The sequence below is a fragment of the Rhipicephalus sanguineus genome, chromosome 4, assembly GCF_013339695.2.
Source record: "Rhipicephalus sanguineus isolate Rsan-2018 chromosome 4, BIME_Rsan_1.4, whole genome shotgun sequence".
NCBI lineage: Eukaryota > Metazoa > Arthropoda > Arachnida > Ixodida > Ixodidae > Rhipicephalus > Rhipicephalus sanguineus.
This window is the reverse complement of record NC_051179.1, coordinates 91,813,662-91,885,750: the sequence shown is the minus strand read 5'-3', so window position 1 is coordinate 91,885,750 and position 72,089 is coordinate 91,813,662. Positions and strand designations below refer to the sequence as shown.

Below are 72,089 nucleotides of genomic sequence, written 5' to 3'. Positions count from 1 at the left end.
TTTCTGCCAACTCTCACGTTCCCAGTCCTCCAGTCGTCTTTTACTGATTTCTATCGCCGACCTGGTTACCACTCCCGCGTTGTCCTTAAAACCAAAGGCGTCTTGTAGGCTGGTACTCTTACATGCACACCCGAGCGTATATCTCCAGATTCAATTAAAGCATGCTCCGTCGTTTCCGTACCTTCCCCACGTAAGTGCATTCTTCTTTACTGAATCTCGCTTTATAACTACGCGTTCTAAGGCAACCCGACCTCCCCTCAAATAGCAAAGCGTTACCATTGAATTATTTCATTTCATCGTCACTCTTTCGGTAGTTGCTCAAAGCCGATCTTCTTTCAATCGCTGCAATCAAGTAAATCTTTTCCGCCTCTTTGACTGTGGCCTGAATGATCTTTCCTACCATATTGCTTGTACTGCAAGCTGTATACTTCCTGATGAGGCTCCTAGCTTTTTTTCTCATTTGTAAGTCAACGTTCTTCCCATATATATATATACATATATACATATATATATACATATATATATATATATATATATATATATATATATATATATATATATATATATATATATATATATATATATATATATATATATATATTTCCACCTGTGGTCTTTCATGTTCTTTATGCCACCTCGGATAATTCGTACCGGTGAGCACCCAGGCACCGAGGGCCCCCGGTGCGATTTTGTGAAAATGCTATGTCTTTCTTCGGAACTACTTTTAAAACCGCTGAAGTCGCTACCGCCTTCCGCGCCACGACACGTCTGCATGTCGTGCAGTGAAATATATGTGGTGTAATGACACTTCGTCATATAGAGGCGTAGCGTCAAATGTAGGGTAATAAAAAAACGCCAGGCCTGCGCTGAAACCGCAGCAAAGTCACAGCGAAAGCTGGAAGAGCGGCGTGTCTAGAGCCCCTTGTAAGCTCTCTTGGGGATACAATACAAGTAGACTAGAAAGGTACCCACTACGCCATGAATCACAATTTTTGTGAAGTTGGGAAGCACCTACTAAGACATTATTCCTCATTCTGCGGAGAAGCGAGGCACCAGCTACACGTCTTTAAGGCATTATGTGCACTTTGTTCACGCGACGACTGATGACGATGAAGAATTATGGCTCAGCCCTTTGTAATGGGTTGGAAGCTTTAAACGGCCCTCCAGTTATGTAATTTGCATTGGGTGACGACCGCTCGCTATTTCCCTCTCCCGTCATGCTGTATAACATACGTTGACGTGGGAGAGAGACGGGGGGGGGGGGGGGGCGAAGAACTTACTGAGACCCCGAGGAAATGGATCATGCGCTCATGGGCTTCCTTGGCAACCAATCCAAGTGCACTTGCGAGGAACCCACTACGCTATAAAGCATTGTAATTTTACTAAGACCCCGAGGAAATGGATCTGCGCTTATAAGCTTCCTTGGCAACCAATACAAGTGCACTTGCGAGGAACCCACTACGCTCTAAATCATTCTAATTTTTGAGAAGTAGGGCAGCAGGCACTGTGCCATTTTTCGTCATTTTACGGAGATCCGTGGTACCTGCTAAACGCATGTAAGGCATTATGCGCACTTTGTTGATGCTGTGCCTGATGACGACGAAGAATTATGGCAGAGATCTTTGTAATGGGTTGGAAGCATTTCACAACCTAGTCGTTGCGCAATTCGCATTGTGTGACGCCTCGTTACAGAATTCGCGTTGTGCGACGCTTGGTGCTTATTTTACTCTTCTACCACGCTATATTGCATATGCTAATGTGGTTCCTTCCCGACGTGAAGCTGTATAGGACCTTTTTGCAAAGCAGTTTCAAGCACCGGCATGGCTCAGGGGTTGAATACTGGGCTCCCACGCAGAGGGCCCAGGTTCGAACCTCGTTCCATCCTGGATTTTTTTTCTTATTTCGTTTTTTTTTTCTTATTTCGATCGATACTGGTTACGGACACCGGCGGCGGCGGCGGCGGCGGCGGCGGACAACTACGGCGCCAAAAACGGCCGGTGAAATGATCTCATAACAGCTTTTGCTGTAAAATCACGTGTGGTAAAGCATACATGTGAGGTAGGGTATTTTCCGAAACTTGCTTGGCAACGCTGCTGCACGCGGCGCGCACTTGGCGGCGCGCACGTTTCCTCCGCTGGCTTCACGCCCTCCCCTTAGCGATTAAGCTTAGCGGCTAAGCTTCGAGACGGAAGATCAATCCCCTTCCACGGCGGATATCGCGTGCAGGTCCCTTCTATTCTAACAACGCAGATTTAGATAAGGTATAGCATATGAGCCCTATACCGTAGACTCAGGTGCGCGTTGATAAGCACCATGGTCATCGAAATTGTACCGCAGTCCTCCACTTCAAAATGCTTCATAAACGCATGTCGGGGTTTTGTCACGTTGAACAGCAGAACGTTATTTCAGTCACTACGCTGAGAATGCTTCGTTTTTGATCGCAAAGCTCTACCATAGTGTTGACTTGCACCCACTCACATTTTGATCTGCAAACTAAAATATGAACATATTAACCAGTCCTGCATAATTGTGCAGTGTCCAGCATTAGGGCCTTGTATGCGCCGTGTAACAGTTCGCCACCATTTAGGGAAATCGGCTGCATGAATGATTGTGCTGCGCAGCTACTCAACCATCTTTTATCTATATTTTTCTGTTAATTACAGTGGGGTGGCAACCTCACAAGTCTGCAGTATTTCTACGTCAACGACACAGAAAAGAAAGTGAACGAGTACTTCGTACGTATAATTTCTTTATTTCTTTTGGCTCCTTTTAATTTATTGAACCATGGCATGAACCATAGCATGATCAGATAAAATGGGAAGTGTGCGAATTCTACTTAAAAACACTTTTTCGTTATTGTGCACTACTGCGTCTACGAAGTTCATGTCGATAACCTGCACGGCAACCCTGATACTTCAGATAGCTATGGCATACTTCTAACTGGTGTTGCATAAACGTGTTGTCAGATGCGTGGTCAATGTTGCCAGACTGGCGCCAAATCCGGTGGCTAAATTTGCCCTAGAAGTTCCTATCGTTCCCGCAAGGTTTCTGTGTAATGCGCTGCATGTTTCACAAGTGTCTCGGCGGTCTGTTGCCATCGGCCGTTTTCAATACCGGCCCCTGCGCGCTGCATAAGTCAGGGGCCGCTTTGTTTCACAGTAAGCACCGTTCTACAATTAACACGTAGCACTGGATCGTTTCTCAAAAGTAAAGAACCCGGGAGCAACGACGCGTTCACGGGGGTAACTGAATGGCGTCGCAGAAGTCAGCGCGATGTGTCTGCTGTACAGCAATACAACTGACTCGTGTCTTCGCGTAGTCCGAAATATATCCGTAGCTGTGCGTGTACTTTGCGCGACGACGCGTTTGCCGGAGAAGCACGTCGCAGAAGACAGGGCGCTTCCTTTCGCTGTATGTACCGTTCCACAATTAATAGATCGAACTCGACCGTGTCTCGGACGTAGGGAATCTCTGTGCAGGTGGGCGTACCGTGTCGACCACGTGCGACGGGAAAGCCGGAAGGGTTCGCAATATTTAGCAACGACAATAAGCAATATACCAGGGAGCGAGCAGCGCGACCCGCACGATCCTGAAAATCTGTTGTCTCGTGATGGTGAAATAGGTTTACTGTATATGCTACCTTTAGGTAGCAGAGTTGCGCATCTGTCTTCCAACGCCGCTAGCAACCATGCATTGCGGAGAAGCTGCCGCTTGGGCCAATTTCTTTATTTTTCGACGCCGCCGCTGCAGCGAACTGAATTAACACTAGCCATCGACAGCCAATGTTTATCGCCGGTCTTCGACACGCCAGACAGGTCAATCGGCGACACAGTAGGCATGTCGCCTGCAAAAACGAAGCGCGACTTCACCGCATAGCTGTGGTTGCTAGCCGGACCTATGCGCTACTCTGCTACCTAAAGGTAGCATATACAGTGACTCTATGGTGAAAGTACTTGCAGCGCCATCTCTCCTCGTGTTATTGCAGTTCACTACGCCGCCGCCGCCCTTATTTTCGTTCATGGAGGGAAAAAACTAGAAGGGAGCGTCAGGTGACAACCTTGAAGCCCAGCCATGAAACATGAAACAGAGCATGCTGGGAATCGTTACCAGAGCATCGAGAGTGGGGGTTCGCTTGTTGACAATAGGCGCGCACGCTCGTTCAATTTTTGTATTTTTCGCCTGAGCCCAACAATAAAACAGAAGCTTGATGGGAATTATGACACGAACAAGAGGAGGTAGCTGCTGCAGTGGAAGTTGGCTTGCAGATGCTAGGCGCGCTCCGTCCTAATTTTTTGTAGCGTTAGCTACACTTGCCTAGCCAGAGCAGGTTTCGCGGGGGTCATCATGAGCCGTGCTGCGCATGCGCGCGCGACTCGCCGCTGCTGCTCTGCACATTCCAGAGGGGTGACGTCGTAGCCATGGCGCGCGCAGCTATTAGATGCGAAGTATCTTAAGGCGGAGCTCATCCGGTGGTGGTGTGCGGCGTGACCACCCTTACTGCGCATGCGCATACCCTCTCCGCACAACTCCTCTCCATTCCCCTCACCATTCCCCCTGTCATCTACCCTCTCCCATTTCCCCTCTCCACTCACCTTCTCCCACTCCCCTCTCCACTCACCCTACTCCCCTTCCCCTCTCCACTCTCCCTCTCCCCTCCCCTCTCCACTTCCCCTCTCCCCTCCCCCTTTCTACTCTTCCTCTGAAACGCGGGCTAGACATGCCGAAATTCTCTCCTGCGCAACGCCACGATGAGCTCGAGCGCATGCGCGTCCCCTGCCCTTCTCTCTCCTCTCCTACGCTGCCCCCTCTCGCCCGCCTGTCGACCGCGTTCCCCGCTCGCCCTGTGAGAATTAACGGCCAGGCTAGATGGAAGATACGACGCGCGTAGCGTCGCTCTTCGCGTTCCACGACGCGAGCTCGGTAGCATGCCCAACGAACGCCAACGGAACGCGATCGTGCAAGCGCTGCGGCTTCGCATCTACTCATGGTCCCGTTTAGCGGGAGATGGTGTATTCGCCTTCGCTGTGCAGTCGCCGTCTGACAGTGCGCTGGTGCCGCAGCGCCTCTGACTGGCGTTTGCAGGTGGGTAACGCCATGGAGAAGGAGAGCGCAAATGCTGCTCAACGGCGCAGAAGAGCCGAGAAGCTTATGTCATCGGATCCCGAAGTAGTTGCCTGGCAATTACCGCTTCAGCGTAAGAAGAATGAACAGAGGAGCGCTAAACGTGCTGCGGAAATCTGGAATGCTCAGAATAATCAGCTGAACCTTTGCTAACGCTACGTATATCCTGGCATAGCCGAGCTAAGCCACTGCAATTTTTTTTCCTCCGTGTTTTGGCTGTGCAGTAAAAGGTAGTTTCCGTTCTAAAGGGGGCATACAGTTATCTGTGGCGGTCCTCAAGATGGCGGCAAGTAGCTCAAGTGCGGAAAGTGCCGTCGTGGTTTGCTCGAGTGATCGACGATGATATGAGTGTGCGCCTGCTCGAAGCAATTACCAATTACATGTGTGTAGACTAGCAATCTCGTGGACTGCCGCGACCTGGAGACCAACGCAAAATATGTAATAGCGGGAGGCAGAAGAACGATGCTGCTTCATTGAGTTACAAAAACCAACTGCTTTATTCCGACGCCCAAGCGCTCGCTCTGGTCGCGTCTCCCTGACCTCGTTGTCGTCGCTGCCTCGGCACGCCATCACGCGACAGAGTGTTCAGTGTCACCATGAGCCAACAGCGCTACTTTCAATTGCCTGTGAAAACTCTCCACCAGGCCATTTGCTTGAGGACGATATGCTGTAATGCGCTGATGGTGCACTCCCAGCAGCCGTGCGAGGTGGCGGAAGAATGCAGATTCAAATTGTCTGCCTCGATCGGTAACCACTTCTTCTGGAACTCCAAATCGTGATACCCAGTTCTTAACAAAAGCATTCGCAATGGTTTCGGCTGTAATATCGCTCAATGGTGCTGCTTCTCGTCACCTGCTGAACCTGTCGACAATTCTGAGAAGGTAACAATAGTCTTTAGAAGGAGGGAGAGGTCCTACTACGTCTATGTGTACTTTGAAGAAACGGTCGCCGGGAACTAGAAATTTTTGAAGAGGACTTCTGGTGTGTCGTATTTTGCTTCGCTGACAAGGCAGACATGCCCGTGTCCAATTTCTCAGCTCAATGTTCATTCCAGGCCACACGTAACAATCACTGACGAGTTTCTGTGATGCATTCATACCAGGATGGGAAAAATAAAAATGGTCGAATATTTTATTGCGATAGCAATTATATGGACAGTCTCGGCTGGATTTTACCGTCGCCGTCATGCACCGTATATGTATAAGTATGTATATATATATATATATATATATATATATATAAAAGCCGCCAAAGAAAAATAATTCAGAAAAATGCTTCCGAAGCGCGGAATCGAACCAGGGACCTCTTGCTCCGGAGCGAGTGGTGCTAACCACTACGCCACGAAACGCAGATCCTCCACGTAGCTAACGGCGAGCGTTATATACACACCCTTTACCGCTGAACGGACTCAGAGACGGCAGGCGCTCATAAGCGTTTCTTCATTACCAGCGAGATGGCGCTAGGAGCGCGACGGGCGCCTTTAAAAGTCGTCGGCGAGCTCGCTCGCTTCTTATATTTGCGCAGGGACAACCTTGCCCTTCCGCTGTCTGCTCGCGCGGTTTTCTCGTGGTGAGGGGAAGAGGGATGTTTCGAGCTTTCACCGTGATGTCCGCGCTCATGTTACGGAGCGTACGAAAGTCACTCGAGCTCAAGGGACGCCGCTAAACGAACAAACAGAAGATGAGCGCGAACTATCAAGTGTCACAGCTCGACACCTGAAGCACGCTAGTTTCCTTCGCTGCTTCGGCCGCCTTTGCAACAGGAGCGCTGTTCAAACTGAGAGTATCCATTGGCGACCCTCACTTCGTATAGCTTCACTTCGTCTTGCTATCACATTCATTGCTTCGCCCTTGCGGCGAAACTGTGACTTTTTTGCGTTAGTACGAGTGCTACGAAAGGTATTGTTGATCCGGTCGACATGTCGGACGCTAGGGTTAGGGTAGTGCCTGGTAGAGAGAGATTTTGGAACTGCAAATTTGCCGATGTACGTATGCTCTGAAGATTTTTTATGGTCAAGCTATGCTGATGCAAGCTGTTCGTCTGTCACATGTGCATGTTTTTTTCGTTCGACTGGGCTCAGTGCATCTGCCGGAATATTCATCGCACCCTTGACATGCTCAACTTGCATTAAAAACTCGGCAATGTAAGCCAGCTGCTCGGTCACTCTGGGCGAGTAGTTCGCTCCTCCAGAGTTCAGAGCCCAAGTAAGTGGCTTATGGTCGGTGAACAATGTGAAACGACGTCCTTCGAGAAAACAGCGCAAATGTTTCACGGCAAGTTAACATGCAAGAAGTTTCGGCCAAAAACACTGTAGCACGTCTCAGCTCTGAACAGCTTGTTCCAGAAATCTCCGAGGGGTTTCCAATAGCCAATAATGCAGAAGAACTCCAAGAGCAACCCTAGACGCGTCCACCATAAGACTGGCGGGGGCATCATAATTCGGATGAGTTACGAGTGTTACTTAGGCCAGTTTCTCCTTATGTCAGAGAGAAAGCTTGTTCTGTGGCGTCTGTGCAGGTTGGTGTTTATGTGGCTGATTTCGCGTGAACCATCAGGTCTTCGAGTGGTTTAAACATTGTGGCACAAGGGATGAAACGCCTGTAGAAATTTACTAAACCGAGAAAACGTCGGAGTTGTCGGAACGAGTTTAGACGAGGGTAATTTTACAATGGTTTGAACATTGACACGAAGAGGCTCGATGCCATCACTGCTTACAATGCTCAAGAAACTCCAGCGATGTCTCACCAAATTGGCACTTCTCTGAGTTAATCACAAGACCATAGTCTTGAAGTCGGTTGAAAAACAAACGGAGATGTTTGTGATGAATTTCTGTTGACGAACTGGCTACCAGGATGTCATCAATAAATTAATAAATCGTAGAGCCTGCCACACCTCTGGCTGCTCCCATCAGAAGAGCCATCCGCGAGGACCTTGCCAAGTCGCTACCTTCGGCTCAACCATTCGCTCCCGTAACTGCACATCTGACTTAAGCTGCGCTCGCAATAGCGCTTATTGATTATGGGGCTACCGTTTCAGTCCTAGACGAGACGCTTTGTAGAAAATTGCGTAAGGTCACCACGCCGCTAACTGGCATGCTACTGCGCATTGCAAGTGCGCAGCAAGTAGCACCGCATGCTGCGTGCACAGCAAGAGTGGTCATTGAAAGCGTTGTATACGTTCTCGAACATTTCTTGCTGTCTTCATGCTCGCATGAAATCATCCTCGGCTGGGACTTGTCGCAACATCGTGCCATCATAGACTGTGCCCGACCCGAGGTGGCACTTTTCCCATTCTCTTGATCAGTACTGACCGACCCTCCTAGAACTAAAGCCGCAAAGCTCACTGTTGTATCCAACACAGAAGTACCGCCCGAAACGTCGGTCATTATGCCCGTATATAGCTCAGCCGCGACAGACGCCACCGTAATTTTTACGCCGTCGCCTATTTTTCTTCGTCGGAAGGCTCCACCTCTCCCATTTGGCGTTCTCGCCACTGCATCCGGATTATCACCAATGCAATCCGTTGTCTTCAATCCGTTGACGGACCCCGGAACCTTATTGCGCGGAGAATCGCTAGGTCGCGTTCAGCCCTTTGAACCCATTCACATTCCGACGACACGCCCTGTCATCAGCTCGACGCCATTACTACTTCCGAGCATTCCACCTCGCCATCACTCTCTTCGCCGTCGTGAAATGTTCTTGAAGCCACCTTGGACGCCGATCTGCCGAATCGATACCGTTGCCAAGTCCTCGCCCTCCTTCAGAATTTTCGGTCCTCGTTTGATTGCGACCAACCATCCTTGGGACGTACGGCGAGCATCACTCACAGTATCCACACTGGTTGACATCCTCCCTTACGCCAGCGCCCATACCGCGTGTCGGCCGCCGAACAACGGGTAATTAGCGAGCAAGTCGACGATATGCTGCATCGTGGCGTCATTCGCGCCTCCCACAGTTCTTGGGCGTCTCCTGTGGTACTAGTACGCAAGGACGGGTTAATCCGTTTCTGTGTGGATTATCATCGCATGAATAAGATCACTGGCAAAGATGTCTATCCGCTGCCTCGGATAGATGTCCTCAATTGCTTACAAAGCGCGGAGTACTTCTCATCTCTGGATCTTCGCTCATGCTATTGGCAAGTGGCCATGGCTAAAAATGACTGCGTAAAGACAGCTTTCGTTACGCCTGACGGTTTGTACGAATTTGCCGTCATGCCTTTTGGCCTGTGCAACGCGCCCGCATCCTTCCAGCTTATGATGAATACAATCTTTCGCAACTACAAGTGGAAAACATGCCTCGTTATCTTGATGACATCGTCGTGTTTTCAGCCGATTTTCCAACTTACCTCATTCGCTTGGTTTAGATAATGACCTGCATCTCCTCTGCAGGCCTCCAACTGAACATAAAAAAGTGCCGTTTTGCTGCCCGTAAGTTGACAATCTTAGGGCACGTTGTATCAAAGGATGGTGTTCTTCCTGACGCAGTCAAGCTTCGCGCGGTTGCAGAGTCCCCAAATTCAACTACTCTTAAGACACCCCGCTGCTTCATAGGGCTCTACTCTTATTTACGACGTTTTGTGCGCAATTTTGCAAGCATCATCGCGCCACTGACCAATTTGCTTACCGCAAGCAAAGGCATCTCCGCTTGGCCAACCTCGTGTGACAAAGCCTTCGAGCAACTACGTCGCCTGCTAATTTCACCACGGATCCTTCGTCATTACGACCCCATAGCGCCCACAGAAATACATACGAACGGCAGCAGCATCGGACTTTGCAATCCTAGCGCAACGGAAAGACGGCTGCGGCGAGTATGTTGTGGTGTATGCCAGTCGCACTTTAACGAATGCAGAAGGAAACTACTGCGTGACAGAAAAGGAATGTTTAGCCATCATTTGGGCTCTCGTCAAATTTCGTCCATACCTCTATGGTCGCCCTTTCGACGTTGTTACCGACCACCACGCCCTTTGCTGCTGTCTTCGTTAAAAGATCCGTCCGGACGGCTCGGGCGTCGGGCGCTTCGCTTACAAGAACCCAACATCCGCGTTCTCTACCGATCGGGCAGGAAGCGCTCTGACGCCGATGCGCTTTCCCGATCGCCGATACCTATCGATGTGGTCTCCGCATCAATGTCCTTTGCATCCGTGTCACCCATCAACGTACCTAACATGCGGTCGAGCAGCGTAAAGATCATTCGCTTTCAGCTGTACTAAACTTCCACGGCGACTCAAACACCACACCCTCTTCGTCGCCAAGCCGCTCACTTTGCTGTGCATGACAGCGTCCTTTACCGGCGAAACTATTTACCCGACGGTCGCAAGTGGCTTCTCGTGATTCCCCGGCACGTGCGTTCTGTAATATGCGAATGTTTTCATCCTGCTTCTCATAACGGTCATGCCGGTGAGCTGAAAACGTATACTCGGCTTGATGATATCGTCGTGTTTTCAGCCGATTTTCCAACTTACCTCATTCGCTGCTCCCATCTACTGGGCCGTAAGGTATTGCTTCGTCCGCCAGTACTTTCGAGCTTGCACGGCTACCAACGACGGAACGTTCACCAGCGGCCTAATGGTGAGTTACAATCACTGCCCTGTCCGGCTCGTCCGTTTGATCGCGTCGGCACAGACCTATATCGTCCTCTTTCCTGCAGCTCCTCGGGTAATCGATGGATAATTGTAGGAGTCGATTACCTCACGTGCTACGCCGAGACCGTAGCACTTCCAGCCGCTACTGCACGCGAAGTCGCATTCTTCGTTTTGCGGAACTTTGTTCTTCGACATGGAGCACCACGCCAACTGCTCAGTGACAGAGGGCGCTTGTTCCTTTCTGAAGTAATACAAGCCCTTCTCGCGGCATGCAACATCGTCCACCACAAGTCTACAGTCTACCATCCGGAAACGAACGGCTTGACGGAGAGGTTCAACCGTAGTGTCGGCGACATGTTAACTATGTACGTCGCCTCGGATCATAGCAGCTGGGGCACTATTTTGCCGTTCGTAACGTATGCTTATAACACCGCCACACAAGCTACCATTGGCTATATGGACGAGAGCGCTCTTGCACAATGGACACATTGCTTCCGTACCGACCCGACACTTCCGAGTGCACCACGGTTTCTGAAGCAGCCAAGTACGCAGAGGACTGTAGGCAGCTTCCACGTACTTACGACCGCCGCTCAAGGTCGCGAAAAGCTGCGGCACGACAACGAATTGTCTACACAACATTTTGCGACTGGTTCACTCGTTTGGTTGTCGGTCCGACCTCACAGCCCTGTACTTTCAATAAAGTTTCTTGCCCGTTATGATGGCCCTTACCGTATAATTGATCGCACATCCTCTGTCAACTACGTCGTTGAACCTGTGAGGCCAACCCACGACCTCACACATCGTGGTCGTTACACGGTGCATATCAGCCGACTCGAGTGATATTATCACCCTTTGATCCTACCTGCGCCTTAGTCGCCAGGATGGCTCCTCTTCACTCCAGAGGCCACTGTAGTGAAGAAAAGAAAGAAGAGGTTCGGCGTCTGTGGTTTCTGCGCGCGCAATCTACCTTCATCTGCCGGTGCTACCTCGACCGCTTAAGACGTCGCTGTCTCATGATAAATTGTCGTACGACAGTTGGAATGTTTGCGCAGCGTTTTTGAGGCCAAATGGCATTCGGAGAAATTCCATCACTCCAAAAGGAGTTGTAATGGCAGTTTTGGGAATATCTTCCAAGCCATAACAATATCTGATTATAACGCCTTTGTCGGATCAATTTTAGAAAATACTTTGCTCCTTGAAGACTGACAGTAAATTCCGGAATGTTCGGCACTCGGGAATTGTCGCTGCGTTCAGGACACGATAATCCTCACATGGACGCCAATGGCCGCTTTCCTTTGGTACCATACGCTACATGAAGGAAGAGCAATACTAATCTCCAGCATATGAACGAATTCGTTTTTGGTTAAGGTTAATTTCTCTGGTGCCAGACGACGAGGTGATGCATGACACGGTGGGCCTCGAGTGATGTGATGTTCAACGTTATGGCATACAGGTTTAGTCCAGTCAGGTGAAATGGTAAGGGATGGAAACTCGTCAAGGAATGCGGCGTAGGGCTCTGGACCAGCATGCCGTACCGTGATCGAGAATGGCTCTATGGAGGAAACCAGGCCAGACACCTTTGATCTAGTAGTGGAATCTACTATCTGTTTCTTTGTCGTGTTGACTTGGAGGCCGTAGTGCGCACAAAAATCTCCACCGAGTGTTGCATGACTGAGAGAAGAGACTAGAAAAATTCACCTGAATGTTCTACTAAGTTCAGTAATAAGCGTGACGGACTTGCGGTAGTATAGGTCAATTTTGCTGCCATTCACGTTTTGTAATTGCATGATTCGCCTACAGCTTCTCTCTATGCCACGAGCGGGTATTACGCTCAACTCTACTCCTCTGTCGACCAGAAACCACAGTCCGCAGGTGGAGCATTGAACAAGGAACAGACGACTAGGAGACAGGCGGCAGTCACTCGCTGCCGTTAGTGGTTCACGATGTCGTTTCCCGTACAGTCACTTGGTCACGCGCAACGCCACGCAGATTGTCCAAAACGTTGGTGATACGAGCAGAGCGGCGGCGACTCCGAAGAATGACTCGCTGGAGACGGATGGCGGAAACACGCTGGCGAACTAGGTCGAGATCGGCTGAAAAGTCGTCGTTCTTAGGAGTGTCTCACTGAAGCGTCGTCAGCCCTTGTGGTGAGGTCGGCGGGAATGTCAGTGATCTGATCTTGACTTAACGAAGAAACATTCCGTGTTGACGACTATCTGGTGGCCAATGTCGCTGCAGACATGGAATATGTGAGTCTCGCACCTTTTAGCAGCTACGGATAGATGAGGTGCTATTTCGTATATCTTGTCGGCGAGGGCGGCCAGAGGATAGGTTCAGCTCCGACACTGTTGTCGAAACCATCTGAACCATGAGTCGTAAACGCTGAATGAACAGTTTCTTTTGTAGAATGTCGTTAAAAGATGTGGCTTAAGCGCCGATGACGGCTTGCATCTGCATGAGAAGCTGTGATTGGCGACGATCTCCGAGCTCGGTTGATGATAGAAGCATTTGCAACCACCTTCGCTCTCAAATTGCCGTGCGCTCAAGGATTGCCTTCAACGTGTCGTAGGGCGTCTGGCTTAGTGGCGCCGATAGGATATCGCCGAACGCGAGCGCAAAGTCGTGGGGCAGTGCACCAAGTAAGTAGCCGTACTTTGCTTGCTGTGAGGTAACGTTAGATACCTGAAAGCGGGTGTCTACTTGCATAAATCAAATATAGGTATGTACAGGCCACAACTGAGGCACCCGCACTGCGTAGTGGCCCATCGACGGTAGCGCGGACTCGGCTGAGTCGGTGTTTGGTAGCGACCCGGTGGAAACTACTGGAACGTTGTGTTCCATGTTCCGTAGTTACCACTGTAGCGGGAGGCAGAAGAACGATGCTGCTACATTGAGTTACAAAACCCAACTACTTTATTCCGACGTTCAAGCGCTCGCTCTGTTCGTGCTTCCGCTGACCTCGTTGTCGTCGCTGCCTCGGCCCACCAGCACGCGAGAGTCGTCTTCAGGCTCTCCAAGGTGAGTTAACGCAAGCTTATGAAGTAGGTCGTTTCGGGTACACAGAAAAAAGGTGCACAGAGCTAGTGGCGCACTCTAGGCACCAGCTTCGTGCCTTCTTTTGTGCTTTCGTCGAGTTCATGCTGCCACCAGTGCTTCTAGAGAAAAAATGCGCAAGTCATCCGAAAAGCTTGCGCAGACAGCGAGAAAAAGCATGCGCATCAATAGCATGCGTATCCAGCAAATCCGAAACATCAGCGCGCGGCCTGGTGCACTTCAGCACGCGCCGGACTACATCTATAGTACGATACAACTTTAGGAGCATTGCCTCGTCACAGGCGGATGCACACAAGCCTGCGTCAATGGGCGCGCACTCGAGACGGACCTCGTGAGCCGCATGGCCGGTGACCCCGAGTGCATGAGTTGGACTATTTTTTCAGTCCTTGAAGCGATTTCAGTCCCTGAAGCTTCGGTCATCCGGGCGGGGCCGTTGTGTGATTAGTTTGCTTCTCACTGAGGGAACCGATCTTGCAGCTTGGAACACGCCCCAGTGAGCGAGCGTAAAAACGCCGCACATAGCTGGTCTCACGTGATAGCTACTGTGTAATCACGTCGAGCTACAGTATAAATACAGCATGTATTAGCGCGCTGTACTTCCAGATGTGAGCAAGAGCACGCGCACTGCTGCTCAGCACAGCGCGAGAGGAGAACGCACGCACGTGTTCGCGCACGCATGCGCATGCGTTGCGCGAACAAAAAAGGAGAGGGGGAGAGAGAAAGAGCACGCGCGCGTACAGCGAGGCAGAACGCACGCAGCCGCAATGTAAACAAACAGGCGGCGGAGCGTCGTGCGCGACCGCATGACGAGATTTCCGGAAAAGAGGGCGCTTTGCAGAAAGGCGCAGCAGCGCCCCCTAGCCCAAGTTTTCTCGTCTATAGTGACCGATTAACCATCCCTTTCGCAATCTGAGTAGGAGTTATATTTTTTAAATCGTGTTGAAAACTGCTATGTCGCACAGACTAGTCGAAGATCCTTGAAGCTGGGTTATGGGGCGTTCCCTTTGTTTTGCGTAGTCTGATGCTTTCGTGCGCACCGTAACTAGTGCTTAAATTTAGAGCACGCATAACATCCATCCCTGCTCTATTTTGTTCTCACTACGAAGTTTTTATTAAAGTTGCTCGCTGAGAAGCGGCGCTGCCTTCGTGGCAACTAGTGGAATATGTCGAGCCGTGGTGCATGCGCGCGGAGAAAATTATTGTGGCATTTGTTGTGTGTGTACGTCTTCCCAATCGCCTTGATCGAAAACCTTGATTGTAAATGTTTCACGGCGCTTTCCGCGCTACCATTCCGGGATTAGACATCCTGACCAGTTAGCTTTTCGCTGCACTTAGGAACACAGGTACCATAAACATTGGTTGTCGGTCCTTTTTGAACAGACGGCTCCGCTCTGGAAAAGAAATATCCTGCGCTAATCTCCCTCTTGTTTAGATCTTGGTGTAGGTTTAAATCCTGCAGTCAAATTGCAGTTCCACTACCGTGAATCCAGAAGTGCGTAGCACGTGCAACCTTGGCGTTTGCCACCGCCTTGTCGATCACGTGCTTGCCGAGGCGGTGGCGCCCCATCTTGCGCGGCACGGCTATCAGCCGCATGCTTAAGCATTTATCGTGACCTGAAGCAAATTATCGCGATTAAAGTTTAATAAATTCTTTATATTACATTGTTTCTTTTGAGGCCTGAGTTAGATTTAAGTGCACGTTAAAGAACCCCAGGCGGTCGAAATTTCCGGAGCCCTCCACTACGTCGTCCCTCATAATAATATCGTAGTTTTGGGACGTTAAACCCTACATATTATTAGTTTATATTATTTCAGACATTCTTAGTTTATTTCGCACTGGTTGTGAGCATTGTTAGCCTTGCTTTTGGCCTGTATCGACAACTGCATGTGACCATGCGACATGAGAGGTCATGAATGACACCTCGAACTTGCTGAAAGAGCACATCCTGCCGGAAGCAGACGTGCTATGAATATCTCAACTAAATCTTGCAGTCGTGCGCGGCAAGGAGACTTTAGAAGCGGACAGCGCGATGTTCCCGTTTTTTCAGGCACCCTCTCTGAGCCTATGCTCAGTCTCCGGAGCTGTCGGCGCCTGCTGTTTGACGTCGAACAGCAGATAGCATGCGATTGGCTAATCGCCGACATAAATCAAGAGCGGTGACTGGACCAGATGCGCTTCTTGCAACGGAGGGCCGCCACGTGCGGGCGGCACCTTGTCACATTCATTCCCAGCCCGTTTTTTGTCCACTACAGGAAGAACGCGTCTCCCAGTGATCTCCAGTTTTGCCTGTCCTGTGTGCGCTGATTACATTTTCTCCCTGGAAACTTCGTCACCTCTGCCTTCCGTGACTGAATTTCGCATCTTTTGGTAAACATTCTGTTGCTCTTACTGTCAATCGGTTGTCTTTTCTACGCATTACGTGGCCAGCCCAGGCCTATTTCTTTCGTTTGATGTGAACTAGGATATCTGCAACCCTTGTTGGTTCCCTGACCCATTCGGCCGTCCCCTCATCCCTTAAACTTATTCCTGTAATTTTACGTTTCATTGCACGCGTAGTGGTCAGCATATGTTACGACTGGCAGTATGCCGTGGTATGCGATAACATGCGGTGGTTTAATGAGAGCGGCAGATTTTCTTACCCAATTTGGGAGTGCCAGCCGAATTTGCGCCAGCCCATTCTTAACCTCGGGTGAACTTCTTTTTCGTGATTAAGCTGTTGTGTTAGTACTTGTCCTAGGTGTACATATTGTTGTATGCACTCCAAAATCGTGCGACAAGTCTATGTAACTGCGCTCGTTCTCGACGGAGTCGATAAATATTGGCGGCGAGCAATTCGTGTGCCAGTAAACTCCGATACAGAGGTCATTCGATGATTAGTTGGAATAGTGGTTCAGGGTGCATTTATATTTGGTTTCCATCCGTCATATATTTTTGTTGTAATATGCCTAAGAGAAGGTATGAACTGCAGACGTGTCGTAAAAGAGCAAAATTACGATTACGCAAACAGGTGTGTGTTTTTTTCTTTGTGACTAGGAATGCAACGGCGCCCTCGATATGTATGACAAAAGTTTGAAAGGAGGCTTTTTGGAAAACATAATGAAGCTGAGTGAAAAGTACTGCTGCAACGTCAAAGCGAACCCATTGAATGAGTAAGTAATTTCCAGGTTAAACGTCGCAACTCCACCTGTGTAGTCAGTGTTCTGCAGATGCTCGCGAAAGTGTTGCGCGGAAAGACTTATCCGCCTCATACTTTAGCATCTTCGGCTGGCCTCTAATTTCTATCTGTATAACAAAAGATGTGTGCAAGATGATTAGGAAAGTAATTAAGGCAACATATTTCACTCACAATTTCATGCTCGCGGATGGTTATGGCTTCGACATCAACAGTCATTCTAGCCGATCTTTCCTAAAAAAGTTTAGCAGTTTCCTTTCGTTGATTGCGAGCTTTCATTCAGCAGTGTGTTTTGCATCGTGAATGCACTTAGCACAAGACTTAAACAGGATTTCTAGCCGGCGCTCTTTTCTCTTATCATTCGAACTACTGATCTTTCTCATTTTACTAATGAGCAAATCTTGTGGTCCCGAACAAAAGAGGGGCACACAAGATTTCCTTGTATTGTAGAAATTCACGCGATAAAATCACACCCACGATGAAAGAAATAACGCAATATTTACAGAAGGCGTGTGTAACGATGTTTCTTAAACTGCTTTCGATCTTTTTTTTTTTTAGCAAACAACGCAAAATTTTAAGGGTCCTTCAGCAAGTTGCCGTCGGAAATCTCAAGATTTTTTTCCTGTCTAACGAGTTTGCTAACACTTTGTAACAACATCAATAAGAGTATATCATGTCTGCTGGTACACAGAAAAAGGTCGCTCTTTTTTTGCGTTTATGCTGAAGCCAGCCTAACCAACGTCTTTCATTTTAGGCTGCTTGTCTTCCCAGTACTGGGCACGGAACCTTACCTCGACTTCATTGCAGACAAAACATGTAAGATTTTGTCCAACAATTTCTTTCACATTGGCCAAAGTTCGTTGGCGGGATTGTTGGTTGATGATTGTAATAAGTTTGAACAGCGCCACTGGACGCGGAATAAAACACATGCGCGCGCGCGCACACACACACTGAAATCTGTGGAATAATTGAAATCTGTGAAACAAAAGAATACCAATAATAAGTGTGTCAGCATGCCATCTTTGCCACTGTCCAACAAGGAGTTGAGATCTCTCAATTCGGCACCTTTGTTTGGTTGCAATGGATTGTGATTGTGGCGAGAAACATGCGTGTTTGGGTCCTTGTTCCGTATCTTTATATATCACCTTTCTTGTGCTGCTCTCACCTGTTCGCGTACAGGCGCATATATATATATATATATATAGAGATATATATATATATATATATATATATATATATATATATATATATATATATATATATATATATATATATATATATATATATATATATATATATATATATATATATACTGAAGAAACTTTTCCAATGGGCCAAACGTACTTGGGAAGAGCAGAGACACAACTAAGCGGTTGTCTTAATTTTATTTGCCAACGGTTTCGACCGGAGGGCCGGTCTTCGTCATATATATATATATATATATATATATACATTATATAAATATTTTATCCTCATACTTCAGCATCTTCGCCTGTGCAAGATGTTTAGGAAAGTGAGGCAACATATTTCCCTCACAATTTTATGCTCGCGAGTGGTTATTGCTTCGACATCAACAGTCATTCTAGGCGATTTTTCCTAAAAAAGTTTCCTAAAACAGTAGTGTCCACGTGCACATAAAAATGACCATGTCCAGTTGAAATTCAGCGCTTTTGTTGTGTGTGTGCGTGATCTTTTCGGTAAGAGTCCAGTCGCGTTCTTCACTTATGAGCACTGAAATCAAATGATAAAGAAAATATGCGTCCTTTAGTCATACTTATGTCGACGTCGACGTATTTCTCATTTTTGAGTATTTCTCCTCTTCTAACGTCAATGTGCTTTATGGTGGGATCCACCAAAAATTGACCGGCATCTCTGTCGCAGGAATGACGTCTTATATAATGGACGGGGAACGGACGCTGAATCGGCGCGCTCGCGTGGGCGCGCCTAAAGTGTGGGCGCGACTTTTCTTTTGCGTTTTCTAAAGCTTGTGCTGCAGCAATCGCAGAAAGAATTGCGACATCGTTGACAAAAATGTATGTCGTTGATAACCACGCAATTTAGCCGAGTTCTAAAGCCACTCCAGCTTCCCCTTAGTGTCATGTTATTTTAAAACGTATAACGCCACGGAAAAACTAATGCCGTTGGTAGGGAGAGAATATCTCAGTTCATTCAAATAGGATATTCCGACAAATTTTTTCAAACACCATCTACAAGCGCCTGGCGAGGCATTGCAGGCCCAAGTGTACCGACGTGTCTGTAGGTAGCGCCATGCAATCCTAATTGATCACAGCCAACGCGTTAAAGGACAAGAAATAAGTCAGTATTGCCGCAACAGTGAAGCAGTGAATGCGATCGCATGAAATTGGAATGTTAGACGACGTAAGGCTAGCGCTAACTCGTTCAGGACTCGATCTGGCGCAAGATGTATAAAATGCTGGCATAGTGGAATACGGACGCTCCAGCGAGCCAAGCTGTTTTCTTGCTGTCTATCGCGTCGCCGTGATGTGGTGAGAGCGCAGGACGTACAATGGTATGAACCTGCCACTGATATCGGTAGGGATAGCGCGCGCTCCAGCTTGCGCGACGCATCGCCCATTTGAGCAAGTTCGCTGTTCTTACTTGAGCGAGGCAGCAGCCGCGCCCCATTTCTGGCCACTGGCAACCCATCATGCTCCTTCGCACGGCGGTGACTGATGGCTCGTTTCATCTCTGTGCCTTATCTCCGTCGGCAGCCCTCGCAAGCTCTGACTGGCACATTGAAAATACGACGCACGGGACGATGTTACAAATTATGACTGCGACAGAATGGCATAAATGAGTCTGAGTGCATAATTGATATAGTTATATAAATTTTCCAAATCTACGGCACGCGGTGACGTAGCGCCTTACGCACTCCGTGCACCACGTGGACTCAATTTGGCTTATCTATCTTTTTTTTTTCAGACATACCCTACGGATTCACAATGCCACCGAACTTCCATCCATATAGTCCGGGTATCTTGTAAGTCATTTTCGTTCATCTTATTTCTCACATTTGGCCGTCGCCTTTGTAAGCGCGCTTGATTGTATTATGTTGCGATAGAAACACGCGCACAGATTGTACTGAAATTTATGCGACATTCAAAGCGGACACCTTTTTTCCCAGTAAAGGACGTCCTTGCATACTTCAAGGACAGATGCGTGCTAGCGACAACGCAAAGGCGTGTCAAACTTCGATGGCACATTCTTGTAAACACCAGCACCTAAGAAGCTGTACATAGGGGCTTCCAACTCCAGCGTTCCAACGCACCTATAAGGTTCTAAAACAACCACTACCGTAATTAAGCGAAATTTGTGGCACTTTGGTAAGTTAGATACATAATCTAATATTGTGAACGGCCTCTCCCAATCATCTATAAGTTACCATGACATCCGCAAGCTCAAAGGAGTGGTGACGCAAAATTTGTTGACCTGTTTCTTAGTCCTAATCTTTGGCTGCTGACTCGTTAATAGCTCGTTAATAGAAGGCGACATTCGAGAAGTTTAGTTCGTTCGCGTATTTTGTTGCCGTAGCGATAGACATGTGGCCCGATAGGTGGGGGGACCTGGTGGTGCTAAGATGAGCCAGGTAAGCAAAGAGGGGCAGTTGCGAAAACTTCTCTGCGTAAACCCTCGGCAGTGACGTTGTCCTAAATGAGTTACCTTTTAAAACATTTTTTTCGCCACGGTCACACAGCGAAAACAAACACGCACCTATAATTCTGGTTGCACAAAACGTCACAAGATGCATATACCATCGTCCTGTAAACCGGTACACAGTAAAAATATTTGCGTATACCGTAATACCTTACACGCTAATACAATGTATTACTCAATTTTAGCGAGTGTTGAAGGTATACGAACGGTTGGCACATGTGTGTGTGTGAGCATAAAATGCAGCACTGGGTTCGTCACAGCTTTGTAGGCCCACAAGTTCAAGATTCCTACAGTGACATCAGTGTCCAACTCGGTGCCCAAAAACCGAAACCAAAAGACGTTCACGTAAATGTGGCGATATTAAATTATTTAGCAAGAATACATCCAGGCAGCACGCCGACATTGGACCGATCTTAGCCCAACCTCGGCAAATGACGGCAGCAACATTGGCCCGACTTCAGCAAGTCAAGCGTGCGCTACTTTCACCAACAACGGCCCCATGTCAGCTAGCCGGCGTTGGGCCGATGTGGGCTTGCCGACATTAAAGGGGCCCTGCAACACTTTTCGAGCATGCTCAAAAAGCGCTGCCGATCGGTAGTCGAGGCTCCCGAGAACACGCGAGCCAAATATCATAGCGATGCGCACGGCCTGGAATTTACAATAAATTCTCAAAGTCAGCTGAAAATCGCTCCCTCTTCTCTCGACAAATGATGTATTACTCCGCAAACTATGACGCGATTTTCGGCAGTTCCACCATTGGCTGATGTTATAATCACGATAACACCCTCATTATTACTTTCGTTGTTAATTTTGAGTTCAATAAGTAGATAATATGTATGTTTATATTCTGTTATCGCGTTAAAAACACCGAACAAACATTAATATTAGCACTTCCGGTCTCACCGACAGCTCGTCTGCTCGTAGTTGCGTGGTTCCGTTTTCTTCGCCATGCGCAGTGCCGAAAACGTGAATATTTCTGTGCTTTTGACCATCGCCGGTTGCCGTTGAGAGTGGCAGCCGTTCGAGTGTTGCCTCGTCAGCTGAGAACTGCATCGTCGGCACGTTCTCACGACCGACCGAGGCAGGGGCGCAGCGTGTCTCCGATAACAATGCTGGCGTCCGGTAATGGCGGCGCTTCGGGGTCGTCTGCCAGTGCCGTCTTACGAGGCGGTGTACCGGAGTATGGGCCGAAACCGATCTCAGCTGTCATTCGTTCCAAACGAGCGCGCAGGTTTGCTTCCATGGTTGGCAGAGCGATGAAAACACTACGGCGTTCGAGGTGCACACCCAACATTACCAAACCGACGCGCAGTTTTCAAGCACGCGCGATACACAGTACGATCGGCTCCGCTCGACGAGAACGACGCAAGCCGACCGGAAGTGGCGGCACAGACCACGTGGTTGTGCCCAGACGTCAGAGAGAAAAAAAATGAAGAAAAAAACTCCGCCGGCGCTCTTGGGCGGAGCCTCGCTCCTTTGCGCTCCCTCCCTCGACTCGCTGCCTAGCTTTCCGCGCGCTCGCGGCGTTGAGTTGAGGAAGAAAGCTGCGGAACGTGATCTCTATAATTTGGTAACACCACTTAGACTTGACGGATTCGAAAAATTTTTGCGGCATATGACTCGTGAAGAGTCATACGTCAATAATGAGACTATTCCAATATAACTAAGAAAGGTGTTGCAGGGCCCCTTTAAGCCGATGTAAGCTAGCCAGCGTCGGTTCGAGACGGGCTTGGCACTATTCACCGGATATTGGGAAGCCGTCTTCGGGCCTACGTACACTAGTCGATGCTGGCGTGACATCGGAAAGCCCCCGTTCTGACCATTTGCAACCATTATTATGTTTTAGCAGTGGTGGCTTATCATGTGTTAAGTGCGGTAATGCTGTACTGTCGTGGTCTGCAGGTAGCTAGATGGATACCCGCGATAGTTGCTCGATGCGCACAGTCACTTGTATAGAAAGGCTGATACATGTGTTTTAAACAGATGCGTGCTGACCATGGTAGCTTGGCATAACTATAGCTACTGTACTCTAACCCAGCAGTACTAAAATTTGAAACCCAACGGCATTCACCTATTCACCACAATTGGTGCTCTATATGAAAAATTTCATGATGACCACTGCTCCACTGATGCCTTAGCGTGCCATTGAGACCCAGCATTGTGTAGAACCCTGCCAGGCCAAAATGGAAAGTCAATATTGTCTCCAACACAACTGAAAGGGGTGAAAGGCCTGTTGCACCAACTGCGCATGCGCCTGGGTAATGAAGGAGCAACACATTTACAGGTTGATACAGTTTATTCACACATGTGTACGCAAGCCAGTAGTCATACGATAATTATGCCATAAAGAAATTCCTAAACATCTGATACCATAGCCACATCAAAAAGATTCCACAGCCACTGTAATCCTCAAAAAAGCAGAAAATTCCTGATCCAGAATGGGTTAGGTGAAGAGTTGCGATCTCTTCATTGGTATTCACGGCACGTTCACAATAAACATTTAAAGAACTATTACGGGGAACGATAGCGATAATGGTTAACGGACACTATATCAGCTGCCTGCGTTTTGCAGACGATTTGCTGCTTTTGGGCAATGACCTGACGAATCACAAGACTTATTGTAGAAACTAAGGAAGCATTCAAGTACGATTATAAATGGGCATGCAGACAACAGAGATAACTCCAGGCGACGCAGCAAAAAGCGACATTAAGAGTGGCAACCAGAAATGGAGAGTATACACATTGGCGAATTACTAACAGAGGAGCGCCCTAATATTTTTAGAACTCACCAATAAATAAGGTTGGGTTGGTTCGCACACTTTAGCCATTGGCAGCACATGACTGATAATTAAATTACCACTATTCTTGAAGCGGGAGTTGCAATTTAGTCAGTGATAGCTTACGGAGCCAGAAACATGAATAAACTACGACAGGCGACGAGAAAACATTGCGACTGATACCACAAGATATGCCATAAGTTGCACCGCATGCACGCATGCACCGCAAATCTCGAGGTAAGATTGTAACGGAAAGGAATCGTGCATACAAAAACATCTCACGTATGGCTGTTGGATGGGTAAGGACACGGGCGAATAAAATGCAAGTGCACCATGCCAACAGAATACATAAACATCGATTATCGATAGAAAATGCGTCATTAGAGGAGAACAAAAGTCTGATCAGACGTAAGAGAAGTCAACATGTTATCTTGTACGTGGCGAGTAAGTCCCATATGGAAGCACGGCGCTACTGGCTGCTCGCTGCGGTAATGTCTGACGAAAACAGTGCCGGAATCAAGTGGTGTATCTGTCTCGTGTACGATTTCGCCATTCCCCCTCACATATGCACACACCGACACTTGAAGAATTCTGCTGGCAGGAGTGAAAAAGCCTGCTCTCGCGTCGATTATCCCTCTGCGGTGATGACTTCCCTACCCTGCCTCATGAAGCTACTTTCACACCACCGAAGCTGAACGAGGGGGGGACGCTGTAGAGGTTGGTGACAAAAATGTCAGTTTCGCCGCAAGTGCGAACCAATGAACGCAAACAATTTGGAATGTCGCGCGATGAATTGAAATCAGCGCGAAACTTGCAGCAGGCTGCTCAAGCACAAAGGACGCACGAAACGAACACACAAATATACACAGGACGAGCGCAAAGAAACAACTGTCATGACTGTTGCTTTGTGTTTTAGCAGCGCTATGCAAGTGTCGTTTGTGCACAACCAACTGACTCTTCTTTGGCTCTTCTAGCTAGCAGCTCACTCGCAAACGCGGCCTGCAGCGAGCGAAGTGACCTTTGTCCGCTCCATAACTTCAACGGAAACTTTGCGGTGAAAGCCCAAGACGTACAAACCACCCCTCTCATGATATTCGCATTGCCCATAGACTGTCACGCCACCAAGCGGATGTCAGGAGGAGGGTTAGCAGACAAAAAACCGGAAGCCGCTCCCTAGTTCGGCTGTGCTAGCCCGATTGTCAACGCGTTCGTTGGAAAGAAACACTACGACTTTGCGTGTTTCGTGAACCCGTGAACAAACTGTGCCGTCCATGAAAAGATAAATTCGATTCTTTCTTGTAAGACACGAAGTTTTCGTGAAAATACGTGAAGCACCCTGGACAAGTCGCGCTGCCAATGATGGCATACAATGTACACATTTCAGCTCCGCGAGGTTTTCTGTGCCCACGAAGGTTAGTGAAATGTTAGTGTCTGTCTTTTCTCTCGAAACTCGCGCTATTTTGCTTGTACAGAATATCCGTCGGTGTTCTTGTAGTGTATGAAGCCCATAACATTATACGCGGCGTGTCCTGTGAGCTCGCGACGTCCTCTTCTATACCTGAATAATATCTGGGCTTTCGTAAATAAATAGGTGATACAATTAACTAAAACGCCTTAGAGTTTGTAAGAAAAGCGCAGTATAAGTCTTGCGAGCGACCATTCAGTCATTCGGGGCAGCGCTCGCTCCACGGCTATCGTGAACTACGACCATGTACCGGCCGCATTGCGGGCTCAATCATGCCCTCAGCTGGCGCATTCAGACGGAGATTAAACGTGGTTCATTTATTCATGGATTATGTGTATGCCCACGTAAGTGGACCCCAGCTGGCGAAATTTGATCGGCAGTCCCGCTCGCAACGTTGTCCTTGACCCGTGTTACCTGTGTGCTGCTTACATAGCCAGCGCTGCACTGCATGTTTGTTACTTTGTTGATAGGTGGCAGCACACTGGAAGCAAAGTCTTCTCCGAGCCCAGAACGCGGAGGAGGCGAGGCAGCTCTCGGGAGAGGAAATATTTTAGATTGATTTTGACAGAGATGATCAAAGAGACCGTGCACCTTGAAGACGAGGATTTTTCACTGGGCATTCAAGGCGGTGAAAGCTCCGATAGCGATAGCGTTGATGAAGATGCTGCAGTAGCGATTCTCTTTAACGTGCTTTCCTGGTTAACCATCTGTACAGTAAGCTTTTCACAATCGCAAGTCACTTTGACTGTACTTGATGTACAATAGTGTTGAGGTCGAAATAAAAGCACAAGCGAAACGTGCGATCGCGTCCACACGCCGCGCCGCTCAGTTGCCAAAAAAACTTGTCCATTACCGTTCGAATGGCGTCGTTGCTCAGAAATTCTTCGACGTTGCGAAAAGCTTACGTGTGGAATCAAACCTGTAACATCCGAGAGAAGTGAACCGTGCATTCCGCGTTCCTCACCACACAAGTAATGATGACGGAGCAACATGTTTAGAAACCATCGTCACGCTAACGTTCGGGCCACTGCAGCAATGATGGCCTTACTTGCTAGCGGCCTATTGCTACGGCAAATACGACAGGCACTTTTCCCGGACATACGTTTCCTGTAGCGCACACAGTATTCGGAAAGTATCGTTGATACACGGTAACGGAGCTGAAATGTAACCTCTCACACCACGGTAACTAATAAGGTAGAGAGCACTTTACACTTTCCATGGTTTGCGTAAGTATTTTGGCTGATATCCAGTGCAGTTCATGACTTCATCCGGTGAAAGTGGCACGGGCCGTACGTCTTCCCGTCCTGTGTTCTTATGCTAATAAACGGGTAGGCCCCCTTCCGGGCACCATCTTGAATCGCACAGGGCGCCACCTATAGTTCGTTGGCATTGCTAATGAGCGCGCGCGCATGAGTGACTACACCTCTAGGGCAAAGTACAGGTGGTACAGATGTGGTACACCCTGCAGGGAAAGTAGAGGTGGCACGCCCGCATCGTAACTCCGATGAAAAAGGAGTGGGGCGACGACCTTAAAAGGACGCCTTTCGCGGTATGTCGCTGAAGCGCCTCCGAGCGGTAAATGGTGTATATAAATAGCTCGCCATTAGTAGCTGAAGGACGTATCCTCCGTGGCCGAGTCGTTTAATACCGCGCGCTGCGGAGCGAGGGGTCGCAGGTTCGAGTCCTTGTGAATACTTTTCCTTTGTGCCGTATATATATATATATATATATATATATATATATATATATATATATATATATATATATATATACGGCACAAAGGAAAAGTATTCACAAGAAAGATATATATATATATATTTCTTGTGTGTGAAGCTGTGTGTGTGAATAACTGTAGTGTCAATAGATAGCGTATGTTGAAATGTGGTAAGGCAACCCTGTCCAGTTGCGAAGCAAGCAAGATGGCTGCTACGTAGTGTAAAATAAAGCTGTGTGCTTTTCCGGCTCAATCGTTGGTGTTATTAAAAATACAGTACGTTATAATGGCGACGAAGATGCGTCGGAACTACGTCAAGGCTGCCAAGCAAGGATTTTGAACAAAACGAAGCTGCTCGCACACAACGACCGAACCTCTACTTTGCGGTATGGAGCACAGTATGCTTCCCGCGTTTCCTTTCTTCGACGCGCTTGCCACTGACGCCAATAATGTCGACACCGAGTGGTTGAAGTAGGTGAAACGGTTCGAAAACTTCATCGTAGCCTGCGGCATCACAGACGACGCCCGAAAGACGGCTCTACTACTGCACTACGTGGGGGAAGACGTTTACGACACCTACTGTGCGCTACCTGATCTTCCCGCCGCCGCAGCCGCGTCTGCCGTTTCAAGCACCGATGACGCAACCCCTTTCTACACTGCTGCACGCAGGAAACTCGATGACTACTTCTAACCGCGAGTAAACACTACATTCGAAGGCTACCGCTTCCGTCAAGCTAATCAACTAGAAAACGGGTCATTCGATGCCTTCTACGCCAGACTACGCCAGCTCGTGAAGCACTGTGCCTTCGCTGATGCTGACACCGAAATCAAGAATCGAATAATGCTGTCTACGACGTCAACACGTCTACGCCGGTATGCTGTGCAGCACGACCTCGAGTTGCAAGTAATTCTCAAACAAGCCAGGTTGTTCGAAGAAGTCGAACACATCTCCGCGATGGAGGAAGAACATCAGCAGAGTAAAGAAAATGCTGCGTCTACACTTGCAGTGAATCCCAAGAAATATTCACGACCTCATCAGTCGAAGCACCACGGGAAAGCCCCGTCACAGTCTCGTGAGCCTCCGCGCCATCAACGAGCAAACGCGACATGCTACAACTGCGGAAATTCCTGGCCTTACAGTGAAGGACGCTCCAGCTGCCCCGCCCGCGGCAAAGAGTGTAGTACTTGTCACAAGATAGGACACTTTGCTCGCGTGTGTCGTTTAGCACACAAGTCCGTACACACAGTCGTGCAAGACAACAGCGGCACTGACAGTGATGAATACGTTTTCATGACTTCCTCTCACTGTCAGGCAGTTACCACAGCTCCACAAGTGGACGTCAAAGTCGATCGTGAGACTGTCCGTTTTACAATTGACACTGATGCTACTGTGCCTGTTGTCAGTTCAAATTGCTTGAAAAATTGCTCGGGCAAGGGAACACTGACCAAGATATCAACCACTACTTGGAAAACTGGACGTTGTCATGACCTACAGGGAGCGCTGTAGCCACGAGGATCTCTATGTTGTGTCTGGGAACTGCACACCGTTGCTCAGCTTCTCTGCTGCATCTCGTCTAGGACTAGTCCAGATCACATACAGTCTGGAAGAGACTGCAAACAGATTGGATTCAAGAGTGCCCTACCCAGATTTGTTCAATGGAGTTGGCTGTCTTAGGGACTTCCAAGTGCATCTTCATGTGGACCCCTCTGTTCAACCAGTAGCAAAACCTCACAGACGCATCCCCTTTTTCATGCAAAAATCACTAGAGGATGAGCTTCAAAGGCTGCAGTCCCTCGACATCATGGAGAAAGCTGAAGGACCAACACCATGGGTATCTCGAATTGTGGCAGTGCCGAAACCACATGACCCTGAGCACATTCGAGTGTGTCGAAATGCGCTGTGCCAATGAAGCCATACAACGTGAGACACGTCACACCAACGGTGGATGACATCCTTGTTGCTTTAAATGGCTCTGTCAAATTCTCCAAACTTGATCTGAATGACGGATACCACCAACTCGAACTCGACGAATCATCTCGTGTGATCACCACTTTTTCTACACATGCTGGACTGTTCATATACAACAGACTCAACTTTGGAATCAACTCAGCAGCTGAAGTGTCCCAGGACACCATACGACAGGTTTTAGCCCACATTCCCAACGTACTCAATGTAAGTGATGACATCCTGGTGTATGGAAAGACTGAGAGAGCATGATGAAGCTTTGAGAGCCACACTGGAATGCCTCCTCACAAGTGGTCTCACACTAAATGATAAAAAGTGCAAGTTCGGGCACGTGTTCTCAAGCAAAGGCGTGAAACCTGACGCTGCCAAGGTATCTGCAGTCCTTGGTGCATCATCACCCACCAGTGCCAGTGAAGTGAAGAATCTGCTTGGTCTTGTAATGTATTGCGGTCGGTTCATACAAAATTTTGCCCACCTCACCCAACCGCTCAGAAAACTCACCGCCAAAGGTGTGGACTGGTGTTAAACAAACGAATAGCAAAACGCCCTGGACGAACTGAAGAGAAAGCTCTCCGAAGCCACAGCTCTTGCGTATTGCGACCCACAAAAGGACATCACGCCCATTGTGGATGCTGCCCTCATGACCTTGGTGCTATTCTCACACAGGCATCCGGAAGCGAAACCAGAGTTGTGGCGTACGGGAGTCGTGTCCTTTCTCCTGTGGAAGCTCGTTACCCTCAAATTGAAAGAGAAATGCTAGCAGTTGTATGACGAATCGAGCGTTTCCACATCTACCTGTATGGGACAACTTTCCTTTTGTTGACGGACCACAAGCCACTGGTCAGCATTCTCAGCAACCCCCGATCTCTGCCTTCAGCACGGCTAGAGCGTTTGGCGCTCCGACTTCAACAATACACCTTTGAAGTACAACATACCAGTGGTCCAAGCAACCCATCTGACTAGCTCTCTCGAGATCCAGTAAATTCCTTGAAACAGGTTCGTTGCATGGAGTCGGTCGGTCAAGATTATGTGAACTTTGTTGTGGCTCATAGTCTGCCTCACGCTATGACCATAGAAGAGGTAACCAGAGCGACGCTGGCCGACCCAGTGCTCAGATCTCTCAAGCAAACCCTCAAGCGACCCCAGCATTGCAGGGACTGGAAGAGCACAACTCTACAGCCTTTCCATCATGTTGCCACAGAATTTACAGTCTCTAAAGAAGGCCTTGTGTTAAGAGGCACTCGCATAGTATTGCCAGCACAGCTTCACGCGAGAGCCGTGCACCTTGCACATAGAGGCCACCAAGGCATTGTCAAGACAAAACAGCTCTTGCGTGGGAAGGTGTGGTTCCCAGGGATCGATTCTCTGGTGGACCAGACAGTAAAAAGCTTCCTTGCATGCCAAGCTAACACGCCGGTTCACCAGCGAGACCCTTTGCCAATCTAGGATTTGCCACAAGGCCCATGAACAGAACTGTCGATAGATTTTGCTGGCCCTTTCCCTGACGGCAAGTACGCCATGGCAGATGTGGATGACTTCTCCAAGTACCCAGTCGTCAGCATCATACACACGCTTGCAGCACCTATGGCCATCAAGCAACTGCGCACTATCTTTGCTCAGTTTGGCTGTCCAGAAGTCATAAAGTCACACAATGGCTCACCCTTTCAAAGTGAAAGCTTCGCAGAGTTTGCTAGCGAGCTTGGTTTCAAGCATCATCGCATCACTCCCCGGTGGCCACTCACAAGCCGTGATCTGCTATGCCAGGATATACGTAGCTAACGCTACGTATATCCTGGCATAGCCGAGCTAAGCCACTGCAATTTCTTTTTGTATTCTGTATTTAAAAAAAGAAAGCATACAAATAAAACTACTCAGAAGTGCGCACGCGGGATGTTCTGGCAATGAAACGCATACGTAGGACACTCGATGTTATCTCGATCGAATCTTAATTATCACGAATAACGCACATGGGTGACAAAAAGGGCCGAATATTGCAGGTAAAACACTGCGATGAACTCTACATTGTCTGAAGGGCGGTAAAAATGGCTCTATATGAGCCGGTGAAAGTCACTGGCTCAGCCAACATAGGCTGAAAACAACAAAACTGAGCCAAATATTCGCCGGTGAAAGCCATTGGCTCAGCCGATACCGGCTGGACGGCGGCAAACCTGGCCCAATATAGGCAGTGAAAACCCAATATTGGAAGAAGGGCGGCAAAACTGCCCCAATATATACTGCCGGCTAAAATCCATAGCTGAGACGATATTGACTGACTGCCGGCAACAATGGGCCGTGATTGGGCCTCGCAGATCTGGCGTAAAAGCAATATCGGCCTGACGTTGTGCGTGGCCTGGGCATGAATCTTGGAGCGGGCATCATGCTTCCTGGAGCAATAGCGAACGTTTCCAACGAAGAGCGTGCCAGCCACGCATTCGATAACACCACCCCTTCAACGCGACCTGCATACGGATTTTTTCCTGAAACCATCCTAAGCACTGCTGTGGCTGTGTGGTAGAACCTGTACTTGCGACGCAAAAAGGCAGGGTTTGACTGTGGCTGGGAGCAAAGCTTTTTTATTATTTTGTATTTTGCAAAATGGCGTAGAGCGTGTGATTGCCTACGCGAGCAGAACGTTATCGTCCGCAGTGAAAAACTACTCTGCAACAAAAAATAGAATGTTTTCGTCCACTTTGCTTTGTTCACATTTACATCATAATTACTACAGATCACATCCCCTATAATTTTCTTGGCTTGAATGTCTGTTCTCACTAATATCGTGTCAAGCAATGAAAAACGAGCTCTTAAAATTTTGCTTTCGTTCACTTTTAGTGAGGGTCTCGTTCTGGCAGACTTGATGCCTTGGTATTGTGCGAGAGATTATTAATCAGGTGCCAGCTCATAGAACGCAGGCAGAAAAGAGAATGTTCCATAGTCGCCGCCGAGGCCTAGACTGGTGCCTACTAACACTGCCAGGTTTACATGCATATATATACCGAATAAAGTGGACGGCAGGATGACCACCGTCGTTGCTCAATTGGTAGAGCATCGGACACGTTATTCTAAGGTGCAGGTTTGGTTTCTGCCGATGGCAAGTTCTTTTCGCCCACTTCACTTTCTTCGCATTTACATCCTAATAAAACATCCCCTATACTATCCTTGGCTTTGTCTCCTACCTTTCATTATTACTGTCTCTAACAAAAAAAGCAGCCCCTAAAGTTCTTGCGTTCAACTTCTTGAAGATTCTCGCGAGGGCTTCTGTTTCTTCCATGCACGAATGGGATTGGCACCGGTTTTATTCTTGATCCTGATTTTGGCGGAAGAACGGCTTTTCTACAGTCTTAATTTACTACATTACACTGAAAGAAGAAAATAATGAAAGCTATGCTACTTCATTCCAGTGCGCTCCATTCAAAGCAATGCTGCATTGAGATGAGATCGAGCGCAAGGGCGCGTTGAGCAGAGTGCAGGAGAGTTGTGTTAGCTCTATTCGGTGTGTAGCCACGCTCTATTAGCGAACTAACCTCAGTGGGCCAAAGTTACATTGCACTTTGAAGTATTCTTGAGCTCCTTAGGGGAAAGAAATTGCCTTCTCGTTGAAGCATTAAGTATGATCGCAGCGTTGGTTCTTTTAGACGAAAAAAAGTTCCTCTACAAAATACATGCTGTAGGGCCAGCGAGAACCAACTTTAGTTGTATAAATAACTAAACTGTTAGCAGTCTTTCTACGTACACCGAAGGACGTGCACCACTTGACGCACATGTTTGTTTTCTTGCAGTCATCACAACGCTCCAGCCCTGTACTTCAAGATAATTACGGAAGTGTTCAAGAGGGTTATCTTCAAAAGTGAGTCCTTCTAAAAGCTTGCACTTATTGGTTTTACAGGGACGGTATATGACAGCTCTGGCTGCTGGCAGCGCATTCACACCAGCGACTAGCACCAGTCGCGCAACCATTTGTGACGGGGGACCGAAAAGCGACTGAAGGTGACCGATGTTCACCCCCGCGTGCGACCTATACTCGTCGCCACACAAAAGTCACGTCTGCTCACATAGTGCATCACATTGCCATTGTCCCGTAAACTAAGCTGGCGTACTCTCCGGCGCATCTGATTGGTTCGAATGTTTGCGATTGCAATCGCACGACTGACCAAGTCGAGCAGCGTGCGACTGAGCCAAAACAGTCGCTTTGCGACCAGAGCGGCCATTCGCGACCAGTCGCTTTACGACTGACCTAGTCGCGCGACTGGTTCTAGTCGCAAGTGTGTTCTAGTCGCAGGTCCACTTAACACATTACGAACAAAAGAGCGTGTCAACGAAAAGCGGTATGGTAGCTATTCTGCTCATTCATAACACTTCCGACAATTTAAAATGAAGCTATGTTTCCGTATCCAGTTCAAGTGCCGTGTTCTTCGCTCCATGCGCGCTAGGATACTCTCCCTCAACTCAAGGATATAAGCATGGCCCCCTGATAAAAGGCGTGCCCCTCGCTTTACGGAGTCCCGCTTTACTTCTGTGCATTATGTATTTGTTTTCTATTGAAACTGTATGTATGGCGCGAGATCTTGAGCAATGGGACAAGAGAGCACAAATCATTGATGCAGAGCAATGCAGCAGCGCAGCTACCCGACCACGAAAACTGCTGCACACCGGAATTTCCACTGCTCTACCACGGCTGACTGTCAGTATTTGTTGTGTTCCTTGCAGTGTTCGAGCCGACGAAAAAGGAACCTGACTCCGCAGTTATTTTCAGCGCCATCAATTGCTTCCGAGGTCTTGTAAATCCCGTAAGTTTGTTTCCTATAGCCTTCACGGCCAAAGAGCGCCAGCTTATGCTCAGTACCTGGTCCTGTCAGTTTCTTTGTGTCCTCGTATTTTTCGCGCTGTTTCGAACCAATAAAGCTTTACCAACGAGCTCAGATCCATACCCTTTTACAACTTATGCTGTCCGTGGGCTCAAAAGTAAAAAAAATCAAAGTCAAAAGTAAAAAAAAATCAAGTAAACGGTCAATATTACTACCTCTTCCAATAACGTGGCTGTTTTGATGAAAAATAAAGGCTAAGCTAAAACGGGACTTCGATTTAGAGGTGGTTTTGTGTTATAATTGTACAGGCACAGGAAGACGAGATAGTGAACCTAAGAAGTCGTAGCAGGCACTGTTTTTGTGTTTAATTGAAGGGTATCCACCGTGGGATAGAATAAATATAGGTGGACAAAACAGCTTGCCACTGGCGGAAACCAAACCCGCAATTTACACTCTGCGTGGTGACGTACAATTGAAAGCGTCCACGTCGTTGTAACCCCGGGAGTGTCCACATAGTAGATATATGCAAGACTAACTGTAGAAAACAGCGCTAAAAGACGGGACGAAGAAAGGACACAAACCACGGCGCTGTCGAACAACCAAATCTCGTTAGTCAGCGCCGTGGTTTGACACATTTGGTTGTTAGCGCCGTGGTTTGTGTCCTTTATTCGTCCTGTCTTTTAGTGCCGTTTTCAACAGTTAATCATGAACCAACCAGCCCAAATGCGTACCTTATTGCATATGCAAGACGTCACACAAGTGCATGTACTTTGTGCTGATTTTTTCCTGTTTCAATACGCAGTCCCCTTTTGTCAGCTTCTACACACTCTGGGAGCCCAGTTACCTACAAGCTTCTTTTAGCTTACACTGGCAAATTCCAAGAAAAGCAACCATAGTGCCACGAGTATCTCCTCACGCTCTTTCTTAACTGTATCCACGAAAACACCGCTTCTTTTTTTCTTCGCACCTCTTTTAGAATACGACTGACATGACCTGGAAGCGAACTCGTAGCATCATTACTGGCAGAGTATCGCAATAGCAAAAGGGGCGAAGTGGCAGTGCGAGTACTGCAGCCTACGTACCTGAATCCTGTGGGAAATGGAAATCCGTGCAGCCCTCTACTGCCTACAAATGACCATACTAAGCCCCGTTGACATAGAGATTTCTGCTTCATCAACGGAAAGGCGTACACTGTAAAACGTGGATAAGCCTCAACACAGGGAGGCCCTAATAATACTATTATGTTTTCCGCGCTGCACCTACAATGTGATTATTGAGTCATACCGCAGCTGGGGGGGGGGGGTGAGGGGGGGGACTTGTGGATTTATTTTGACCATCTCAGTTGTTTTAACGTGCACTTGAATGTAAGTACTCTCATCTCACACCCATTGAAAGCGGCCGCACTGGCCGCGAATCGAACCCCTGTCCTCAAACTTAGCTGCACGACACATTGCATAGTTTTATTACCTGGCACCACCGAGCTCTTGAGCTCCTTTGTATTTGCGGTTAGCTGACTAACAGAAGCCAGCCTCCCGCGAGAAATTTAAATTAGTACCCATTTATCCGGAAGTCTTTTATGGTCTGTTTTTTGCATAAATAGAATTAAATCTGAGGCCAGCTATACAGCGCTAATTGGTTCTTCGCTATGTTCATTTCGTGCTAAGCGCGGAAGGAGACACGTCGAATGACTCGTCGAATACGGTAGTTACTTCAACAGAGTAATCATGTGCAATAGTAGGCTGCAAAATGCAGTTAAATGAAGACATATTTATGAGGCAGGAAGTTCAATTCATCCAAACCACAACATATGCTCTTTCTAGTTACTAGTCGACACAACTAGCAAAAACGGGTGGGAACAATTGTGTACAAAACGTCTCAAAGGGTTAGATTTTTCACCCCTGTGTGGCTAAATGCTATCTTGAACCCTCACGTTCATGACACCCGACAGTCTTTTTTTCGTTGAGCGCATTAGTGTTTTTTTTTATTTCCATTCTTTCAGGCAAGCAAAAACAAGACAGGCGCAACGCAGATCTTCTTTGATTCTGTGGCCGTGCCAATGGCTTACACGGTGAGATTTTGGTAGTCGAACGCGTACTTCGTGGTCTTAATGAGAATTCAAACGGAATGAATGCTATCGAAGACGGTTCATGAACCACGAATGGGAGTGAAGCGATCGCTGTGAACTAATTTGATCTATTTCATCTATCAGCGGCTTGAATTAAATCTCATTGCTTCAGGCATGGCGTGAAAACAGTGGCGTGTGTGGATGCATGGTCGAGTAATCGCTTCTTTTTACGGCACGATGATATCGAAGCAATAGCGCAGCAAAGCTCATTATGTACCGCAAGATTGGCGCGGTGCAGTGGTCATTTCGGTTTTTGAGGCTGGCAACTGAACAGCTGTAAATAATTAGCGGCCTATATATATATATATATATATATATATATATATATATATATATATATATATATATATATATATATGTAGAGAGAGAGAGAGAGAGAGAGAGAGAGAGGAGAGACAACTATATATAGACACAACTAAGCGGTTATCTTAATTTTATTTGCAAACGGTTTCGACCGGTGGATCGGTCTTCGTCAGGTTCGCCTATTGCATGGGCATGCGCAGATAAGTTTTCGTGCCTTCTTTCTTTTCCGCCGTTGTGCGTCTCTTTAGTTGTTAGTCGGCGTTTGTGGTGTCATGACTTCTTTCTTGTTTCCGTGGTTGCACACCCTGTCTTTTTAGAATGAAAAAGCATTAAGCGGAAAGTCAGCTAGGCGGAGAAGATATATTGCATTGATGCGATGGAAAGAAAACCTGCTCCGAGTAACTACCGAAAGGGCAAATACGTAATAAGGAGGGAGGCATTCTATGATAATTTAAAGGGAAGAGCTTTACTGTTTGAAGCGAGGCCGGGTTAGTTCTAAACTTTCTTTGGCCAACCGTATCATAATTACCCTACGATTGGCGACACTGTGAAGGGGTGTCGGGGAAAGGGGGGGGGGGGGGTCTGCGTCGCTCAAGCAGCAGCTGCACACTTTGATCACAAGGACGCGGTCGTGAGCGCTGCCGCGCGCGTTATCTCAACAGGCGTCAGTATACGGCTCGTATGCTCTTGTATATGATATGCTCCCTTTCACCACCTACTTCGCGTTGTGGCGACAGATATCACGAAAACCACATCGCTGTATGGAGCGGCCGTATTCGCTTACTCCTACATCAACATTTTCTAGAGTTACGCGAGATCGGATACAAAATCGCTGGCTCTTAACCTTACTTCGTATAACATTTGAATTTGTTGCTATCGGATTGATTGTTTCGTACTTACGGTGAAACTAATTTTTGTTTTCAACTTTGGCGACCAGATTAACACTTGCTTGACTCGTGAGGACACTTATAAAAATAAATCTATGCATTTAAGCAATCAAATTCTATTAGGAGCCATAATGGGACGTTTATTTGCACGTTTGAAAGTATCATTCATTATGCGAAGGGCGAAAATGAATGAGTGCTTAGTTCTATCTGAATCGTAAAAGGGTGGCGGTTACCGAAAGTGCCTCCGCGGAACCGTCAGCTCTCATATGCAATGCGGAGCAGCAAATTTGTATTTACTTCAGATGTACAGAAACGTCTTGAATCACGCCAAGTGGGATGTCAGCAAGCAGGCCAGACTGTCGTTGATCCCGTTCTTCACCGAAGGACAGTACTTCTTCATCCAAGCTGCACAGGTATGTAGCTGTCGCCGCAATACAGGCATTGGCCGGTGCCTTGCCACGGATCTTTACGCCCTGTCCCACTGATTTCTTATAAGTGATGTGAAAAAGAAATATGTTGATATTCGTCAGGCGGTAGAAGAATATGAGCAATATTTCTGTCTACTACTTATTCGTCGACGCGGCATATTCAGTCGGCCCCTGGAGTATTTGTCAAGGATAACGGATACAAGGTGATAAAGATGCGGATTCAGCTGGCAGGTTGGCCGGGGTGACCCCTAAAAATGCTCTTTTGGTCTCTGTGTAGCCGTCTGGGTCTATAAAGCTGATTGTGCAGCTCCCGTGCGATAAAATAGGATTGATAGGCATTTCGGGAACAACGGCTAGGTGTGGTTACACACGCTCCCATAAGCAGATTTGTCGCTGATCATTGGTCTGCATGCGGACACATTAATCGTACGTGTACGTGTAATATATCAGCATTCATATGAAGTCGATAGCCTTAATTAATGTTGTTATTGCAACCGTCGGAGCCATCGCTGCTCATATATGAAATCGCATATAAGGCGATGTCATATATGAGCAGCGCACTGCAGCCGCGCTCTTATCTCTCTTTTCCTTTTGAGCAGGATGCCAACAACTTGCCTCGGCAGTTGGAATGTTGGCAGCTGCTTCCGCTTGGTGGTATGTGCTAAGTCCCTTTCGTTTTGCGTGGCCTTGAAAATCTACACTGCTGCACATTACCAGCGCGTATGGTTCCATATTTTGCTGCGTCACACAACTTCGCCCGCCAGCAGTGCATTAGCCTGTGACGTAGCCGTGGATAGTTCGTCAAAATTCATAGTGACCATCTTCGCCACCTCTGCGCTCGCGTGGTCCTACAGCTGCAATTGAAACCTACAACCTAGCCTTGAAGGAACATTTTGCAGTAAAACCGCCTTATTGGGGCTGATTGCGGAAAAGTGACTTGCAGCTCAGCTGGGCATGCACCCTAGTTCGTGCAAGTGTTGTGTTATGAAGTGCTTCTTATGCACTTCATAAGAAGGAACAGGCAGGCAGCAAGCGCTAGACACTAATTAGGCAGACAGGACTTTAAGACAGTTTCCTGTCCAGTAAATATATGTTAGAGCCATAAACTGAATAGGCAAAGCATAACGGCAGCAAGGCTACGTTCACACTAGGGCTCCCTTTAGGCGTACGTGGCAACGCTCAATGGAAATTCATCTTCTTCGGAGCCTTTAAGCGGGCGGAAAATAGAGCAGCCTTCCTTATCTGTCTCGGGCCTTTACTGTTACCGGACGCTGCGCTAACATGCCAACATTCGGTCAGCATTTTTAGATGGCGGCCAGTCGGCGGCGGTGCAACAAAACTTGCAGCCTTTACGAGGACGCGTCCTCAGCATCCAGATAAAGATTAAGACGGTCGATGAGCGAAGAATTAGCGAATGTAGCCTTTCTTAATATTTATTGTTTTTGCATCCGCCGTCCTCCTACTGGTGTATCTTCAGAAAACAACAGATTAAACACAAGAAAACCACTTTTTCTCGCTTTTGTGCGCAAAATTGAGGGCGCGAGAAGACCCGGAAGAAAGCCAAGCTGCCCTGTGACCCACGCCTCTCATGACCGACCAGATGAACTCGGTGAAAGGGGCGCGCCAGAACCATTCTTGAACAAGCGAGCAAAAGAACCGCCTGTTTTGCTTTCCCGCACTTCCCCAAGTGTGACCGTGGCCCAAAAACCAAGAAGCGAATAAGCGTCCCGTCGACGCATGTAGAACCGGTAAAATGCTTTCGGCCTGTCGCGCTTTCTTCTTAAGTATTTCTTTTCTTGGTGGCTAGAATAGTTGACCTGCCGTACAAGTCCTGCTTGGCTACACACAAGGGGCCATCTTTGTCTTTCTTTCAGGCCCGATGCGAGCACATGGACCCTGACCCGACTATCGCGTACCTCCGAAAACGGGATGGAGCCACTGCAGCCGATAAGTACGCAAATAAACGGCACGCCAATCTCTCTTCAAGAACGATGAAAACCTGAACTGTAGTGGATTATGAATTATAGATATTGCAACCATACAGTACGTCGGAAAACTACGTCGCAAAATAGTCGCAAAATCGAATCACTGAGACTAACGAACCAGCGATCTTCTTTTTTCCTATTTTTTCATGATGGCTTACTCAGAGTGAGGCTCGCTTAAACTATATTTTACCAGGTTCACTTACTAAAAGTCTCACTGGCTTGAAATTGACTCATGTGCGCAAAGCACACGTAAATATTTGGATGTCGTAGATTGCAATCTATGAAAAGTGAAAACGCTCATTTGCTTGAATTCGGAGCAGAGCTAGCCGACCGTCAGAGCAGGGCCAGGACTCCGATCATGAGCAGCGGTTCCGATACATGTGCTGTTGTGATAATGTCTCTACAGCGTTCGTCTTCGTCGGTACATATGTTAAACTTAAAATAGAGTCGCGCGAAGCCCAGCACAACCGTTAGATCTTGTTCTTCGTGCCGTATTAAGACAGAAAGAAATGAAACCGATAGACCATTCAGCGTAGGAGAATTATAGAGATTATTTGTTGTTTCCAACTGTAGTGCCGAAATTACGGCATAAGTTGAAATGACGTGGACGAAAAAACACTCCTTACAACAGGGAAGGGGGGAGCCTTCGAGTAACGCGTACAATGATCTACCAATTAAGCTACGACGGAGGGCTCTTCCTCGACCACTTTGTCTTCGTTGAGTATTTTTGTTCATTTAATACCTGAGGGCTTGCAAGAGCCGCTCCTAGATAAGGCAGCGAGCGTTGAACACTCCTTTTTGCCAAAGGGCGTCACGTGGCACGTGATATTTGAGGAGGTGGCAGACTAATAGATCCTCGCATGCTACCTAAGGCATCAAATCCTCGAACGAGCCCCTCCAACAATTCCCCTTCATTGTGGAGACAGAATGCGACAAAAACAAGACGCTACCTGCAGTTTGTTTTCTAACATGCGTCCTTGACGATGAGAGCCACACATCTGTGGAACGATTCTGGCCGCTAGTATAGTGAGCACTGAATCGCTAATCTTAAAGTCTCCTTTTAACATTTTAACTGCGTGGGGGTTCTAGGTTTGGGCCTGACGCGCTTGTCACGCTCCGGTTCCCAGATTAACCACAGCTGGCGCAACGGCCTCGGTCGAAGCCCTAGCCGTAGCTGGCGTAACTGCCTCGGACGAAGCCGTAGCCGCACAGTGAAAGGGGACAGCGCGGCTCAAGCGCGAGTAGGGTCTAAAGCCACTGTAGCAGGGGTGGGTGCGGCAGGGGCTGCCACACGTCCTTTCCTGTGCATCTCTGTTGTACCAATAACGTGACCAGACACCCACACAAATGCGCGAAGTATCACAGAAAATCACAAAGGAAACACAGGAGAGCCACAGTTCCGCTGTTTCTGCAGGTCACACACTGAGTGGAACTGGAATAAGTTTTTTTTTCTGGACGGCGTACAGGTTCTCACTTAACCAGTTCTGCTGGGATTGATACCGTGTGACATGCTCATTAGTGCGGGAAACCATCGGAAGCAAAACGAAGACGGCAACGAACGTCGCTTGAAAGCGAGCTTAGAGGTTCAATGTTGCTAATAATGAGTACACACAAGCTCACCACGCACCACGGTCAGACCATGCATACAACATCGCGAAAATGCTTGCCTAGTTTACTATAAAACTACTCGGTTAGTACTAATAATTTATAATTAATGCAGCGTGGAGTTATAAATGCCTTCCCAATAGAAATGTCGCGTTTCTTTGAAATGCAGTGAGCCTCCGCCAAATCAGCCCCAAGAAATCTGCGTCTACTTAGTGTGCTCATTTTAACACTCAAATAACTCCAGCTACATCAAGTGTTCACCCACATTTCGCATCGAATGTTTGGCATCAAATGGTTACACACATTTTGAGTTAAATCAAATGCTTATGTACATATGATGTAGCTTATGTGTATCCATGGATGTCAGGGAATTGAGTCAGTGGAGGCACACTGTGTTTAAAAGAAACACAAGCATTAATGAGTCTTAATCTTAATCATGATTTGGAATGAAGAATACATCAATCGTTCCCGTACAGTGGAAAAGCTGGTTTTATGGACGCGATGACGCCGTTATTTTGCCGGGCCATCGGCATCGTACAGACGGACGTGATGAGAAGCGGCAGTATTCTCTCGCAGTCACCGTTGAAGTGACAAGTGCCCCGCAAAATGGGGAGCTCGCAACCGTGGTCACGAACCAGCCACCTTTCGCTCTGCAGTGCGACGCGTTAAACCACTCGGCCACAGACGCTTTCATGATCTAGCTTAAAAACATACACACCATTTACCGCTGGTGGTACGCAGATCCCTGAGGTGCTTCAACGCCGGAAAGGTTTGTTCACTATCACCCGAGAGATAGCATAACCGCCAGACCTGCACTGAACATGCAGCACAGCCACAGAGAAAACAATACGAGTTGCCTTTCCGAACCCCTTGTAAACTTTCTTGAGGCGACTACTACAACTACAGTTGCAAGGGCGTCGTCCCGCCCATCTCCGGCTCCGTACTTTCACCTACAGGGCGTGGTCGCCTGTGCTAGCGTGCTTATCTCTAGAGGTGGTGTGTTCAACTGATGTCGCATAGCTTTGTAAGCGTTGTGTTCTAATCGCAAAGTTTGTGTAGAAGCCGTAGACGGCATCAAGGGCGCTTCGCTTGCTGCAGCGGCCGTGTTTGCTGAAGGAGTCGTCTGTTATTAAATGCGAAGCATTTCTTAGCGAACTTCTGCGACTTTAAGCGTATCTATCTATCTATCTATCTATCTATCTATCTATCTATCTATCTATCTATCTATCTATCTATCTATCTATCTATCTATCTATCTATCTATCTATCTATCTATCTATCTATCTATCTATCTATCTATCTATCTATCTATCTATCTATCTATCTATCTATCTATCTATCGAGCCGCCTACGACTGTGTGCTCTCTTGGCCATTTCGGTAATGGGATGTATACAAAACTGGTATAACACATCACCGTATTACCAACATAACGGGTCCTAACATGGAAATCATGACATGCATATCATGAACAGCATGATTCAAATGCCACGGTCTTAAGGCTCTTGCGGCCTTTTCGTTAGTTTCATGTATAACAAAATTAGTATGGCATGACAACAGTGTATGACGAACATAACTGACAGGTCCTAAAGTGCAAATTATAATACGCATGTCATGATACGTATGCCATGCTCATGGTGCACTCGCGGCCGTATTGCTGGCTTGGTATTACACGACTAGACTGTATGGTGAATGTAAATCACAGGTACATGCAAGTCATGTACGACATGATACATCCATGCTCAAGGCGCCCTAGCGGCCATTTTGCTGACTTCACATACACCAAAATTGGTATTACGTGACGAGACTGTATGATGAACGTAAATCAGAGGTGGTAACGTGAAAATCATGATATGGAAGTAATGTACCACATGATGAACATGCCACGCTCCTGGTGCCCACGCGGCCATTTCGCTCACTTCATATACACAAAATTTGTATTACGCGACGAGATTGCATGATGAACGTAAATCAGCGACGGTAACGCGAAAATCAGGACATGCAAGTCATGTACGACATGATTTACATGCCACGCTCACGGTGCCCTAGTGGCCATTTCACTTGCTTGATATACACCAAAACTGGTATTACGCGACGAGACTGTACATGAATGTAAATCAGAGGCGGAAACGTGAAAATCATGGTATGCAAGTCATGTACGACATGATATACAAGCCACACTCATAGTGCCCTCGCGGCCATTTCGCTCCATTGGTATACCCCAAAATTGGTTTTACGCGACGAGACTGTATGATGAATGTAAATCAGAGGTGCTAACGTGAAAATCAAGATATGCAAGTCATGCACGGCATGATATTCATGCCACGCTCATGGTGCGCTCGCTGGCATTTCGCTAGCCTGATACACCCCAAAGTTGGTATTATGTGACGAGACTGTATGACGAATGCAAATGACAGGTGGTAACGTGAAAATCGTGACATGGAAGTCACGTACGACATGATTTACATGCCACGCTCAAGGTGCCCAAGTGGCCACTTCGCTCGCTTGATGTACACCAAAATTAGTATTACGCGACGAGACTGTATGATGAATATAAATGATAATGGCAACATGAAGACATGCGTGTCTTGTACGGCATGATATGCATGCCATGCTGATGGTGCGCTCGGGGCTGGTTCGCTAGCTTGATATACACCAAAATTTGTATTGCGCGACGGGACTGTATGACGAACATAAATGACAGGTCCTAACATGCGAATCATGACATGCATGTCATGTACGCTACGATCTACATGACACTGCCATGGTGCGCTTCCGGCCGTTTTGTTAGCAGGATATATACCAAAATTTGTGTGGCATGACACTAATGCATGAGAAACATAAATGGCAAGTCATGCATTGTATAATCCAGAATATACGTTTCATTAGCCTGATATATACCGGATTGTACATGCATGCATGCATGGCAAACATTCGATATATAGTGAACTAGATACCATGGCCTGAATGATTTCACTTGTCTCAAAGACAAACAAGGCGATGTAGCAGCTCTTTGCGGACTGCTTCGCACAACATCGATTCCCACACTGCGTGGGATCTGCCGTATTTTCTTCGTATGGCATTCCAATTTGTTGCTATCGCATCACTGCTTTGCCCTTGCGCCGAAACTGACTTTTTTTTTTCAATAGTTTTGTGTGGTCCCAGCCAGAGGGCGCAGCTCAGTGCGTGACTGGGCTATACACGATTTTATTTTCGATTCGTAGGCGCCGCCATCTTGGACTGATAAGCGATTGTTCTGCCTGTTTTCTATGTCATAATATGAAATGATCATGGTCATGAAACATTGAATGCACCGACCCAAGCTTTGTTGTGCGTGCGAGTTCACCGTAGCACTGTTTGTTTATTTGATACGGATACAAAACTTCAACTTTATCAGTCCAAGATGGCGGCCCTTGAGCGTGTCCGGAAAATGGTGTATATACTCCTAGCAGATCGTATGAGCGCTAAAAAATGTCGTGTTCATATCTAACAAATGGTATTACGTTTTGGGAAGACACCCGCAGTAGCAGCTTAGCAGGTAAAGTTTCGCGCCGCTGAGCTAGTGAATGCGGGTTCGATTCCGCTGGCGTGAATGAATCCGGGGTTTTGGCACGTGAAGACCTAGCATTATTTTTAACTTTTCGGGGATGGTCAAATTGCAGTTTCTTTTATAGCCGAATAGTCAGCACAAGCAAACAATCAAAAGATTCATGATGGTGAAGCGCTAAAAGAAGCGGAGACTTATGAAGAACACAGGACACAGCCCTACTAGCAACTGTGCTTATTTAGAAAACAACGCCCTCGTATATATAAAACGTACGTCATCATTAAAGCCAAAAATTTAAAACGTGCACTGTTCTCGGTCAAAAACAAGTTGGCTAAGATATGCCCTGCAGTGCAAACGTTTGCAAACAAAAAACGTACTGAAACCAACAATGGGTGTGGCAACAGGCATGGAACCAAGTTTTCAATTACAGAAAGGATGTGGTATACGATGTCCCTTTTACATGCGGAAAGTATTACATTGGCCAAACGGGCCGATGCGTAAATGTACGTCATCGCGAACACGAAAGTATTGAAAGGGGCACCGTATTCACATCCAGCAATGCACTGTAAAGAGTGCACGTGCAAACCTGACTTTCAAAAAAAAAGCACTGTGGTTGACAAGGACGCCGATCGAACTGTCAGGGAGATCGTTGAGGCTTATCATATCAGGAGAAGTGGCAATGATTGCGTTATCCAGCGATCTATATTGCCCTCGGAATGTGAACTTGCTTTTTTAGAGAAGGTAAAATGGAAGTGCGTTTGTTGCCTTGGTAGTAGTGCATGCGCGGTTTTTATCTTTTGCCTGATTGTTTCTTTTATGATCACTTGTTAAATTTTTGGCTTCATTGATGACGGACATTTTATTTATATGTAGGCGTTGTTATCTAAATAAACTCAGTTGCTAGTAGCATCGTGGCCTGTGTTCTTCGTCAGTCTCCGTTTCTTTTCGCGCTTCACCATCATGGATGTATACCAACACGCCCAACTGGCAGTTTTTCAATCAAACGATATTGCATGACAAAGTGATACATTCTTACCGGGCATCAAGTCAGTCGTCCTGCGCGGCACTCGACGCGGTCCTAAGATCGCCATGGCCATGGCTTGGCGGCCGGAAACATGTTTGCGCGTGCTGATACGTGGGCTCTACAGAAAGTTACACCGTATTTTCAGGAGACATTTACTGGCAAGTGTGTGAGCCTACCTCTTTATGAATGATAGCTCGTAAAAGTCACGTAACGTAACTATGCGCGCTACCTACTCGTGGAGGATATAGAGATGAATTCGACGTATATTCAAACGTGAGGCGATATAATAAGCGTTTGCCCCAATAGCAAGTGCAAGGCGTGTTACGAGAAAAAGAAAAAAAGAAAGACGGGAGAAATAAGAAAAAAAGATCACCGGCGATTACAATACCGCCTAACGCGAATTTTGAGCGCAGCTGTTTAGGTGATTTGATTTTGCTTCGGCACTGCGCACTTCTGCGTCCTCTCAGCGGCGGCGATCAGGTTGACCTTCGGCGGCGCGCACCTCTGGATTCTGGCGTCGGCGACGTTGAGCCTCTGCTCGGGCAGCTTGTTTGCAGCAGTGGCAGACGACGCACTTCCACAGGTTTCGTCGCTCATTATTCAGAAAGAACTGGCTGAGACTATTTTCTATATAGGCACACAGTTTACATCAGGAAGAGAATGCCGTGAGCAGTGTAACTGACGCGGACACTTTCGTGCAGCCAATTTCACATCAACCGCCGCAGACTGAGCCTAGCGCGACGGCCTCGCTAACGGGGAGACCGCGGAAGGCAGCGCATGGGCGCGTTCCACAACAGCAGAATCCTCGTTTGAGCTAGTTGGTGCTGGTTCATAACTGAGATGATCAAGCTGCCGAAACCATTTTTACGGTGTTCGTTTCTGCAGCCTAATGTCAACGCATTGCAAGGTGTGTGAATGCTATCAGAAGTTCAGCAAAGCAAAGTTTAGAGGCAGAGCAAAGGAAAAAACTGAGAGAAGTAGTAGAGGCGTATTGCATAAGGGGACAAAAAGGCGACCGCCTGCATCATCACAGCTTCACTATTACTTCAAAATAAAGAGCGAAGTTTTCTCAGCAGCACCTTGCTGTTCTTTGGTTGGTAAGAAAAACAAGTGGTGCGCACACACCTGAGCATGTGTATTGACTGTGCTATAAAATCTTCGTTCCACTGTGGAATAACATTAGTTGGCACCCGTACTGTTCCTTTGTGTTATGTGTACTCATTCGATTTGCGCCGAAAAGTTTTCCAGTTATGATTCACAACAGCCTCCGCAGGCAGGCCTCCGTCCATGCAGCGCTTTATTTCCAAACATGGTATCGGTGGACGCCCTCGCCGCATACCTTAGTGATGACGTAATCGGAGACCACATGACGGCGCGGACTATTGTGGCGCCGCGGATGGCCGCCGCGGAATCTGTCGTCTCGCCGCTATCGTTCCCTCCTCCTCGCACTCTCCTCGCTATCGCTTAATTTCATCCTCTGCTGCGCTCCGCGTTTGCTCTCTTTCGTCCTCGTTCGTCCTGCCGGTTATGACGACGACGACGACACTCAACACAGGGACAGGCGCCTAAGAGCTGCGCTCACAAAAATTGGCGGCAACCCTAATCCTTGATTTTGGTGTCGGGCAGTGGCACTCGCACAACGATCCCAGCTGCTCGCAAGAAAACCATTAATTCATTCAATTACCATTATTATCCTGACAGATAGTTGCCCTTACCTTCAGTATGCTGCTTCGATATCATATGTATCTACTTAGCTCTTAAACGCAACCCGAGCAATTGATTTCATACAATTTTTAGCTTTTACAAGACGTTTTGTGAGCATTGTGAAACCAGGAAGTAAGTGCTCGACCGGAAGTCCTTCGAAGAGACGGGGTATTAACAAACAAATCTAAATAAAATACGTGGTAATGTAGACTATAAACGCAGCACATATTTCACATACGAAAAACACGGCAAGTAACATGCGATGGAAAGAAGGAACGACTTACTGAACGCGATAGGAACACAAAAATCCGGCTGAGAGTTTGCGAGTTGTCAGTACACATCGGGTACAAAGAAGCGCAAGGCAGCTGTTTATCACTGTGGCATCACCCCCCGAATTCGGAAGGGTGCGTGCGTGCTCGCCCATGCAGGGAGCCCAAACGAGGGGAAGTAACCGCTACTGACTAACAAAGGAGAGCCGCCGGCCACAACAGGCTGAAACACGCACGCATATTCCGAGGTCCCGTCGTCTCCCGCCATCCTCCTCCCCCCTTCCTTTTCAAACACGTAACCGCTGTTGAACCGTAGCAGGTGGAGCAGCCGTCAAGTGACAGTGTTTTATGACCAGCCACCACCACGCTACCCCACTGCCGTCAGAGAGGATGTAAAATTCCTGAGCAAAACGTGGCGTCGCGCTGCTTCTCCGGCCTCCCGAACACCGAGAACATTTGAAGTGAGCACGTCTGGTTGCTTGAAGCGTTGAGAGTGCAGACATAACTGATCGTTCATTTGGAGATTTCGCGGGCGATATAGCAGTCTTGGACAGCACATCGCTGTAGCGCGCACACAAAAATAGTGCAATCCAATGATCCAACGAGTCTTGTAGCAAAAAGAAAAATACGCGGTGCGGCTGAAGTCACATATGTTTTGATTGTTCGCCGCTAATAAAGCCGTCAGAATAATTTCGGTGGGCAAGCACGAATTTTCGGTGGTAGAGTCGGTGCAAAGACCCAATGCGAAGCAAACTAGAATTCTATTGGCTTTCTCATGTATATGCTGGCTGAATCGCACATTTTTACAAGCATTGCAAAGTTCGATTTTACTTTGTTTTGCGTTTCCTTTCATATCGAAGTATTTCAAGGAGCTCGTAAAACTCAGTTGAGAATTTTATTTTAAATTGCTCAACATCTGTAAAACAAGTTTTGTCCAACTATTTAGGACATATTTTGTGCGACACTGAATGCCAACTTAGTAATCAAGACCCTGTGTGTGTCATTGTTGCCTTATGGAATAGAAGTGCCAGTTTTGCTAATTGCCTGAGAACGATAGACTGTTATGGCCATCTTATACAACGGCGCTTCCAATATTGTACGTTGGCTGGCAACGTTATTTCATTGTTGCCGTTCTTACACGATGGTTGTGCTAATATTCTATGTTGGGTGTGAATGATGGGTCTTTGTTGCCATGCTTGTACGATGGCGGTACCAATATTGTATTTTGGCTGGTTACGATGGATCATTGTTGTCATCCTCATAAGCTGACTTTGCCAACAAGGGTTTTGCAGTGGCTTGACCGGGCCTTTCGCGGGCCATCAATTGCGAACGTGTAAACAATGTGCTGTGCTGCTTGAGTTGTCTTATACGAAATGATTTCCCGCAGGGTAAACATACCTTTCGCTATGAACAACCCGCTCTTCGCAAACCGGTTCGGCTGTGCCAAGGAGCGGCCGATGTACTCCAAAGGTGCCCTCTGCAAAGGTCCGTCGAAGTCTCTGAAGAAGGAGACAGAAAAGGAGTACCCGGGAGTGTACTATTAGCTGCGATGACACGCCGCGCGTAATAAAGGCCTCCTGGGTGTTTTTTTTTCAGTAGCCTCGTCTTCATCTGCTGTCTACATACACTTTACACCCTGGTCAATCACGCAAACACAAACGAATAACGAATAAGTGCAGAAGTTTATTCGAGTTAATAATGATGCTTTTGCAGCGCTACAATATGACGAAGACGAAAGAAACTAAGAATTGGACAGAGCAGAAGTAATCGTCAACAAAGTGTATAAATTAAAATATATTAATGCGCACGCGAATTAACATGAGTCATGCAAAAGCCGTGTCTTTCTTTGCAGGAAGCATCGCCATGCTTTGTTCTGTTATGGTACGAAGACTATTTTTACTCTTTCTTTTCAAGGTCTTATTGGTCGGGATGTGAAAACGAGAGTGAAAACTAAGACTGCTTTATTCGGAGAGAGTGAAATGTTGCTTTATTCGGAACTTTCCGATACACATATCAGCTACTTCTCCACATTCGTTTCGATTCACGATTGTCGTAGCATGGCCCCAGCTCTCCTCGTAGATGGCAGGTGCCTGTTCTTTCAACCAGTTCTCTGCGCCGGTCTGCAATGGTGGATGACCGAACGCTTCCAACCGAAAACACTGCAGGAGCTTCTTTCTTGCAGCTTCGCAATGCGGCCACACATTGTCAATGATGGGCCATGCCTGATTGCTGAATTGCCTTTCGTGCAGCGATATTTCTGCCAGGCTTTACGAATTCCAAGAGAATGCCATTCCTTGTCCCGGAACACAGAAACCACACACTTACTGAAGAAAGATCGGTTGAACTTCTTTACTCCCGGGGAATCGCAACGCTTCTACTGTTTGGATTACGATTTCGTTTCTCCCGTGTCCGCGTGGACACTCGACATTCACGATGTGCACAGAGTTCCCCATTGAGGGGAGGGTTCAGATTTTAATGGCACCTCGCCCCCTAAGGGTAAAACACATGCTTCACAATGGGTTCATGATTTTCATCCATGATCCATGCATGAAAATCATGGTCCATGATTTTCATCAAAAACCTGCGTGGCCCTAACCATGATATTTAAATAATGACGGGAGTAACGAAATGCAGACACTGCGCTCCCCCTCATGCGCATGCTTATGGTCGCAACTACTTTTGTTCTTAAACGTTATACCACGTATGTGATAAGTGATGAGTAGAGACCGGATATCAGACAAATGCCTGTAAATGGCTATTTTGAAAATTGGCTCCTATATGAACACTATTTAGCGTCAAGTTTCACTTCCACGAATGACAGTTGTCGAGACTGTCATTCATGTTGCCGCGCAACATTGACAGCTCGTAACTCTATGGGTTCAACCTAGTGAAACCAACTCCCGGAAGGAACCACCAGCAGGAGTGAAATGGGACGTGCCAGCTAGCACAAGCCGTCGCGCTTACATGGCGTGAGTGGTTGGCGAATACGAGACCGCGGAGAACCGCCGGGGTACAGAAGAGTGAAGAGCAAAAAAAAAAAAAAAGAAAAATGTGATGTGCATGCGGCTTTCGCTTTCATTGTAATATTGTCACGTGGTCGTGACGTCGACGAAGACAGCAGTCGGCCTTTGCAGGGTGAAACTGTTTATTTGGCCGAACTTGTGGCCGGAAAATGAGAACTAGAACTACAGCAATACACGCTGTACAATGATAGCGGCGAACAGGGCGTCGCCCGTCGATCAACTGACAAGTGGTCAAGCGCGTCGGTTTTTATACAGGCGCTATCGAACTTTCCAGTGATATCGCTGGTGGTTGCGCAATCTCTAGAATGAGCTCGAGCGTTCGCGTCTTGCGCGCAATCTTAACGAAATCATCTACAACAACCGTGAAGCTTCTCGAAGAATGAGGCGCGGTTTGCGCTGAGCGTTGCCGACAGCCTTTGTGGGCGAATGCAGCAAAAGTGATAAGAAACGTACGTGGCAATGCCCCCCTCTGAAAAAGCATCGTCTCGATGCTTAAAAACAGAACATGAATACACGCAATACTAAAGAAAACTAAGTAGACAAACATTAGAGTCCTCAGGTGCGTTAACGAGCATAGTACGGTTTAAGGCGCACCACATGCACGACCTCGGGTCGAGCTCTGCGCCTCTGAGAGTTCGTGATGCCGTCGGGGACAACCTCGTAGTCGAGTGCGCCGAGACGTCGAAGTACCCTGTATGGTCCAAAGTATCGTCGAAGAAGCTTCTCGCTCAGTCCGCGTCGTCGTATTGGCGTCCAGACCCAGACACGGTCGCCGGGCTGGTACTCCACGAAGCGTCGTCGAAGATTGTAGCGACGGCTGTCGGTGTGCTGCTGGGTCTTGATGCGCAGGCGGGCGAGCTGTCGAGCTTCTTCGGCACGTTGTAAGTAAGCGGCGGCGTCGAGTTTTTCTTCGTCGGTGACGTTCGGTAGCATGGCATCGAGTGTCGTCGCCGGGCTCCTTCCGTAGACCAACTTGTACGGCGTCATCTGCGTCGTTTCTTGGACGGCCGTGTTGTAAGCGAAGGTCACGTACGGAAGGACGGCATCCCATGTCTTGTGCTCAACGTCGACGTACATGGCCAGCATGTCGGCGATTGTCTTATTTAGACGCTCGGTGAGGCCGTTGGTCTGCGGGTGGTAGGCGGTGGTGCGGCGGTGGCTCGTCTCGCTATGTGAAAATCGCCTGAGTTAGGTCCGCAGTAAAGGTGGTACTTCTGTCTGTGATGAGGACCTCTGGGGCGCCATGTCGCAAGACGATGTTCTCCACGAAGAATTTGGCTACCTCGGCGGCGCTGCCTTTGGGCAAGGCCTTTGTCTCGGCGTAGCGGGTGAGGTAGTCAGTTGCTACGACGATCCACTTATTGCCGGAAGTCGACGTCGGGAACGGCCCCAGTAGGTCCATCCCGATTTGCTGGAACGGCCGGTGAGGTGGTTCGATTGGCTGCAGAAGTCCCGCTGGCCTAGTCGGCGGTGTCTTCCGTCGCTGGCAGTCTCGGCAAGTCTTAACGTAGTGGGCGACGTCGGCAGCAAGGCGTGGCCAGTAGTATTTTTCCTGTATTCTGGCGAGCGTGCGGGAAACACCAAGGTGTCCGGCCGTCGGGTCGTCGTGTAGGGCCTGGAGGACTTCTGGTCGCAATGATGAGGGCATGACAAGAAGGTAGTCGGTTCGAAGTGGCGAGAAGTTCTTCTTCAGGAGAACGCTGTTCCGTAAGAAAAACGACGGCAGTCCCCGCTTGAATACCTTCGGAACAACGGCGGTCTTGCACTCGAGGTACTCCATAAGGCCCCCCAGTTCCGCGTCGGCTCGTTGGTTTTCGGCGAAGTCATCGGTACTTATAGTTCCGAGGAAGCAGTCATCGTCGTCGTCTTGCGGCGGCGCGTCGACGGGGGCACGAGACAGGCAGTCGGCGTCGGAGTGTTTTCGTCCGGACTTGTACACGACGGTAAGCCTCAAACTCCATTGTGCGAGACGACCTGAAGGGTCCTTCAAGTTAGCTAGCCAACATAAGGCGTGATGATCACTGACAACTTTGAAGGGCCTGCCATAGAGGTAGGGGCGAAACTTTCACGTAGCCCAGATGATGGCAAGGCATTCCTTTTCTGTTGTGGAATAGTTGGCTTCTGCGTTGGATAGTGACCGGCTAGCATAACTGATGACCCTTTCCTGCCCGTCAGTCTTCCGCACAAGGACGGCGCCGAGTCCTACGCTGCTTGCGTCGGTGTGGATTTCCGTATCGGCGCGATCGGCGAAATGCGCAAGTATGGGTGGCGTCTGCAGGCGTCGTTTAAGTTCTTGAAAGGCTTGCACTTGCGCCGTTTCCCACCTGAATTCCACGTTAGTCTTCGTGAGAAGCGTCAGTGGTTCGGCGATTCGTGAAAAGTTTTTGACGAAGCGTCTGTAATAGGCGCATAAGCCGAGAAATCGGCGCACGGCCTTCTTGTCGGTGGGTGGCGCGAAGTCGGCGATGGCAGCTGTTTTCCGCGGGTCTGGGCGCACTCCAGACTTGCCGATCACATGACCCAGAAACAAGAGCTCGTCATACGCGAATCGGCACTTTTCTGGCTTCAAGGTCAGTCCCGAGGTCTTGATTGCTTGAAGTACTGCCTCAAGCCGCCGGAGATGCTCGTCGAAGGTCGAGGAAAACACCACGACGTCGTCCAAATACACAAGGCACGACTGCCACTTCAATCCGGCCAGTACGGTGTCCATGACGCGCTGGAACGTCGCAGGTGCCGAGCAAAGACCGAAAGGCATGACCTTGAACTCAAAAAGGCCGTCGGGTGTTATAAAAGCGGTCTTTTCTCGGTCTCTTTCGTCTACTTCGATCTGCCAATAGCCGGTCTTGAGGTCCATCGACGAAAAGTACGTCGCGTTGTGAAGTCGATCCAGGGTGTCGTCTATCCGTGGGAGGGGGTACACGTCCTTCTTCGTGATCTTGTTCAGGCGCCGGTAATCAACGCAGAAGCGCAGTGTCCCGTCCTTCTTCTTCACTAACACTACGGGTGACGCCCAGGGACTCTTGGACGGCTGGATGATGTTGTCGCGTAGCATCTCGTCGACTTGTCTCTTTATCGCGTCGCGCTCTCGAGTCGAAACTCTGTAGGGGCTCTGACGGAGTGGTCGAGAATTTTCTTCTGTTATAATGCGATGCTTCGCAAGGGGCGTTTGTCGGACCCGCGATGACGACGAGAAACAGTCCTTGTATTGCAGGAGCAGCGTTTTGAGCTGGTCTTGCTTGACCTTCGGAAGGCTCGGGTTAACGTCGAAATCTGGTTCGGGACCTCGATTCGTCGAAGCAGGTTCGGCAGCATCGAAGAGGGCGAAAGCATTGCTGGCGGCCACACATTCGTCGATGTAGGCAACCGTCGTACCAATGTTGAGGTGCCTATATTCGTGGCTAAAGTTCGTCAACACTACCTTTGCTTTGCCATCACGCAGCTCGGCTATGCCTCTTGCGACGCAAACCTGACGGTTCAGAAGTAGGTGCTGATCGCCCTCGATGACACCTTCAAGGTCTGCGGGTTCTTCGGTGCCGACGGAAATAATGACGCTGGAGCGCGGCGGAACGGTCACCTGCTCTTCTATCACATTCAGTGCATGGTTCCCTGGCGTCGCGTGGGGCTGTAGCGCTTTGTCTGAGGTTAGTGTTATCGACTCAGACCGCAGGTCGATGACGGCGCCGTGGTCACTTAGGAAGTCTATTCCAAGTATCACATCTCTGGAGCAGTTTTGTAGGATTACAAAGCTCGCAGGATAAGTCTGGTTATTGATGGTGACTCTCGCCGTGCAGACACCAATCGGCGTTATCAGATGACCTCCAGCGGTCCGGATCTCGGGGCCTTCCCAAGCAGTCTTAACTTTCTTCAACTTTCCTGCGAACGGCCCACTGATGACGGAATAGTCGGCTCTAGTATCGACGAGAGCGGTGACGTTGTGGCCGTCGATCAGAATGTCGAGGTCGCTAGTCCGCCGTCTTGCGTTGCGGTTATGTCGCGGCGTCGGGTCACGGCTACGTCGGTTTGCACCGCTGCTTCCGCGTTGCGTCGTCAGGTCTGCTTCCGGTCGCAAAGTTTCGTCTTCAGCACGTCGTTCGGCGTGCGGCGGGGGCTCAGAACATCGTCGTGGCGTCGTCGTCGACGGCGGAGGATCTTCAGCCTTTCGTCGTTCAGCAACCGCACCTCCATCGGTTGCTGCCCTTAGTTTTCCGGATACGGGCTAGGCGACCGGCTCCGGTTTGGGCCAGTGTACTGCCGGCGGTGCGGTGACATGTAACGGCCGGGCGACGGGGAGCGGGAAGGTCTTCGTTCTTGCCACTGTGTTCCGTTGAGGTAGTCGTCGATGTCGCGAGGCCGTTCGCCTGGCTGCGGGCGCGGCGCGTTGACGGCGAAACCGCGTAGCCCCATCTGTCGGTACTGGCAGCGGCGGTACGTGTGGCCGGCCTCCCCGCAGTGGTAGCAGAGCGGTCGGTTGTCAGGGGCACGCCAAACGTCGGTCTTTCGGGGTGTGTAGCGTTGGCCTGTAGGCGGGCGGGATGGCATCGGAGGTGGCGGCGGTGTCTGGCGGCGGAACTGCGGCGGCACGGGGCGTTGGTGATTGCGCGGATTGGCGACAGCATGGCGTGCAACGGCAGCATAAGTCATCGCTTCCGGCTCAGGTTGCGACGGTGCAGCAACTGCTAGCGAATGCTGAAGTTCCTCGCGAACGAAGTCGGCTATGGAATGGACCTGGGGTTGCGATGCAGGAAACATCCTTCGCAGCTCTTCGCGTACGACCGCCCTGATCGTCTCACGTAGGTTGTCGGAGCCCAGCGCATGTGCTTCCCCGTAGTTCGTCATCGGCATGCGGCGGTTGTACTGCCTAGTGCGGATTGCTAGTGCCTTTTCGATTGTGGTGGCCTCCGAAACGAATTCCGAGACCGTCTTCGGCGGGTTGCGCACAAGTCCGGCGAAAAGTTCTTCCTTCACTCCCCGCATCAGGAATCGAACTTCCTTTTCTTCGGACATGGCGGGGTAGGCATGGCGAAAGAGGCGATTCATTTCTTCGGTGTACAGTCCGATGTTCTCATTGGGGAGCTGTACACGGGTCTCGAGAAGGGTTTCAGCCCTTTCTTTCCAGATGACGCTCGTGAAGGTGTCGAGAAATCCGGTGCGAAAGAGGTCCCATGATGTTAGCGTGGACTCTCTATTCTCGAACCAGGTCCTTGCGCCATCTTCAAGGGCGAAGTAGACATGGCGTAGCTTCTCGTTGCAATCCCAGTTGTTGAACGCGGAAACCCGGTCGTATGCCTCCAGCCAGCTTTCTGGATCCTCGCATGGTGATCCGCAGAATGTCGGCGGCTCCCTCTGTTGGCGCATGACGACCGTTGTAGGCGCCCCAGCGGCTGTCATTGTGCCTGTTGTCTTCTTCGCTGTGATCCTGGTCTTGTCCGGTAGGGGTTCGTATTGGGGGGGTAGTCCTTTCTGCCGGCGGCTGGTTCGAGGATCCGGGTTGTCCTTAGAGTCGTCTTCTTCGCGGCTTGGGCTTGGGTCAGCGCTCCGCGGTGGCGTCCGGATCATGAAGCAGCACCTCCACCAGGTCACGTGGTCGTGACGTCGACGAAGACAGCAGTCGGCCTTTGCAGGGTGAAACTGTTTATTTGGCCGAACTTGTGGCCGGAAATTGAGAACTAGAACTACAGCAATACACGCTGTACAATGATAGCGGCGAACAGGGCGTCGTCCGTCGATCAACTGACAAGTGGTCAAGCGCGTCGGTTTTTATACAGGTGCTATCGAACTTTCCAGCGATATCGCTGGTGGTTGCGCAATCTCTAGAATGAGCTCGAGCGTTCGCGTCTTGCGCGCAATCTTAACGAAATCATCTACAACAATCGTGAAGCTTCTCGAAGAATGAGGCGCGGTTTGCGCTGAGCGTTGCCGACAGCCTTTGTGGGCGAATGCAGCAAAAGTGATAAGAAACGTACGTGGCAATATACTTTTTTTAAGAAATCGGATCCACGCAATTCGACGCAGCCAGTACGAGGAATCGCTCCCTTCTGGTCTTTTAGAGATATGGCTATCTACTCCTGTTCTGCCCTTCTCAGTCATGCCGAAAGGAAAGACACCTAAGAGAGTATTGATTCGACAGTGGTCACTTGACTCGCCGAGCTACAAACAAAGCGGAGAGACCGTGCTCTACGAACAGTGCGGGACAAAAGACAATTGTATGGCTGCGTTCAAATGGTAATACCAGTGTTCCATCTTCACAGGACAGAGGTCGCGCACGTCTTTCTTTGAAATTATTTACATTAACTATTTTATTGCGCCTTTATTTACGGTATTGGAGACCTAAAACGTTCTTTCGCCTCCCTGTTTTTGGCACCTAAGACGCGCTTTTTAGGGCCTAAAAGTCCGGCCTCCAGTGATGAGTGTGCGGCACAGCACCGTACGAGCATTTGGCTCCATATAACGCAATGCTAGATCCGCCTCCAACCTTCATCCGCTTTCTTTTTCACTCTTGGCGGCAGAGATGAGGTCTTAGAGCGATGACCTCGTGCCATAGGCGAAAGCGCGTGCATATTGACAAACGTCGACAATTACGAAAATACGTGCATGTTGGCAAACGCACGACTAGCGCGCTGCTCATGCTGGCCTCTGCCTAGACCAAGGAGGTTAAAAGAAAATTTCTGGAGTGGAAGGTATCGCAACGCCTTGTCAGCAAAAGTGAAGCCAGCTCTTGCCCACCAAAGAGCTCGGTAACATGCTCTTTTCTTGTGGTGCCTACTTAGAGATCGAATGGCTTTGATCGGTTAATGTAATTACTACGTTAATTATAAAATAAAAGATTGTTGTTGCCGACAAAAGTAACCCGTCGAGAGCAATATAGGTGATTGATCTCCAATATAATTTGCCATGACTTTGAGGCTTATTCCCGAAAACTAGTAACACAAAGACACACTTGGAGCAGTATGTGACCCGTAAATGTTGCCCTATTAAACTCGTCTGGCGTGCGGAGAAAACGCGCGCTTTCCTTCGCCAAACGCTGATGGTTTATCATGCCCCTACTAAGATGGCGGGCGCAGCCGCCATCTTTTGGTGGGCATGGCTTCACTCTTGCGCAATAATCGCCACTCCAGCAATTTTTTTAACCTCCTTGGCCTAGACAGGCTACGGACCATTTCCTTCGATTGTGAACGCGCCGAAAAATTTTAGCGCGACTATATTTCAGTGCGTGTTTTTGTGCTCACTTGACAAAAACGCAGATCCCCAGCAAGGTGAAGCGGGAATGGCCACCTTGCATATCACTACTTGACACTAGAGTGGTAAGTTCTGCTAGCCAATTTCGTCGGTGGCTTCAAGTGTTTGAACACAAGAATTCTATTTACATAAATTACATGCAGGGCTCATTCATACATTTGCAAATTGTCCGGGGCTTGAAGACGAAGCAAGAGGGGGAAAGCTGTAATAACAATAAAATATCTAGGGTTTAACGTCCCAAAACAACGATATGATTACGAGGGAGGCCGTAGTCGAGGGCTGCGGAAATTTCGACCAGCTGGGATTCTTTAACGTGCACCGAAATCTAAGTACACGGGCCTAAGTACACGGGGGAAATGTTGTGCTCCTATTTCTCTGGTTTCCCTCGTTCGAAATTAAAATATTAATTATTCAACAATAAAAGCTCTATTCATAATACCGCTTCTGTTCTACTTGGCGACAAAACTAAATGTCATGGCTATGATTTCTGGCTCGTGTTCAAATATGCCGAACGGTAACCCTGTAGCCACTACTCCAGGTAGAAATCCAGAAAACGGCTGGTTCCGTAAATCTGACTTTCGAGTACTGTCAAAGTCGCGCCACTGTGTCCAAGCTGCGTCAGTGTGGTTGTTCAGACGTTGCCCACGAGATGGCACGAACTTCTCGCCGACGTTTCTTTGACGTATCGGCACGTTGATCACGTGGTTCGTTCCACGTGCCTAGTCCTAAGTGTCGTCGCAGCGCCGGCTATAGTGAACTAGAACCAACTTCCTAGTGGCGCGAACGGGAGGATTCAGGCGTTCCTCTTGGCGAAGAAAAATCCAGGTGGCGCCAATACAACTTTTTCTAGTCGCACCGCCCCTTCTGCTGTAGGCGCTTGCGCGCGTTTCTTGTGTGCATTTCTCCGCGTTCCGCGTCGTTGTAGCGGTGCCGTGCATTAATAGACAGTTTTAGTTGAGCGCCCGCTACATATATGTGAACGCAGCCTGTCATTGGGAATGGCTGGCAGGCTGCGTCCGCAGAGCAGCTGCGGATGCCCAAATAAAACCGTATAACGCGTTTAACAGAGAACGGTTATGTCATCGACTAACTTCCAAGGAATATCGTACTCAGCTGTTTAAGGTGGCTGAAACAACGTATATACGTAATTGTACCCGCGATTGAGAATAATGTTCTAAATTTAGGCAACTCGCACGCAGCGAGTGCGTGGGATCGAAAAGTGGACATTACGCTGGGGATGATAATTTTCGTCTTTATTATTTGCAAGTCAACACAATAGAAGAAAGCGAGATGACTTTCTAAGCAGTTTCTTGAGGCACCACGCCGAAATACGCTAGTTAACATTTGGAAAGCCTTCACAACTACGCGATGTCACGTGTCAGCGGACACATTAAGGTGCCTTGATGCGCGCTTTCTCCGCTTTCGGTTGAGGACGTACAACTGCGGTGTCTAAGCGGCGTCTCAGTGAACTCGAATCGTTATAATTTATTATCATACCCTTATATTTTTCTTTACATTTCACTACAGCTGCTTCGACTAAGACGCAGCTATATATACGATATTTCAGACGCCACTGATACACCAGCTCACGGCGTCTCACCGTTCTTCAAGGGCGGCGCCGGGCAGTGCGGTCAGCTCTGGACGCTTGTCAAAAAATAAATAATGATAATAACTGCGGAGAAGAGCACCGCATAGTGAGTCCACTATAGGCGAACGCATCGGAGCGCTAGAAAAAAGTGCAGCCGCGATCCTTGCGGCGAGGAGACACGTTCGATTTCAGCCGCTGCAGTGCCAGGCTCCTCCGTTCGCACCACTAGGATACATGTTCTGGTTCACTATAGCGCCGGCCAAAGAGCTTCAGTGCTATGAGGAGGCCATGACATCACATTTGTGAAACATCCACATATCAAAAGATCCGTAGTGCAGCTGCATAGGCAACTATTCAGGGTTTTGTTTTTGCCACCACAGATGACGCGGTCGTGCATTAAGCGAAAATGGCCAAACTTTTGCAGTCGTCGCCTTTGAAGGGGTGCAGGCGTGCAATACACACTCTGTGGCGGTTGTAAGAAAGCTCTTACTCGTGACAGCTTTCTATGAAAGCACAGCCGATGCGACGGAGCCGAAGCGCACACCCTGTTTACTACGTGGCTGCAGGTAGTTCGCGAATGCTAACAGCATAACAGACAGCATCATACCATATTTTCTTTTTATATTCAGATTGTTTTTCGTTGTAAGTAAGGGAGTTTCGTTTCTTGCTCTTCGTAATTTCATTCTCTGGTGCCAAATTCACGCTTTCCTGCTCTTGTATCGACCCGCCACAGAGGTCTATTGAGTATGGTGCACGACTGCTGACGCGACAGCGGCAGCGGTAGCCGCATTTTTGTTGCAGGCGAAAATGCTTGAGGCGCCTGTACAGTGGTGTGACAGCCAGAAGAGCGTCGACTAAGGTCCATTTTGTTGCCATTCCGCCGCATGTTAAAGAGCAAACAGAACACCGCAGCCGTACTCAAGGGGAAACGCAATGCGCGTCGTGTCTCCCCTCTAGCCCGGCCGCGACTTTTCTCGGGGCAAGCCTAAGCGTGTAACGCAGTGTTACGGAGACAGGCACACGTCCACAGAGGTATTTTGAATATGGATGGATTCTATGAGCGAAGCCGAGGCTTGAGCTAAGTCGCCACTTCGCGGTGTGTTAAAGGAGCACTGACACAAAAGTTTTGCACCTTGTTTTTTTGTTGCAATATATAGCTTACGACCCACTTATCACGTCTGGAAACCTCGTTCGCGACGTTGTTAGAGTTCCCAGTCGCAGTTTGGGTTTTAAAGAGCACCGAGCTAGGCAGGAGCAGTGCCAGAGGCAAGGTATACACAGCTGGCCATGTGACCACGCAAAATCGGGACGTAGGCGGCGCGCGAGAGCGGGCGCCGTACTGACAGTTTGTCTGCTACAGGTCGTCTGTACAATGTCGTCGCCATCGTCGTCGTCGTCATTGTCATCATCCGAAGACGATTTTTCGAAGGCAGGAGTCGCCGCCTTGCTAGACGTGGCCAGCCACTTTCAATTTGACCCTCTCGACAGCATCGGCTCGGAAAGTGATACCGACAGTGAAATCAAGGGCGTATTGCACAATTACCTGCGCGTCGGAAATGTTCAATCGTAAGTACAACTTCGTGTCCGATGTCGCCACGTGTACGGTATATAACAGTGATGTCCTTCTGTTCTGAAGTGTATGATGTCATATTTTTACGACGCAAAACACCAAAGCAAGAAGAAAGGTTGAAGCAGGCCCATAGCCAGGGATAGGGCCCTAGGCCCCCCCCCCCCTTCCCGAAATTTTAGTGAAGTAGGCGTTTTTAGCAAAAATAAATAATGACAATAGGTGTTTTTCTCAAATAGTCAAGGTTTTCTGCAAGTGCCCCCCCCCCCTCCTTCCGAAAAAAATTCCTTGCTACGTGGCCAGGGTTGAAGATATCATGTAGTATACCTTGTGTTCGCAGACACGCTCAGCCATTCTACATTTCATCAAGATTTCCTTTGAACGTAGAACGGATAGAGTGATAGTCACTGTATAGCTCGTTTATATGCTTAATATGCTCGTTTTCTTGCGTAATTTAATGAAGGCTCTAAAAAGTACCTATAATATGCCCAACTGGGGATGTATCGTTGCGCGGTGATACACTTTTGCGATGACAGCAGTGCGCATGTGAAACATGGTGTCGGGATGCTTACAGGTGCCAGTGCGGACGCTTCAAGCCAGTGGAGGTAGAGCTGGGATGCATGTGCTGCAGAGAAATGGAGCGCGTGGACACAGTCAGAGACAATTAACTACTGCCAGAATGTGACTTCGTGGCCCATATTTCATTCCTAATGCTTGGCAGAACGATAGCCTCTAAGCCATAACTGTGGGGGCATGCCCATGATGCTATAACTTGCAAACAGGGACGCTACCAATGCCCGAGGGCTGCCACATATTGTACTTCATCAAGCTAGCAGAGTGGTAGACAGAAATATTGGCCTTCAACCTTCGTTTCCTTGAGTGCATTTATGGGCCTTGAGTAAGCTACTCTTCTGATAGTTTCAGTTTCTTGTGGGACAGAAAAACCTTGTAGGTGAGAGATTTACTCCGAAGTCACGGCATTAACGAGAATGCAGTAGCATGCTCAAACAAGGCAAACAAAACTTGCCACTCACGCAGTTGAGCTGTTCAATGTGGGCCCATACGTGCTGTCATGGACATCACGTTGATGTTCCATAGGTGTCTCCGATTGTAATGGTGTTGAGCACCGATGCCATGTCTCCACCCGTAACGCATGTGCTCAGTACTTGGCAGGGGTGATATCCCCCTTAGCCGGCCAAATTCTAAAACGAGCTGCCATTGATCCGACCCCGAAACGAATTATATGGGCTCCTGGCCATCAGGGTTTACGAAGTAATGAGGCCGCTGACGCGGCCGCCCGAGCGCTTACCCACCGGGCTCCTCACCCTGGCTCTTATGGCTTACACCGCTGCTGCGGTTCAAAGAAATTCTCGCATATTATCGCGACACTCACCGCGTTTTCCCGGCTCCTGCAAAGGGGTTGAGTAAGGCGGATGAGCGAACCTTATGGCGCCTGCAGACAGGTGCTCTACTCTGCCCTGCAATATTAAAGCACTACGATCCGAAAACGGATGGGTGGTGCCCACACTGTGGGGAGACCTGTGATATCTTCCACATGGTGTGGGCATGTACTCAATATCCCTACCTGCACCCTTCCCCTACCCATTCACGAGAGGCATGGAAGACTGCCCCCCGTAATTGCTCCTAACTGGAGTCGCCACGGGCTCTGGTGCGACGGGCGCGAGACGGGGCCTGGTCATGCACTGTCCTGGACTAGGACACCGACCATGTAGCGGGGTCATGCTTTGGCTCCCAAACTCTTTTTTCGTAATCACCATGTTTTTCGTCATCATCATCCTCCATTAAAAAATTTCTGGAAGGTCCAGGTCAGTATGGCATGCTAGTCAGTCATGCTGGTCCAGGTCAGTCTGGCATCACAGTCGGGCATGAGTACACTATTTTGAAGACAGCCAGCATAATTAAATAGCACAAAGACATGAAAGGCACTCACCCACTTCCTTCAATGATAGGCTTGTCTTTATCTTGGCAGGTTTTGTGCTACCCTTCCGCACCACTTGAGTTACCTTGGAGCATATTTCAACACAGCACTGCACTTCCGCGTCGACATTTACTTCCCCTGTGGAAATAAGTAGTCAGGTATTTGGCTTCTGTCTAGTTCTCATACAATCTAGTGTTATGTCAGGGCTCCCAACCCAAACTTCCTTGTTTTGGCAAGGCATTCAAGCTGGTAGAACGTCTGACGCAAGTGGATTCAACATCGATACACTGTCTGATGCAACCAAAGTCAACAGTAGCGAGGTGCCTGATGCAACGGGTGCCAACCAAGGCGGGAGTCTCATGCAACCCACGGCAACTAGTGCGGTGTGCCTGACGCAACCGACGGCAATTCCTCACGCAACGTGCGGCAAGCCCTCTCATTCACGGCTCCGATTCCAGGCAGCGACGAATGGCGGTTCTCGATTGGAGGCTTCGGAGTACTGGCTGATGCAAGGAATCCCAGGGCCATAAAAGAACTAAGCTGCGCGAGGAGACGGGGACAGCGAACGAGGAAATCCCGGGTCATCGTCGCACCTCAGTGTGAGCCCAATAAGCTGTCGGCCCCAGTGCCGAATATCTAACGCCTCTGTTTATATGTATATAAATTTGCCTTAACTCACCGTCGTCTTGGCCGCTTCGTCTATCAGCTCTGCACAGATGCAGCCGCAAGCTGAGACACCCGATACCCAACAGTGGTGGCAGCGGTGGGATCACCCGGCGTCAGCTACCTCGTAGTGGTGAGTGCCTGATGTTTTCCCCTCAGTTCACCAGACTTCTCTAGCACTGGTTATCGCAGTTTAGAGAAGGTTCCGAGAAGCATTGGAGTGAGCTTTAATTGTTTCAAGCCTAGAAGGAGCGCTTTGAAACTTAGGTTTATGCGGAGGGTGTAGCGCAATATGATATAGATATTTGAGCGCAAATAAACTTCTGTTTATTTGAAAATGTCATAATGGGGTGCGTCGCCGTCTGGGAGCGGTAAAATGAAGCAACGCATCTTGACCATAGCCTTCGCGATTAGCTCCTGCAACGCGTCGTTGCTACGCGTTCATCCCATTAGGCGCGTTTCCAATAGCCGGAGTACAATTTTGTGAATGCCTTAAAGGAGCACTGACAGAAAATTTCGAAGGCGAGATCATGAGTGAAAGAGATGTGTGGAGCCATCCACAACGTATACGAAATATCAAGGGCCAATATTGCCTAGAACACATTGAAAATCAATTTTAAAATGCGTGCCGCACGACTGAGCGAGATGCGAGCCCCTCACCACGCCGACATCAACGCGGCAGCAGCCTAAACAAACCTACGTCACGAGTTTGTGTTGGCTGGTTGCTGGTTGTGCCCTTGCGCTTTCGCTACCTGCGGTTTCTTCCTCCGTGCCTGTGGCTTTGGGTGTGCTGGTTGTGCTTTCTTCCGCTGTTGACTCGTTGTGCTAGTTGGCAGATGTTACGCACCACCTCTGTAAACACTGCTGATATAGCGGTATTGACTCCACGATAAGTGTGAATATGCCGGGGTTTTACTGCTTGGTTAACTTTTGCCCATCGCCGTCATAGTTCAGCGCAAACATGCACAGATTTCCCGCGGATGGCCCTCGCCGCCAAAAATGGATTGAGTTCGTCCGCGGTACCGGTGTGTGCACAGATTGGACGCCACGTAAGAGTAGCGCATTTGCGAACTGCCTTTCGAGCCTGGCTTCCGCAAAATAATTCCGCCGGACTCGGAGTCGGCGCCACACCATGTACATGCAGATGCTAACCCGACTATTTACTATGCAGTAAGGGAGTGAGTGAGAAATTTATTGTGGTACAAAAGTGGCAGAAGCTGAACGCGACTGGAGGTGCCGCTAGCTCAGCCAGGTGGCTCCACCCTGGAAGGTGCCGGAAGCTGGAGCCTCTCGGCGATGTCCTGGGCCCTCTGGACTACCAGCAGTTGGTTGCTGAGCTCTACGCTGCACATGGCAGCCTCCCAGGAGAGATTGTCTGGTAATCCTGACCCTGAATTAAAGAGGCACAGCCAGAGCATATCTTCGAAATTGCAGTGCACGTGATTACAGTGCTGACAGTGAGGTGAAAAGTCTGGATCCTTTCTGTTTGGCATGGCTGGAGTGATATACGTTTTTGTCTGTAGTTGTCGTAGTGTGCCCGCTCGCGCATTATTCAAATTAGGGTGTGGAGTGTGACCCCTTGCAGAAGGTTGACATCCCAGGCGGCCTCGACTACAGGTTCATACTGTTTAAAGGGTGCTCTCGCTTATTGATAGTATCACAAGTGATGACGCCTGTTATCGCGCAGGCAAGCACGGACGCAGAGATTAAGGCAGCTGTGTCCCCTCCCATGTCTGTGGACCTCGGTGCTGAGTGTTAGATGAACGAGGCCGAGAACGCAGGAGGTGGGTATTGATTGCGTTCTGGTGACTGAACACGAGTTCCATTGCGGCCGTTTTTTCCAAGCAGTGCGGTTGTCCGATGGAGCACTTTCGATTGCGATATTGGTGATCGAATGTCAGGCTCACGTTCGGCTCTGGCACAAGCTGCACAGCAGTGCCGATTGTGTTCAAGCATTTCAATCCAGAGCAGGCTTCGTCGCGATCCAAAGTGGACGCGTGTATCTCCACTTTATAAAACGTTACTTCTTTGTACCGGAGAAATGACAGGTCATCAAGTCGTATTTGGAAATATTGAGATACGTGAGAACTTCTGTGAAGATGGAGGCTAAGCCTCGTCCCGCAAGTGAATGGTCATCACGACAGAGACAGGTGACAGCATGCTAAAGCTGGGGACCCAATGAGAAAAAGAGCTTCTGCAATTTCAAGACCTTTCAATTTGACCATGATATGAAGCTCCATTGTTAACTACTGCATAGTAAGACGGTTTATGAATGACGAACAGCAATCCCATCTAATACATATTACACAAAATCGGGCAATTTTTAACTATGCCACTAGTACGTTGAAAAGAAATATCATATTTGTACAGCACGTGAAGCAAACCACGTAATCTGTAGTTTTAAACATCAAGAAAAATATGTAACTACTGTTGGGTATCGGTTGTCTCAGCTTGCGGCTGCATCTGCGCAGAGCTGATAGACGAAGCGGACAAGGCGACGGTGAGTTAAGGCAAATTTATATACATATAAAAGGACGTGTTACATATTCGGCACTGGGTCCGACAGCTTATTTGGCTCGCACTGAGGTGCGACGACGACCCCAGATTTCTTCGTTCGCTGTCCCTGTCTCTTTGTGCAGCTTGGCTCTTTTATAGCCCTGGGATCCCTTTCATCAACCAGTACTTCGAAGCCTCCAAGCAGGAACCGCCGTTGGTCGCTGCCTGGAATCGGAGCCGTGGATGAGAGGGCTTGCCGCCCGCAGCGTGAGGAATTGCCGTCGGTTGCGTCAGGCGCACCGCAGGAGTTGCCGTGGGTTGCATAAGACTCCTGCCTTGGTTGGCACCCGTTGCATCAGGCACCTCGCTGGTGTTGACGTTGGTTGCATCAGACAGTGACTCATTCCCCCTTTTTGCATACCAGAACATTAGCGAAAGCCTCGGGTGACAATTTATGTCTTCTCAAGAGAGCCTTCTTAACCTCGTCGTAGCTCTCAAACGCCTCCCTCGACAAGCACGTTATCACGTCGGATACTTCCTCGGACAGCTCAGCGACCAGGTTCTGTACCCAAAGAGACCGCTCGATGCCATTTCTATCGCAGACGTGTTCCAACTTTACGAGATACTTCGCCATGTCCTCGCCCACTACGAACGGTGGCGGTTGGTCCCGAATTCTATGACCGCTGGCCTGAACCATCGCAGAAGCTACGCTAGGCACCTGCGAACACTGAGGGAGTGCCAATTCTATTCTTTTCATCTCGAGGCGCTCTTGTCTTTCGGCCTCCTCGCGCTCGTGGTGTTCTCGTCTTTCAGTCTCCTCGCGCTCGTGGGTTGTTGCCTTGGGTTGCATGAGACTCCGGCTTTGGTTGGCACCCGTTGCATCAGGCACCTCGCTAGTGTCAGACGCTTGCGTCAGACGTTCTACCAGCTTGAATGCCTTGCCAAAGCAAGGAAGTTTGGGTTGGGAACCCTGACATAACACTAGATTATATGAGAACTAGACTGAAGCCTAATACCTGACTGCATATTTCCACAGGGGAAGTAAATGTCGACGCGGAAGTGCAGTGCTGTGTTGAAATATGCTCCAAGGTAACTCAAGTGGTGCGGAAGGGTAGCACAAAACCTGCCAAGATAAAGACAAGCCAATCATTGAAGGAAGTGGGTGAGTGCCTTTCATGTCTTTGTGCTATTTAATTATGCTGGCTGTCTTCAAAATAGTGTACTCATGCCCGAATGTGATTTCAGCATGCCAGGCTGACCTGGACCTTCCAGAAATTTTTTTAATGGGGGATGATGATGACAAAAAACAGTTATTATAAAAAAAGAGTTTGGGAGCCAAAGCATGACCCCGGTACATGGTCGGTGTCCTAGTCCAGGACACTGCATGACCAGGCCCCGTCTCGCGCCCGTCGCACCAGAGCCCGTTGCGACTCCAGTTAGGAGCAATTAAGGGGGGCAGTCTTCCATGCCTCTCGTGAAGGGGTAGGGGAAGGGTGCAGGTAGGGATATTTAGTACATGCCCCAACCATGTGGAAGATATCACAGGTCTCCCCACAGTGTGGGCACCGCCCATCCGTTTTCGGATCGTAATGCTTTAATATTGCAGGGCAGAGTAAAGTACCTATCTACAGGCGCCATAAAGTTCGCTCATCCGCCTTACTCAGCCCCTTTGCAGGAGCCGGGAAAACGCGGTGAGTGTAGCGATAATATGCGAGAATTTCTTTGAACCGCAGCAGCGGTGTATTGGCCTCTGAGCCATAAGAGCCAGGGTGAGGAGCCCGGTGGGTAAGCGCTCGGGCGGCCGCGTCAGCGGCCTCATTACCTCGTAAACCCTGATGGCCAGGAGCCCGTATAATTCGTTTCGGGTCGGATCAATGGCAGCCCGTTTTAGAATTTGGCCGGCTGAGGGGGATATCACCCCTGCCAAGTACTGAGCACATGCGTTACGGGTGGAGACATGGCATCGGTGCTCAACACCATTACAATCGGAGACACCTATGGAACACCAACGTGATGTCCTTGACAGCACGTATGAGCCCACATTGAACAGCTCAACTGCGTGAGTGACAAGTTTTGCTTGCCTTGTTTGAGCATGTTACTGCATTCTCATTAATGCCGTGACTTCGGAGTAAATCTCTCAACTACAAGGTTTTTCTGTCCCACAAGAAACTGAAAATATAAGAAGAGTAGCTTACTCAAGGCCCATAAATGCACTCAAGGAAGCGAAGGTTGAAGGCCATTATTCCTGTCTACCGCTCTGCTAGCTTCCTGAAGTACAACATGTGGCAGCGCTCGGGCATTGGTAGCGTCCCTGTTTGCAAGTTATAGCATCATGGGCATGCCCCCACATTTATGGCTTAGAGGCTATGGTTCTGCCAAGCATTAGGAATGAAATATGGGCCACGATGTCACATTCTGGCAGTAGTTAATTGTCTCTGACTGTGTCCACGCGCTCCATTTCTCTGCAGCACATGCATCCCAGCTCTTCCTCCACTGACCTGGAGCGTCCGCACTGGCACCTGTAAGCATCCCGACACCATGTTTCACATGCCACTGCTGTCATCGCAAAAGAGTTTCTCCGCGCAACGATACATCCCCAGTTGGGCATATTATAGGTAATTTTTAGAGCCTTCATTAAATTACGCAAGAAAACGAGCATATGAAGCATATAAACGAGCTCTACAGTGACTATCAGTCTATCCGTACTACGTTCAAAGGAAATCTTGATAAAATGTAGAATGGCTGAGCGTGTCTGGGAACAGAAGGTATACTACATGATATCTCCAAACCTGGCCCGTAGTGAGGAATTTTTTTCGGGGGGAGGGGGGGGGCACTTGCAGAAAACCTTGACTATTTGAGAAATCACCTATTGTCATTATTTATTTTTGCTAAAAACGCCTACTTCACTGAAATTTCGGGAAGGGGGGGGGGGCGGGCCCCTAGGGCCCTATCCCTGGCTATGGGCCTGCTTCAGCCTTTCTTCTTGCTTTGGTGTTTTGCGTCGTAAAAAAATGACATCATACACTTCAGAACAGAAGCACATCACTGATATATACCGTACTCGTGGCGACATCGGACACGAAGTTGTACTTACGATTGAACATTTCCGACGCGCAGGTAATTGTGCAATACGCCCTTGATTTCACTGTCGGTATCACTTTCCGAGCCGATGCTGTCGAGCGGGTCAAATTGAAAGTGGCTGGCCACGTCTAGCAAGGCGGCGACTCCTGCCTTTGAGAAATCGTCTTCGGATGATGACAACGACGACGACGACGATGGCGACGACATTGTACAGACGACCTGTAGCAGACGAACTGTCAGTACGGCGCCCGCTCTCGCGCGCCGCCTACGTCACAATTTTGCGTGGTCACGTGGCCAGCTGTGTATACCTTGCCTCTGGCACCGCTCCTGCTTAGCTCGGTGCTCTTTAAAACCCAAACTGTGACTGGGTACTCTAGAAGCGTCGCTAAATAAATAACCGTCGCGCACTCGCGCTAACGAGGTTTCCAGACGTGATAAGTGGGTCGTAAGCTATATATTGCAACAAAAAAACAAGGTGGAAAACTTTTGTGTCAGTGCTCCTTTAACACACCGCGAAGTGGCGACTTAGCTCAAGCCTCGACTTCGGTCGTAGAATCCATCCATATTCAAAATATCTCTGTGGACGTGTGCCTGTCTCCGTAACACTGCGTTACACGCTTAGGCTTGCCCCTAGAAAAGTCGCGGCCGGGCTAGAGGGGAGACACGACGCGCATTGCGTTTCTCCTCGAGTACGGCTGCGGTGTTCTGTTTGCTCTTTAACATGCGGCGGAATGGCAACAAAATGGACCTTAGTCGACACTCTTCTGGCTGTCACACCACTGTACACGCGCCCTCAAGCATTTTCGCCTGCAACAAAAATGCGGCTGCCGCTGCCGCTGTCGCGTCAGCAGTCGTGCACCATACTCAATAGACCTCCGTGGCGGGTCGATACAAGGGCAGAAAAACGTGAGGTTGGCACCAGAGAATGAAAATACGAAGAGCAAGAAACGAAGCTCTCTTACTTACAACGAAAAACAATCTGAATATAAAAAGAAAATATGCTATGATGCTGTCTGTTATGCCGTTAGCATTCGCGAACTACCTGCAGCCACGTATTAAACAGGGTGAGCGCTTAGGCTCCGTCGCATCGGCTGTGCTTTCATAGAAAGCTGTCACGAGTAAGAGCTTTCTTACAACCGCCACAGAGTGTGTATTGCACGCCTGCACCCCTTCAAAGGCGAGGACTGCAAAAGTTTGGCCATTTTCGCTTTATGCACGACCGCGTCATCTGTGGTGGCAAAAACAAAACCCTAAATAGTTGCCTATGCAGCTGCACTACGGATCTTTTGGTATGTGGATGTTTCACAAATGTGATGTCATGGCCTCCTCATAGCACTGAAGATCTTTGGCCGGCGCTGCGACGACACTTAGAACTAGGCACGTGGAACGAACCACGTGATCAACGTGCCGATACGTCAAAGAAACGTCGGCGAGAAGTTCGTGCCATCTCGTGGGCAACGTCTGAACAACCACACTGACGCAGCTCGGACACAGTGGCGCGACTTTGACAGTGCTCGAAAGTCAGATTTACGGAACCAGGCGTTTTATGGATTTATACCTGGAGTAGTGGCTACAGGGTTACCGTTCGGCATATTTGAACACGAGGTAGAAATCATAGCCATGACATTTAGTTTTTTCGCCAAGTAGAACAGAAGCGGTATTATAAATAGAGCTTTTATTGTTGAATAATTATTATTGTAATTTCGAACGAGGGAAACCAGAGAAATAGGAGCACAACATTTCCCCCGTGTACTTAGGCCCGTGTACTTAGATTTCGGTGCACGTTAAAGAATCCCAGGTGGTCAAAATTTCCGGAGCCCTCGACTACGGCCTCCCTCGTAATCATATCGTTGTTTTGGGACGTTAAACCCTAGATATTTTTATTGTTATTACAGCTTTCTCCCTCTTGCTTCGTCTTCAAGCCCCGGACAATTTGCAAATGTATGAATGAGCCCTGCATGTAATTTATGTAAATAGAATTCTTCTGTTCAAACAGTTGAAGCCACCGACGAAATTGGCTTGTAGAACTTACCACTCTAGTGTCAAGTAGTGATATGCACGGTGGCCATTCCCGCTTCACCTTGCTGGGGATCTGCGTTTTTGTCAAGTGAGCACAAAAACACGCACTGAAATATAGTAGCGTTAAAATTTTTCGGCGCGTTCACAATCGAAGGAAATGGTCCGTAGCCTGTCTAGGCAGAGGCCAGCATGAGCAGCGCGCTAGTCGTGCGTTTGCCAACATGCACGTATTTTCGTAATTGTCGACGTTTGTCAATATGCACGCGCTTTCGCCTATGGCACGAGGTCATCGCTCTAAGACCTCATCTCTGCCGCCAAGAGTGAAAAAGAAAGCGGATGAAGGTTGGAGGTGGATCTAGCATTGCGTTATATGGAGCCAAATGCTCGTACGGTGCTGTACCGCACACTCATCAGTAGAGGCCGGACTTTTAGGCCTTAAAGCGCGCTTTAGGTGCCAAAAACAGAGAGGCGAAACAACGTTTTAGGTCTCCAATACCGTAAATAAAGGCGCAATAAAATAGTTAATGTAAATAATTTCAAAGAAAGACGTGCGCGACCTCTATCCTGTGAAGATGGAACACTGGCATTACCATTTGAACGCAGCCATACAATTGTTTTTTGTCCTGCACTATTGGTAGAGCACGGTCTCTCCGCTTTGTTTGTAGCTTGGCGAGTCAAGTGTCCACTGTCGAATCAATACTCTCTTAGGTGTCTTTCCTTTCGGCATGACTGAGAAGGGCAGAACAGGAGTAGATAGCCATATCTCTAAAAGACCAGAAGGGAGCGATTCCTCGTACTGGCTGCGTTGAATTGCGTGGAGCTGATTTCTTAAAAAAAGTATATTACAATGAAAGCGAAAGCCGCATGCACATCACATTTTTTTCTTTTTTTTGCTCTTCACTCTTCTGTACCGCGGCGGTTCTCCGCGGTCTCGTATTCGCCAACCACTCGCGCCATGTAAGGGCGAAGGCTTGTGCTAGCTAGCGCGTCCCATTTCACTGGTGCTGGTGGTTCCTTCTGGGTGTTGGTTTCACTAGAGGACTAGGTTGAACCCATAGAGTTACGAGCTGTCAATGTTGCGCGGCAACCTGAATGACAGTCTCAGCAACTGTCATTCGTGGAAATGAAACTTGACGCTAAATAGTGTTCATATAGGAGCCAATTTTCAAAATAGGCATTTACAGGCATTTGTCTGATATCCGGTCTCTACTCATCACTTATCAGATACGAGGCATAACGTTTAAGAACAAAAGTAGTTGCGACCATAAGCATGCG

The 72,089-nt window shown here is 48.6% G+C and overlaps 1 protein-coding gene across 1 annotated transcript; it reads left to right on the top strand.

The window, feature by feature from the left end:
• The first annotated feature begins 17,684 nt into the window (after window positions 1-17,684).
• LOC119390418 (uncharacterized) lies at window positions 17,685-48,800 on the top strand. Its single transcript, XM_037658035.2, has 8 exons — window positions 17,685-17,744; window positions 19,872-19,929; window positions 32,302-32,369; window positions 33,230-33,309; window positions 35,327-35,395; window positions 36,945-37,055; window positions 38,945-39,021; window positions 48,590-48,800. Exons 2-8 carry the CDS (start codon window positions 19,892-19,894, stop codon window positions 48,744-48,746), a joined length of 600 nt encoding a protein of 199 aa, XP_037513963.1. The 5' UTR covers window positions 17,685-17,744; window positions 19,872-19,891; the 3' UTR covers window positions 48,747-48,800.
• Window positions 48,801-72,089: the final 23,289 nt, after the last annotated feature.

Coding starts and splice junctions, on each gene's coding strand:
- LOC119390418 (XM_037658035.2), top strand. CDS start 19,892: ATGCCACCGAACTTCCATCCATATAGTCCGGGTATCTT. Junction 35,396..36,944: donor CCGTGCCAATGGCTTACACG/GTGAGATTTTGG, acceptor TATTTACTTCAG/ATGTACAGAAACGTCTTGAA. Junction 37,056..38,944: donor TCTTCATCCAAGCTGCACAG/GTATGTAGCTGT, acceptor TCTTTCTTTCAG/GCCCGATGCGAGCACATGGA.